At 40.5% G+C, this 72,012-nt stretch overlaps 1 protein-coding gene across 1 annotated transcript; it reads right to left on the reverse strand.

The window, feature by feature from the left end:
• Positions 1-18,117: 18,117 nt before the first annotated feature.
• Positions 18,118-59,024, reverse strand: RASGRP3 (RAS guanyl releasing protein 3; the record flags this gene model as incomplete). Its single annotated transcript, XM_080814317.1, has 16 exons — positions 18,118-19,979; positions 23,984-24,348; positions 24,686-24,811; positions 26,931-26,967; positions 31,839-31,986; positions 35,345-35,460; positions 39,731-39,844; positions 43,364-43,441; positions 48,864-49,139; positions 51,565-51,681; positions 52,292-52,465; positions 54,951-55,098; positions 55,866-55,997; positions 56,587-56,654; positions 57,868-57,965; positions 58,955-59,024. The coding sequence occupies 16 exons, from the start codon at positions 59,022-59,024 to the stop codon at positions 19,971-19,973; spliced, it is 2,076 nt and encodes a 691-aa protein (XP_080670443.1). The 3' UTR covers positions 18,118-19,970.
• Between the last annotated feature and the right edge of the window lie 12,988 nt (positions 59,025-72,012).

The raw sequence follows: 72,012 nt of genomic DNA on the forward strand, positions 1-72,012 counted from the left end.
CTTTTCTTATCATTAAAGATTTTAAGTTCTGTCTTGAAAGTTGTATTAATCTCCATGCTATTAAATATGTTTAGTATGTATAGGAGTGTCCTATTAGAGATAAAATTGTCAAGGTTTCATATCTTAGAATGTATTCACATTTACCTTAGCTTTTGCTTTAATCTGTTTTGTAACCAAAGACTCCACAATATATCTAAAGAATATGTTTCATTCTTTTGACAAATATAATTGATTTATTTTTATGATTAATAGATTGCTTTTCAAATTTGCACATATAAGCAAGCAAGTTATTTCTCCATGATGGCTCAAATTACATTTCATTTACTGCTTCAAACTAGAATTTCTCCCCCCTTATAATCCCAAAAAAGAACTGTCTCTTAGTTTCTCCTCTTTTGACACAAAATAAGTTCTCAGATAGGATTTCAAACCACCAGTTAGTTTGTTATTATATCAAAATAAAGTTCTTACATTTTGTGTAGAACGTGTGTTGATTTTACACACATTCTTAACTTTAACTTGTAGTAAGTAAGAACTTACTGGGAATGTGGGAATTTCTTGGAGAAACAGGAAAACAAAAATTTTAGGAGGGAATTTTTGGTATATGAAATCTTAAAATGCTATTACTTGGACAGATTGAGAAAAACAGTACCTGTTGTTAGTGCTTTGCTTCTTCCCTACACCAGGAACTAAAACAGGATGTCAACATTCTCTATGAAAATTATCAGAGAGATGCCACTATCATTTTCATTTCTTGCTCTGGATCCAAACTGAGCTAGTGTCCAACTATGCTGGACATAGAAGAATTAAATAAATTCTTGCTAAGGGAAAGCATTTGAAATCATTTCCATGTATACCTAACCTGTCTTCCCACTTCCCAAATCACTTGTATTCTTTATATTTTAGGTAGTGCCCTACCTACCTTCCTGGTAGGTGAAATAGTGAATATGAAGTATTATTTACCTGTATTATATCCTTTTGAAAATAGTTTTTGAATGTATGTATATCATTTAACTCTCTTAAGTACTTTGAATGGCATTTGATTAATTTTATTTTAATAGCGCCATTGGGTTTACTTAAAAAATACATCACAGGGTCACCTAATGTTGTATATAAAATGTCTTTTTTTTCCTGCTCTTTTTGTTCAGTGCTCCGTTTCCACATTTGGATACATTAATCTATTCCCACAGTTCAAACCCCTGATGAAAGCAGATATGCATGTCAGTGTTTGAACTCACTCATTTACCTCAGGTACTTTCAGTCACCTATAAAAGTATGTTGGTAAAGATATTGCACAAACACAGCTGTTGGCATGAGAACTTCCCCAGTATATCCTTTTCTTCCCACTAAATGTAAATGAAGAGACTGGGATGGAACTGGAGTAAAACATTTTTTTAACATGTTCCCCTCAAACAGGAATTTGAGGGGAAACATTAAAAAATACAAAGGTAAGTTAGAAAGTCTTGCCTTGGAAAATGTGCAGACCCAGAATCAGATAATTATCACATAAAATAATAAAAAGTGAAAGTTATGCCAGGGACCTAGGGTAGCAGTGTTCAGTATTGCTCATATGAGATGGAAATGGGTAGAAGTTGGAAAGGTGGTAGAGGCTGGTTAATAGGAGGCTCTACACATCTTCCTGAGCAACTTTTACCTGGTTTATGTAACTCAATATACCAGGGTATGCCAGCATGGTCAGATCTGGATTCTATATAAATCATTGGCCAGAGGAGAATAAATTTAAGGAGGGACAAAGATTGGAATCAGAAGCATAGAGCTTAAACTAGTATATAATGACAGGAGCGGGGGATGATTTCAATCTGAAACTTGGGGAAATGTCTGGAGACAGATTTGGGAATGATCAGCATCCAGTGATTTTGCATTGGAATATTCAGTTAGAATAGTGATTCTGTATTAAATTACCCAAGAAGGGGAAAGAGCATCAGACCAATGATAGGATCTTGGAGAATCACTTAAAGGGTGATGGAGCAGGGTCACAGAAGCAAGAGGAAATCAAGAGCAGCACGGGAATCTAGGTTTAGTAGTAAGGGCAGTAGTCTGTTACACTTCAAGAGCCTTGTGTTACCCCAGTTTGACAAATAGAATAAAGCCCAGGATGGTTGAGTAGACAGCCCACATCCACGTAGCCAGTAAGCAGGGAGCTGAAATCAAACCTAGGCCATCTGGCTCCAGAGCTCAGTAACCAACAATTCCAGATGCTACAGAAATTCAGCAAAATATCCATTACATCTTGTGATCTTTTCAATAGAACTTTCGGAATAAACTAAAGCCAGCTTACTGGAGTTTAAGGAAGGAAAGACATGAAAGTAAGTTTAGACTTTCCAGAAGCTTCACTGGAAGAGAAGGACAGAGTGAAATAATAATGTAAAGCTTAATGGGATGAAGTGTATTCTGAGAGGTTACAGAAAGGCAAGGAAATTTTCAAGAAAATACAAGTTAATATCCACAAGAACCCAAGATGGTCAACTGCATAATTCTCTAGGAATTCAAAGCAAACCTATCTTTCATTGATTATATCTTAATGCCATTTTTTTTTTAAAAATGAGGCATTTACAAGATGGTTGAGATAAATTAGATTTTCATGGGGAAAAGTTGTGAAAAGTACAAACAATTCCTCAGAACAGATGGGTTTACTCCTAGTTTTGCATTGTTTCCAGCACTCACCACAGCCTTAATCAGCACTGGCTCTAATGTTTCCTAAAGCATTCCTGCTTCAGAATCCTCTTTCTCAATGGAGACCAGTTGTGGGGTATAGAAGATCAATCACAAGTCAACCTCATTAATAAACTACAGAGAACTTTGTTTCATTCTAACTGATCTTCAATTATCAGAGATTAGTGAAAAAAAATCTAATGAAACAAGTAGAAAATAAATCCCAACCTTAAGGTGAGCTATTTTGTAATCTCATTTACAATGATCATGAGATACAATAGTTTTAAATCTTCCAGTGCTGAGAACAGTTGCCTTCTTACCCTGTTATTTAAGTGCTTACCATGTAAAAACAAAAGTAATGGAAAGTATGTTTCCTTCTCACCAAAATACTAGCCAATAGGATCCAACGGTACATTAAAAGGATTATTCCTTTTAAATCCCACGGCCAAGTGGGATTTATTCCTGGGCTGCAAGTTTAGTTCAACATCCACAAGTCAATCAATGTGATACAATACATTAAAGAAAAGACAAGAACCATATGATCCTCTCAATAGATGCAGAAAAAGCGTTTGACAAAGTACAGTATCCTTTCTTGACAGTGTAGGAATAGAGGATACATACCTCAATATCATAAATGCCATCAGCGAATATCATTCTAAGTGGGGAAAAACTGAGAAATTTCCCCCTAAGGTCAGGAACATGGCAGGGATGTCCACTATCACCACTGCTGATCAACACTGTACTGGAAGTCCTAGCCTCAGCAATCAGACAACGAAAAGAAAGAAAAGACATCTGAATAGGCAAAGAAAAAGTCAAACTATCATTCTGCAGATGATAGGATACTGTATATGAACAACCCAAAAGACTCTACCCCAAAACTTCTAGAACTCACACAGGAATTCAGTAAAGAGTCAGGGTGTAAAATCAATGCACAAAAATCAGTTGCATTTCTATACACCAACAATAAGAAAGAGAAATTAAGGAGTAAATCCCATTTACAATTGCCCCCAAAACCCTAAGATACCAAAGAATAAGTCTAACCAAAGAGGCAAAGGATCTATACTCAGAAAACTATAGAAAACTCATGAAAGAAATTGAGGAGGACAAAGAAATGAAAAAATATTCCATGCTCATGGATTGGAGGAACCAATATTGTGAAAATGTCTTATGCCACCTAGAGCAATCTACACATTCAATGTAGTCCCTCTCAAAATACCATCCACTTTTTCACAGAAATGGAACAAATAATCCTAAAATTTTTATGAAATCAGGAAAGACCCTGAATAGCCAGAGCAATATTGAAAAAGAAAACCAAAGCTGGTGGCATCAAAACCCTGGACTTCAAGCTCTATGACAAAGCTGACATCATCAAGACAGTATGGTACTGGCACCAAAACAGACACAAAGATCAATGGAACAGAATAGAGAGCCCAAAAACAGACCCTCAACTCTATGGTCAACAAATCTTCAACAAAGCAGGAAAGAATGTCCATTGGAAGAACATTCTCTTCAACAAACGGTGTTGGGAAAATTGGACAGCCACATGCAGAAGAATGAAACTGGACCATTTCCTTAACACCACACACAAAAAATGGATCCAAAATGGATGAAAGACCTCAATGTGAGACAGGAATTAATCAAAATCCTTGAGAAGAACACAGGCAGCAACCTCTTCAACCTTGGCTGTAGCAACTTCTTCTTAGACATATCACCTAAGGCAAGGGAAGCAAGACCAAAAATGAACTACTGGGACTTTATCAAGATCAAAAGATTTTGCACAGCAAAGGAAACAGTCAACAAAACCAAAGACAACCAAAAGAATGGGAGAAGATACTTGTAAATAACATATCAGATAAAGGGCTAGGATCCAAAATCTGTAAAATCTATAAAGAACTTATCCAATCAAGAAATGAGCAGAAGACATGAACAGACATTTCTGCAAAAGAAGACATTCAAATGGCCAACAGATACATGTAAAAGTGCTCAGCATCACTCGGCATTAAGGAAATACAAATCAAAACCACAGTGAGATACCACGTCACAACAGTCAGAATGGCTAAAATTAACAAGCCAGGAAACAACAGATGTTGGCAAGTAAGTGGAGAAAGGGGAACCCTCCTACAGTCTTGGTGGGAATGCAAGCTGGTGCAGTCACTCTGGAATACAGTGTGAAGTTTTCTCAAAAAGTTGAAAATAGAGCTACCCTACAACCCAGCAATTGCACTAGAGATTTACCCCAAAGATACAAAGATAGTGATCTGAAGGGGTACCTGCTCCCCAATGTTTATAGCAGTGATGTCCACAATAGCCAAACTATGGGAAGAGCCTAGATATCCATCTACAGATGAATGGATAGAGAAGATGTGTACATATATACAATGGAATATGATGTAGCCAGCAAAAAAAAAAATCAAAATCTTACCATTTGGAATAACATGGACGGAACTAGAGGGTATTATGCTAAGCAAAATAAGTCATTCAGAGAAAGACAATTATCGTTATGATCTCAATGATATGAGGAACTTGAGAAACAAGACAGAGGATTATAGGGGAAGAGAGGAAAAAAATGAAACAAGAAGAAACCAGAGAGGGAGACAAACCATAAGAGATTCTTAATCTTAGGAAACAAACTGAGGGTTGCTGGAATCGGGGAGGGTGGAAGGAATGGGGCGGCCACGAGATGGACATTAGGGAGGGTATGTGTTATAGTGAGTGCTGTGTATTGTGTAAGACTGATGAATCACGGACCTGAACCCCTGCAACAAATAATACATTATATGTTAATTAAAAAAAAAAAAGCAGAGACAGTTCTCTGTAACAAACTAGGGCAATGAAATGTGTACCCAGATTAAAACTAAAAAGCAATGTGTGGATACAACAAATACTTGCCTAACAATTCACTTAGAGCACCAGGAGACAGGTGATCTGGATTCAGAACTCTAGCGCACAAGCCATTACCTCCCAATCTGTATGCCTTCATAGAGTAGCTGTGCAGATTAAGTGACAATCTATATAAAATGCCTTCCATGGTGTATGGTGCATAATATGCACTCAGTGTTCAGCTACTCTCAATAATTACTACTCAGGAACACGATAAACAGAACATTAGGGAGACTCTCTTCCCTTCCTGGTTCAGGTTTGGAATAAATGTTGCAAAGAAGTTCATAACATTCAGTTCTCCTTATTACAACCTCAAAACAGCCTAAAATAGTTTGATATCCCACATACATACAGAATCTATGATCGACAATCTTCTATGCATCCTTTTGTTTCTTGATTCTAGTTTTTGTCTGATAAGAGAATCTTGTGCATTTGTGTGGAACAGAGCAGCTTTGCAACAACATCAAGGACAACAAAGGAATGAGGTGAAGATTAGAAGGATCATTCCTATTAAATATCTGTCAAATATTCTATTTGGGCACTTTTTAAAAAAATCAAGAGCATGGTAAAATAAGAAGGTAGGATGATGCCTCTGATATGGCGAGGGTTTTCCAAAATGGAATTAGCAAGAATATGCAGTCATTGCAAGGGAAATGCTACTTGAATGGATTGCTCTAAGCAAGGAAATGAATTTCCAATCCTCATCTTCCACAAATACTCTTCCCCAAAACTAGATGAGAAAATCACTTTTTCCACTTTGCCAAAAAACAAACCGGCAAACCAACAAAAAGTCCACGATACACCTCTGACATTTTCCTCTTGCAAATTGTGCTAGATATAAAATCTTTTGGATACCAAACACAGAGACCGTAAGATATATTGGTTCAAGGAAGCCTCCTTTAACACCCGTTTAAAGGATTCCAGCCCTCTAAATCCCTTTGTACTTATTTCCCTTAAGGATCAAATTGGCCTGTCTAGGAATATTCTGAATTCAGAGCAACCAAAAGAGTATTGGTTAGTTATATGGATTCCTTTAAATGTAACTGGACTATTTTATAAAAATCAAATCTATTAAGATATATTGGATAAAACTTAAAGAAATGTTAAATGATTTCTTTGAGATTCAGAGGTCTTTATCCAATAAGATAGTTAGAACCTACAGTCCTCCGCTCTGCTAAGATAGTTAGAACCTATTTTACCAAATCATGTCATGAGATCTTTATTCCTATCACAGTCAGTGCTCATTTCATTTTTCAGCAACCAAGGAACATTTAAATTTACAATGAAACATTTTATATTTAAACCTAAAAATGTCCAGTGAGCAGAAAGGCTTAAGGACCACTAACTGGTAAATGTCTTCATGTATGTATGTATGAGGACTACTTTACTAATAATGCAGTGTCCTACACCAGAAATAGCTGTCTGTATATTGTGCAGACAAGCCTCTTCTTGAGAATATAATCTCTACTATCATTGGAGTGTACAGAACACTCCTTCTGGGGTCTTTTTTAGCTATGGAAAAATCGAGAGTGATGGTGTGTTGTACTGAAAAGAATGCTAAATTTGGAATTTCTAAAAAAATTCTTATTAATTTTGAATAGATAAAACATGGCTCAAAATTCAAAATGTAGAATGCAGTTATTCAGTGAAGTCTCCTCAATTCTGTCCCTTTGCCACACAGTCCTCCCCTACTCCTCCTCCCCATAACAGACATCTAATTTGTTAGGGGTGTGTATGTGTCCTCTTTCAGAGATATTTTAAACATATACAGAGAATATATTCATTTTTTTCCCTCCACTTGTACATAAATGATGGCATGCAGTAAGCTACCCTCCTCATTTTTACTTCTCTTGTGTCCAAGTCTATCTTGAGAGGTCACAAGCAAGAGCCTGATCTGACATGTAAGGCTGGGGTTTGATTGGGCCTGTTAAGTTTTCTGTGCCTCAAGCTTCTCGTTGATAAGAACTCAGGTTACTGCAGAGATTTGGTCAATGGCCATATACAGAAACTACTTAGAATAATGCCCGGTGTAGAGTAAATGCTGTATTAGCTGCTGCTATGACTGCTATTGTTACTATCTATCATCAGCTTTAGGATACATTCCCAGACACTACTGAATTACTAGGTCAAAAAGGAAATCCACGTCGAATTTTGACAGATGTTGCCAAAACAGTCTTCATCAAGGTTCTGCAAATTTACATTCCCAACAGTGATGTGTGAATTGAATGTCTACTTTCCCACACACATGCCAAGGAAGTATTTAAATTTTTTGAGTCTGATGAGTGAAACCATTACTACAGTGTAGTTTTAAGTTATATTTCTTTTTAGTGAGGAGGGTAACATATTGTGTGCTCTGGATTTCTTCTGGCATGAATTATCTGTTCAGTTCCTTTGCCCTTTTTATTTGAAACCTGGAATGTTAATTCATCTTAATATATTTGTAGCTCTGTGTACTGTGTCGTACTTAAAAAGGCTTTCCCTATCCAAGATCATAATTTAAGATATTTATCCCATAGTTTATAATATGGTTTGATTTTTTCCATTTAAATCTTTCATTCAGTTGGAAATCATTGTGGTGTAAGTTTTGAGCTATAAATCTAAATGTATTTTAAGCTTGCTGCCCACTTGTCCCAAATTATTTTACTGAATATTTTCTGAAATGATATGAGATGCCTATTTATCAGATATTCAATTATCATATTGCTTCTTCTATTTCTGGACTTGCTATTCTTTATCTGTCAATTCATACCCTTGTAATATTGTTTTACTTTATGTTTCAGTATCTAATGGAGCTAATTTGTACTCACTCATTAGCCTTTTTTCAGATACTGCTTAGCTATTCATGTTTGTTATTTCCTCCCATGAACTTCAAAATCAATATGTTAATGTAAAAAAAAAGTTTTTCCTCTTATTAGAGTTTTTTACAGATTGCAGTAAGAAATTCAAATATTCATTTGAAGAAAACCAAAATCTTTTTTTTTTTTTTTTTTTTTTTAATGAGAGAGAGTGAGAGAGAGAGTGTGAGCAAGCGCGTGCCAGTTGGGGGAGGGCAGAGGGAGAAGCAGACTCCCTGCAGAGCAGGGAGCCTGACGTCACCTTGGGATCATGACCTGAGCCCATGGCAGGCACTTAACTGACTGAGCCATCCAGGCAACAGAAAACTGAAATCTTCATGATGTTTTCTTCTTATCCAAAAATGTAATGCCTTTCCGTTCATTTCAATCTTCTTTTGTGTTTCTTGGAAGCATTTTAAAGTTGTATTTGCCTGTTTTCTTTTTTTATCATTATTAAAGATTTTATTTATTTATTTGGAGAGAGAGAGTGCATAAGTGGGAAAAAGAGAAAAAGAGAATCTTAAGATCTCAAGCAGACTGTGCGCTGAGTGCAGAGCCTAACACTGGGCTCAGTTCCAGGACCCTGAGATCATGGCCTGAGCCAAATCAACAGTCAGATGCTTAACCAACTGAGCCACTCAAATGCCCCTGCTTGCTTCTTATTAAGTTTTTCCTTGATATCTTAACTTCTTTCTGTCACTCACAGATGAGGTCTTTTATCTTGTTAGATCTTCATACTGCTGTCTGTATTTATGAAAACTATTTCTTTCTTTAATATCCAACTACCTTATTGATTTTTTTGTTGTAGTAAGTTTTCAGTCAATTCTCTTGGGTTTCTAAAAATAGAGTCATCTCATAATAATGATTTTACCTACTTTTAAATGTTGGTATCCCCTGGGCACCTGGGTGGTTTGGTGGGTTAAGTGGCTGCCTTCAGTTCAGGTCATGATCCCAGGGTCTTGGGATCGAGCCTCATGTCCAGCTCCCGCTCAGCGGGGAGTCTGCTTCTCCCTAGTCTTCTGCCCTTCCATCTGCTTGTGCTTTTGCTCTCTCTCTGTCAAATAAATTAAACCTTTAAAAAGAGAGAAAGAAAGGGAAAAGTTTACCAAAAAAATAAATAAATGAATAAAAATTGATAACCCTATCTTCTTTTTCTCTATTTGTATTACCTAATACTGCTCAAAGCAATGTTAGGTAATAGTGAGGATAGGCCTTCTTTTTTCTTTTTTTAAAGATTTTATTTATTTATTTATTTATTTGTCAAAGAGAGAGAGAGAGAGAGAGCACACAAGCAGGCAGAGGTGGAGAGAGAAGTAGGCCCCCTGCCAACCTAGGAGCCCAATGGGAGACTCTATCCCAGGACCCTAGGATCGTGACCTGAGCTGAAGGCAGCAGCTTAACCCACTGAGCCACCCAGACATCCCAGACAGCCTTCTTCTTATCTTAGATAAGACTTTAGCATAAATGCTTGTGGTGTTTCCTCACTAAGAATCATGCTGGTTTTGGGGTGGAGATAGATAAATTTTAATCACATTCAGGAATTTGATCTATTTTTATTTTTTTTTTCTTTTTTTTTTTCTATTTTTTTTTCTATTTTTATTTTTAATGCTATTTACATTAAAACGTTGAATTTTTCAAATGTTTACTTAGCATTTATTAAGATGATCATATATTTTCACTCTTTATATTTATTAACATAATCACATATTCATAGATAAATGAATATTGAACCATCCTTAAAATTCTAGTATGAACTTTCATCTGTGATTATTCTAGTTTTCTTACGTGGGGCAATACTTTCTGAGTTTTATTACCAATACTACGTTTGCTTAATTTAAAAGATTTTAGAAATTCTCTTCTTCCGTTCTAGAACAATATAAGTTATTCTGAAACTATACTTTAAAAAGTCTGATAATATTTTCTACTAGAACCATCTGATGATAACTTTGAACAGTAACTCTTCAACAATGCCACTTTTTTATTAAGCCAGTTTTTGCAGATTATATTTTCCTAGAAAATTATCCATTTTAAGTGGGTTTTTTTTTCTAGATTTGAGCAAAATGGCCATTTATTTTACTTCCTTAATGACTATTCATGTATTCATATATTTAAGACTTTAACTTTCCCTCTGAGTACTGCCTATGCTGAATCCTGTAGGCAGTTTGTACAACGTTTTCATTCACACGTGTTAAAACTTTCTTCAATTTCAATTTCCTCTCTGAGTCAGAAATTGTTTGAATGATTTAAAGAGGTGGGCTTTGTATACTTTTAATTTCTGGACTTTAGGGACTTTATTTTTTTGGTTTTGCCAATGAATTCTAATTTTATAGTATTATGATAATTTTATCTGTATTACTTCCAAATGTTTTAAGTCTACTGACATTTTCCTTGTGACCGAACATATGGTCAATTTTATGTTTCACTCAAGAAGATAGAGTAGCAAATATATCTATGTTTTCCAACTACAACCTCAATATATTAGTGTATCATTTTTCGACATCATGATTTAGAGTACCGACTCTGAAGCCAGACTGACAAGATCCAAATCGCAGATTCACTATTGGAATCTTATGCAAATTACTAATTTCTCCGTACCTCAGTTTCCTCATCTGTAAAATGACTGTAATGGGAACATCTACCTCTTAGGATTGCTTTGAGGATTAAATGGGTTAATATGTACAAAGCATTTATTTCATTGTCTAGAATGAAATAAATACCATAAATGTATTAGCTATTACAATTATGTAGATTTACCTTGTTAATTATCTAGTTCATCTAGAGCAACACTGTCTAAATGAAATCTAACACAAATCATGTATGCCATTATTTATTTTTATTTTTTTAAGATTTTAAGTAATCTCTATACCCAATGTAGAGCTTGAACTTACAACTCTGAGATCAAGAGTCAAATGTTCTACCAACTTAACAAGCCAGGTGCCCCCATGTATGCAACTTTAAATCTTAAGATAGCCATGTTAAGAAAATGAAAAAGGGGGGCACCTGAGTGGCTCAGTGGGTTAAGCCTCTACCTTTGGCTCAGGTCTGATCTCTGTCAAATAAATAAATAAAATGTTTTTGGTTTTTTCAAGATTTTATTTATTTATTTGACAGACAGAGATCCCAAGTAGGCAGAGAGGCAGGCAGAGAGAGGAGGAAGCAGGCTCCCCGTTGAGCAGAGAGCCTGATGTGGGGCTCGATCCCAGGACACTGAGATCATGACCTGAGCCGAAGGCAGAGGCTTTAACCCACTGAGCCACCCAGGAGCCCCATAAATAAATAAAATCCTTTAAAAAAAGTGAAAAAGGTAAAATTATTTTTAATACTATATTTTATTTAACCCATTGTATCAACATGTAATCAATATTCAGAATTTCTTAAGTAACATATTTTACCTTTTTTGTGTGTGCTATCTTTGAAATCAGGCATGTTTTATACCTACAGCACATTTTATTTTGGACTAGCAATGTTTCAAGTGCTTGATAGCCATAGTGGGTAGTTCCTGGTGTTTTGGATGGCATAGGTCAGAACTTATTTTCTGTGTACTTGGTATGTCATGAACTGAGGAGGTAAAAATAAATGTCTTATACCATTAATATATTTCTGTGTTTTTCTTGTTAAATCTCCTATACTTTTTGCTCTATAAATAAGTGTTGGGGCACCTGGGTGGCTCAGTGAGTTAAAGCCTCTGCCTTTGGCTCAGGTCATGATCTCAGGGTCCTGGGATCAAGCCCCACATCCGGGGGGGGGGGGTGTCTCTGCTCAGCGGGGAGCCTGCTTCCCCCCTCTGCCTACTTGTGATCTCTCTGTTAAGTAAATAAATAAAATCTTAAAAAAATAATAAATAAATGTCAATGCTCTATAATTTGGTGAAAAAATATTTGTAATTATTATATTTTCATTGTGGGCTATATTCTTTAGCATTAAAATAAGCCTGCCTTTGTCTCTTTATGTGTCTTTTGCCTGGAATTTAATTTTGTGTGATACTATATTTATGAGTAATGTTTTATCTTTGTTTTCATTTACCTGAGATATCTTTGCCTGTTTTTTTTTTTTTTTTTAAAGATTTTATTTATTTATTTGACAGACAGAAAGTAGGCAGAGAGGCAGGCAGAGAGAGAGGAGGAAGCAGGCTCCCTGTGGAACAGAGAGCCCGACTCGGGGCTCAATCCCAGGACCCTGGGATCATGACCCAAGCCGAAAGCAGAGGCTTTAACCCACTGAGCCACCCAGGTGCCACTCTTTGCCTGTTTTTTAACTTTTCAAGCATCTGAATCACTTACGGCCAGTGTCTCATACATAGCTTAGAACTGGATTTTTCTTTACCAGTCTGAGAATCTTTTTATTGGTTGAGTTTAGCCCATTTACATTTATATGACAGATATGTTTGAACTTAGTTCTGTCTTATTATTTTAGGATAGGTTTTCCATTTTTATGACTTTTAAAAGTTATAAGGTCTCTTTGCTTTGTTTTTGTATTCTGGTATTTAGAAATTTTGTTTTGTTCCAGTGTTCACCTTTGTAACTATGCAGAACTGCCTCCACCTTCCATTTTTCTAGAATTACAAAGAAAAGTCATTGGAAATCTGGAAATAAAGCCAAAGATGGCTTCACGGCTTTTGGGTCTCATTCTAAAGTATTGTCTAACAAGCATAACTAAGGGTCATTTGACTTTCTGGAGCAGTGATTCGCAAATGCTATTTCCAACTAGCAGCATCAGCGCCAACATTACCTAAGCAATTAGAAATGCAAGTTCCCAGCCCCTTGTCTGGACCAGCAAAATCAGGAACTCTACAGACGGTGCCCAGCCAAGTGTTTGAGTAATACCTGAAGATCATTCTGATGCATGGGTCCTGTTTCTCTGACAAGAGCAATTCTGCCCCACAGAGAACATTTGGAAATGTCTGGAGACATTTTTGGTTGTTACAACTTAAGGAAGAAGAGGATGTGCTCCTGGCGTCTAGTGGTATAGCCTGCAACGTACAGGAAGGCCCTCACCCCTTCCCCCAAATCATCTGCAAACGAACGTCAGTCGAGCAGGGCTTGAGAAACTCTCTTCTAGGGGAATAGAACTTTGTTTGCTATGCTATTTATTATGGATTAGGACCCAGACACCAACTTGTAGAAAACGTGATGAAAATGATTTTTATCTGATAGAGATTCAACTTATTTCTGTGCAGTAGAGAAGATAATCTAAATCTTAGGGTTGAGTTGTCCAGCAAGATAGTGTCTTAGTTCTCTATTATTGTGTAATACGATACCCTAAAACTTAGTGGCTTAGAACAACACTAAGCATTTATTATTTTTTTTTAATTTTTTAAAAGATTTTTATTTATGTATTTGGCAGACAGAGATCACATGTAGGCAGAGAGGCAGGCAGAGAGAGGAGGAAGCAGGCTCCCTGCTTGAGCAGAGAGCCCGATGTGGGGCTTGATCCCAGGACCCTGAGATCATGACCTGAGCCGAAGGCAGAGGCTTTAACCCACTGAGCCACCCAGGCGCCCCGAAGCATTTATTATTATCATGGATTCTGTGATTAGGAACTCATTAAGTGGCTTTGATATGTGGAGAAACAATTCTCAGATGCTCTGTAACAATGTGGCTTGTTTGTTTTCGGGTGAGAGGTCTTCTGACATTAACTATCCTTTCTCCCCCTCCTCTACTATGCCCCTGGGGTTTTCGATTTGTCTTAACTGTTAATTTTGAGCTTTTATCCAAAATTTGTGCAAAGTTCATTTAGGGAAGGAGCCAGGATAATGTCCAGGCCAGGTGAAATTTGTCATGATCCTGGGTTTTGCATATAAATTCAATTAGCAAAGGCTAATAGGCAGAGATTGGCAATTGTGGATTTTTTTTTTCCCCACCACAAGACTGTAGCACTCTGCTATGGTAGAGACAGATGTTTTTCTTGCAAATATTCCATGTCTGTGTGCTCTGCTTCTCAGAACAAACCAGGTTCTACTATCTCCTGCCACTGGCGGGTTGGTGCATTCCTTCTATTGTAAACAAAGGATGAGGCTAGTACTTCTGAATGTGCTTCTTTGTGTTGAGGGTGTTCTTGTAGTGGTCTTTGTTTGTAATCTCTCTACTACAGCATCTTCTGTCCAGGCTCTCCTGCCAACCTCTGAACGATCTCTCATGTTTTGGGCCCATCTTTCCCGTTGGGGCCAGGATTTCAGATCCCTCCTTAGTTGCTCTGCAAGTGGAATTTGTTTCTTGTTTTTATTCTTGTTGTTGTTTTAATGATTTCCAGTAAGATTAGAAGCAATGATTTCTTTTTCTCTAATATTTTAGATTTTTTTTTTTTTTTTTTTTTTTTTTGACAGGGAGAGCCAAAGAACAGAAGTGGGGAAAATGGCAGAGGGAGAAGGAGAAGCAGGCTCCCCTCTGAGCAGGGAGCTTGACGCAGGGCCTCAATCCCAGGACCCTGGGATCATGACCTGGGCCGAAGGCAGACGCTTAACTGACCGAACCACCCAGGCGCCCCTTCCCTACTTTTTTTTTTTTTTTTAAACTACAAAATGTCAGAGAAGCTTAAGATAGTACAATGAATATCCAGACCATTTACATAGATTTAACTATAGTTAACATCTTGCCGCATTCGCTCTCTTTACACAAAAATTTTTTCTTCACTGAACCATTTTAAAGTAAATACAGATATACTTCAACCCTAAGTACATTAGCAGGCATTTCCCAAAAATGAAAATGTTCTTTTATGTAATCATAAAGTCATTATCACACTGAAGTGAATAAACTTTCATTCAAGAAGTTATTTAACATATACACTATGTCCCCTCAGAGGGGAATATGTTCCAAGAGCCCCCTAAAACTGCAGATAGTACTGAAACCTATGGATGTTACATTTTCTCCTCTACATATGTACCTATGATAAAGTTTTATTTTGTTTTATTTTATTTTTTTGTGAGAGAGATTGTGTGCACAAGCAGGGGGAGCAGCAGGCAGAGGGAGAGGCAGGCAGGAGAAGGAGCCTCCCCACTAAGCAAGGAGCCCGATGTGGGACTCAATTCCAAGACCCTGGGATCGTGACCCGAGCTGAAGGAAGGCGCTTAACCAACTGAGCCACCCAGGCGTTCCTATGATAAAGTTTAATGTATAAATTAGGCACAGTAAGAGATTAACAACAATAACTAATAACAAAATAGAGCATAGCAAAATAACTGTAATGAAAATATATGACCGTGGTCTCTCTCAAAATATCTTATTGTGTTGTACTCACCCTTCATCCTCTGTCACATGACAATCTGCCTCCATGATGGTGAGAGGAAGTGAGGTGACGCCTGCGTTCTGAGGCTAAATGTTGCCGCATCTGACTTCCAACGTCTGACGTTGCATTAGGCTACTATTGACCTTTGACCTTCTGACAATGGGTCAGAAGGAGAAGCACCTGCTTCCAACAGTGTTGCCTGCAGGTGACTGGAACTGTGGAAATCAGAGCTGCAGAGAAGGGGGACTGCTGACATCCGTATTTAAATTTCCCTAATTGCTGCCCCCAAGTGTCTGCTTTATTTATTTTTTGATCCAAAATCCCGTTAAGGTTTACAATATATTATGTGGCTGTTGTGTTTCATTTGGTTAATGCGTTTCATGTGATCCAGAACTGCTCCGTCCCTCCTTTTTTTTTTAAATTACATTTTATTTTTGAAGTTTCAGGCCAGCTGCCTTAGAGAATGCGACCAAACAATGCTTTCCTTATGCTATTTTGTATGAGCTGCAAGTCACTTCCTTTCTGAATAGATATGAATTCCAGTGTGCGTGTTATTCACATTTTAAAAAGAAAATAGATACTTTTTTTTTAATCTTTTTTTTTTTAAGATTTTATTTATTTATTTGACAGAGAGAGAGATCACAAGTAGGCAGAGAGAGGCAAAGAGAGGAAGGGAAGCAGGCTCCCTGCCTAGCAGAGAGCCCGATGTGGGGCTCGATCCCAGGACCCTGGGATCATGACCCGAGTGGAAGGCAGAGGCCCCAACCCACTGAGCCACCCAGGTGCCCCAGAAAATAGATACTTTTATTTGAGGTCTGAGTACGCTCTAGACTTCAGCAAGCAAGTTTTGGATGCAACTTGGAGGAAGCGATTTCCTGATGAGCTTTAAATCCCAAGTAATCTCCTACCATTTCTACCCTCAGCTGGTGTAAAATAGATTCTGGTTATCAAATGAATGGTGTTTTTTATTTTAAAAGTTAATTGTTTTCCTCTATTTTTTTAAAATATTTTATTTATTTATTTGACAGAGAGAGAGAGAAAGATCACAAGTAAGCCAAGAGGCAGGCAGAGAGAGAGGAAGAAGCAGGCTCCCTGCTGAACAGAGAGCCCAATGCAGGGCTCGATCCCAGAACCGTGGGATCATGACCTGAGCTGAAAGCAGAGGCTTAACCCACTGAGCTACCCAGGCACCCCTTGTTTGCATCTATTAAACTAGATTCCTTCAAGAGCCAACAACCTGTTAAGCCTAGCTATGGGTTAACCTATATTCCTCTAAACTCATTTACATTTTACCCATTTTGTTTCTTAATCTTGCCTATCTATTTTCAAACAGAGAACTGCCAATGTTAAGAAACAGACCAAAATTAACCCTACACACACATAGTGTCAGGAATAAGAAAGAGCCCTTTAAATATTTTTCCATTTATACTTCTCCATTTAAATAATTCTTTTTTGATACAGAATTTAGCCAAATGCTGGGTTTGGAGCCTCCGAAGTACACAGTCATGTAAACACATAGTCTGGGATGTTGTTGACAATTTTAGAAAAGAACCCTGCTTAACTGCATAGTAATGTTGACTTACTTATAAGGTCTTTACAAAGTACTTTCACATGGACTATTCGACCTGATCTTTCCAACAGCTCCATGAAGTAGTTGAGGAAGGTGGTGAAATCTCTTGTTTTAAAGGAGGAAACTGAGCTTCCAACAGATGTACACGACTTGCCCAGGGTTTCACGACTATAATTGGCAGAGATGGGATTTAAATCTGATTGCGAATTATATGCCAGAGGCATGTTGCAGTATCTCTCTTGACCAAATTTACCTCCTTAATAAAAAATCAGTGTGTTTGTTTTAGGAATGCCAAGGTTCCTACCATCAACAACAGTTTGGGTGCTCCCTTCCGTAGGAGTCCTGCCTTCACTGTTACACAGCAAGCCCTTCGGACCTTTGGAGAGTCTCCGTTACCCTGGACATCTGGGGACATTATTGCATCAGGAGGCCACCACTAACATAAAGTGTTCAACACCAACTAGGCCCACCCTCTGATTAGACAGATCTAAAAAAAAAAAAGCATCAGTCCAATTTGTACATTCTTCAAGGAAGTCCCAGTTGCAGCATCTAACATACTCTCTCCTGGTATCTAATGACAGTCACTGTTAAAAGTCTGGTTTCGCTTTTGCCTTTCACCTAAAAGGTATTAATGATCGTTAAAGCTACAAAAGGGAGGTCCGGAGGGACCAAACGTCGCAGTTCTTTTCCCTTCACTGTGGGTTTGCCAAATTTACTTATCTTACTGATAATGGGAAACTGATAGATTGGAAACCTCAGAGTCACCACTGATTGTGAGTAAATAATGTAACCAACATTACAAAGCAGCTTCATTGTGGACACAGATTCTTCTTTAGCAAAGTCGTAACAGTAGTGTGTGTGTGTACCTGTGTGTGTATACACTTATGTACGCAAATATACGTTTGTTTCATTTTCTTCGTTGTTCATATTTATTTCTTTTTTAGTTGAAGTACATTTAGTATCTTTGTCACAGGAAGGCTGACAATATAAAACTCTTCTTATATATGAAAACTCAAAAATAACCCAAACTAAGTGATGAGTGAAATAATCACTTTGAGAGGAAAAAGAACAATCCAAGTTTTCTTCTTGAATTTTCTTAAAATTAAAAAAAAAACCCAAGAATGTTTCATGTACTTCAATTGCCATTTTCTGTTTGTATTTCATTGCACTTGTGACTAGGAATAGATAATATATACACACAGAGCCAACGCTTGGGGATGGCTTCTTGCTTTCTGAGGTGCTTTGCAAATGGTGAGTTCTCTTATTACATAGCTTATTCAAAGCTCCCTCAACTAATCACTTCATTTAATTGGCAATATTTCTGCAAATTGATTTCTCAATCTGTTTGGCACAGTTAAGTCCGTCCTAGCAAATCCAGAAGTGTACTTTGAGGCACCATCTCTCCAGAGGGTAGAAATCAAATGTTGCTTGTCTTTGTGCATCTACCACAGGACCTGCCCCAAGCAGGTGGTCAAGTGTTGGGTGAGTAGAACTGTCCTCAATTTTATACAATGGAAAAAAAAAGAAGAAAGGTATTTCTTTACTGAAGTGACTGCGCCAAACAGAAATAAATTCAGTCTTACATGGTAGACACATCTGAACTCCCAATGTACCCCAGTGCACTTCTGTGGGTACAATTTCTCACTGGCCACATGGCAGCGGGTCATTCCCCTCGTCCAGTGGCTCAATCCATTTTCCCTATTTGAACACCTTGAACTAAGTTCTTTGTCCTCTAATCATGTAAAAAACAGACCCGTGCCTAGTTGTTTAGGTCAAAGGGAGACCTTGAAAATACTGATACTTTATAAGCTGAAATGAAATAGTATTTCACTGATTTCTATGACTATTCTTTAATTATGGATGGCAATTTCTTAGGAAGAGGACAAAAGTTCTCTTTTATAGCCAAAACTTTTCATTTTTAATAAAGTTCTTAAAAGTGTTTTGAGTTTTTAAAGAATTGCTGGTTGTTTTTCACTTCACTAAGTGGTTTGCTTTTCTCCTAAATTTTATTCCCCGAAAGCTTAATTGATTTTGTAATCACTATCCACATTTTTTTACCAGCAATCTTAACAGGAGTCTTAAGAAAGATGGCTAAACCTAGTCAGCCAAGACAAGTATACTTAATTTTCCCTCACGGCAATTATAAATATTGGGAAAGTTTTCATGGCTGTGTCATAGCTTCCTTATGGTGCAGAACTGGTAAGACTTATGTGAATATAAATGTATGACTTGTTACACATTGTAAAAGCCACTGTAGGGTAAGAACAATGTAAACATCTCCTTGTGTTAGAAGAAACACCTCATTCCAGGATCTAAAGAGCTTTCTTGTCCCTCAAGAAAATAAGTCCTGGTCCCATCCAAAAAGCACAAAACAACAACAACAACAACAAAACCCCTTTAAATTGACTCCTCCTCCACCAAAAGTTTACAAAAATACTGAAATGATATTCTCACAAAAAAAGTAGAGTTTAGAGAATGTGTATCAAGTACATGCAGAAAAGCTTTCACTTCACTCATCTATAAATGGGAAAGATACAGGAGACATCTACCAACTACATCACCCAGACTTGGTGACACCTGAACTAGAGCCTGGGGAGGAGGAAATAAATAGTTCATACGGTAAATCCTCGGTCCCATAGTCCAATCAGGGAAACCCCCTGGTTTTACTGTCATCAGGCAGTAAAAGTCCAAGATATCTTTTCAGATAACTTCCTGAGTTGGAGAGTTCTTCAGAATTTCTCATCTTGCTCCTTCCAAATGCTGACATTATTGCCTCCAGTGTCCTCAGCCCGAAGTCAGCCATCCTGAAATAGGAATCAGAATCTGTTGTACGGCTGGGTCACATTTAACCAAACAAGAATATTCTTAGAAAGTGGCTTATCAGTTACATTTGAGGGAACATCTCAAATCATCAGCACTTTGTACCCTGAAGATTGAGAGGGAATGAAAAGACCATGTAGTCTATCTACCCAGCTAATGAAATCTTAAATCTTTCAGAGTCCAACAAGGCCCTTTACATTAATGCTCCCTACATAAGGTGCTCCCCAAGACACTGGTCTATGAAACGCTTCATGTTGAAGTTTCCCTCTTAGAAATCCACAGCGTAAATCTGTATAAGGATACTGAGAAAATTTGTTTGTAAGGGAAAACAATATATATCTGCATAGATTTATAAGGAGATACATAGGGAGAGACATACAGAAACATATCAAACTGTTTACTCCAGGATTTCCTAGCCCTTCTATGATATTTGTTAATTAGATTTAATTTAGCAGGAGATAAGGGAAAACAAAGAAGCATTATAAGGAAAATATACATATTCTTACTGCGAAGAGAACAATCATGACCTGCCATTTGTCCCTGCCATCCAGGGGCTCAGTGATCATTGGTGAAATGATATGCATGGTCCCAAAAAGTGTTCGGACCCTTGAATTTTATTTTTTTTTAAAGATTTTTATTTATTTATTTGAGAGAGAGAGATCACAAGTAGGCAGAGAGGCAGGCAGAGAGAGAGAGAGGGAAGCAGGCTCCCTGCTGAGCAGAGAGCCCGATGCGGGACTCGATCCCAGGACCCTGAGATCATGACCTGAGCCGAAGGCAGCGGCTTAACCCACTGAGCCACCCAGGCGCCCCCGGACCCTTGAATTTTAAAATTAGTTTAAATCCTGGAACTCCACTGAAGGAAATACACAGATTACAAACATAGCTTTCTTTTCTGTCAGTTTCTCATTTTCACTCATAGGACTCACAGACATTATCTGAGTCTACATAATAAATCTGTAGATCACTTCTCTGAATGCCACTCATTGCCTTGCCTGGCAGAAAAAAGTTCTTAAATATGAAAACCTCTTCGTCTACATATTCAACTCTGATGTAATTTCATCACATTTTTTCCTTTTTCCTTTTTTTCCTCAACGAGGGTAATTATCTTTTCATCTGTTCCTGATTTGGATGAGAAGGACACTGTATACCATATGCATTACATATACAAGCATACTGTGTCTTTTAATTAGCACACATGAAATGAAATACTAGTGGTCAGTGAACCATCTCTATGATTTATGATGAGAAAACTGAAAGGATAAGACAATATTTGAATATAAATATTCGATTTTCAAAGAATAAAATTAAATTTTAAAAATCCAGATCTTTGTCTCTAGTTCTTTATAAAGACTGAAGATCAGGAAATCCTACTCATGTAAGTGACTGTCCTACATTGAACAGGCTGTGAATTTCTCCTAGTCCAGGAGCAAGGTTTAAGTACCCTGAACAGTGCTAGGAGAATAGAAGTGAGCTCATAGCTTGTTTCACTGTTTATTAAGCAAAAGCAGGTACTCCCCTGAATTCAGAGGTGGTCTACAAGGTGAGCACCATCTCGAAAGCTCTAGGTAGGCATCCTATGACTCTACCCATAGAATCTCTTGTTTTTCCTGAGATTTTGATTATAACTACATTGCTCATGGAAACAGCCTCTACAGGCTGAGATGGTAATGGAGCGACTAGCACAATTTCAAAGAATCTTGCACAGTGATTTCTCACTTTTTGGGGGGGGGGTCAGAGGCCCCCTTAAGTATCTGCTCAATGCTGTGGACCCTTTTTCCGAAATGAGCATATGTCCATAATTTCGCATAAAATATAATACAGTTTCATGAATGCCTTGAGGCCCTTCTTGAGACTGCAAGTTAAGATCCCTTCCCCTAGAATATCTTCTTCTGCCGTAGTATCAGAAACATTTTCTTATTCACCTTTACATTCCCAGTTTGAACTATGCCAGGCCGGTAGAAGCAATGGAAGGATAGGACTGAAATATTTGCCAAGATGATCAATGAAGAAATGTTAAAAATGAAGTTGGCATTGCAAATCTATCGGGACGGAGAGTAAATTAGTGGGTTGCTTAGGGTTGGGATGAAGTAGGGGAGATGAGCTGTGACTGCTAATGGGTACGTTTGGAGATGATGTAAATGTTCTTTTTCTTTTTTTGAACAATTTAATTTATTTACTTATTTTAGAACGGAAGAGAGCACGAGTGGGTGGAGAGAGGAATAGAGGGACAGGGCCAAGCAGACTCCACAGTGAGCACGGAGCCTGATGTGGGGTGTGATCCCACGACCCTGAGAGCACAACCCGAGCTAAAATCAAGAGTCTGATGCTCAACCGACTGAATGATCCAGGCACCCCCGGGGGATGATATAAAAATTCTATAATTAGATTGTAACGATGGTTGTGTATCTCTGTGACTACTGAAAACCAATGAATTATATATACACTTTATTTACTTATTTATTTTGTAAAAGATTTTATTTATTTATTTGACAGAGAAATAGAGAGAGCTCAAGTAGGCAGAGTGGCAGGCAAAGGGAGAGGGAGATGCAGGCTCCCCACTAAGCAGGGAGCCCGATGTGGGGCTCGATCCCAGAATCCTGGGATCATGACCTGAGCCAAAGGCAGCCGCTTAACTGACTGAGCCACCCAGGCACCCTATATATACAGTTTAAATGAGTATGTGTTTTTTTTTTTTTTTAAGATTTTATTTATTTGACAGAGAGAGGGAGATCACAAGTAGGCAGAGAGGGAGGCAGAGAGAGAGAGAGAGGGAAGCAGGCTCCCCACTGAGCAGAGAGCCCGATGTGGGGCTTGATCCCAGGACCTGGGATCACAACCTGAGCCAAAGGCAGAGGCTTAACCCACTGAGCCACCCACCCAGGCACCCCTAAATGAGTATGTTTTATAGTACATAAATGAGGTTTCAATTATGGTGTTTTCAAAAGTTGGTGTTAAAAGAAAGGAAAAAGAAATGGCTCAGCAGGAACTTACAGTAAACTGCCTAAAACTGAAGATAAATTGTGGCCTCCTTATTAATTGTCTTCAACGAGGAAGGAACTAGAGGAATTTTGGTTAAAGGTCATCAGGGTTTTTCTCATGGTGGGAAACCAAGGAGACTGTGTGTTTAGGTGACCTACAGAATGGAATGTGGAGGACCACCCATAAGAATAAAGAGTACTGGCTTGATCCAGTAGGATCTCTGCCTAACCCAATAATTCTGTTTATGACAACGACTCCATAGAGAGGCGATGGCTGCCCTCCATGGCACAGCTTGAAAGGTTAGGAATACGACACCAATTTCCCCAAATCTTTTTTCTTAATACACTACGGACGGTTGACTAATAAATTTATCTAAGTCTATCTTGAATCAATTTATATTTTCAGCTTATTCTAACAAATTCCATATGCTTGGAAGATGTGACTGTAATATTTATGTGGAGCCAGAGCCTGGCTTATAGAACCTTGAGGTGCTCATGTCTCCGCTTCTCACCACCCCCTTCTCCATGATGCTGTCAAAAGCCCTTTTTTTTTTTTAATTGAGGGCAAGAGTTTCCAATGCTGCTTCTCTATCTGCAAATCTTTTGCTTCCACTGCCCATCACTCTCCCTCCCCGATCCCGAGTTTGGCCCTGATTCTAGCTTGGAAAACTACACTGGTTGGTACAGGGCACTGGTCTCTTGGATACACGCAGTAAGTCATGGATCCCTGGGACATCATTTCAGTACCCAGAAATGGCAGCCTCACTAAGCTTTAGAACCCATCTGGTTCCATTTTAGACATGATGAAACTGAGGTGCAAAGAGAAGAAGTCACTTTCCTGGGATCACAAAACTAGCTAACAGCAAGATGAGAAGTGGTATGTGTTAATGCCCAACCATTCAGCTCTCAAAACTACTAGGCTGTCTCCTGGACTCACTATAATGCTCATCTCAGCCCCTTTCATCCTCTTTCTTGTGATATTACTTGTGGTTTGACCGAGCACTGACCTCACCGTCCTGTTTCGTCTCACCCGCGTCTGCTTCATCCTGCTCAGGCTCGAACTCCGTGCCCCGGTCAACAACATCCACGCCAGCCTGCACTCTGGGCTTCTCATTTTCCCACTTGGCAAAACCTTTGTCCTTTGCTGCTTTGTCATGGAATTTGGATTTCATTTTGGGGAAGGTGTGGGACCCTGAGTCCCCCCAGCCAGCCTCAGACCAGACAGGTTCGGTCTGGGTGGCCTGGCTGGTGGTAGCCCGTTGCAGCCGCACGGAGATCTTGCGAGAAGAGCCTGTGACCAGTGTGATGGCTCTGCTGTCCAGGTCTCGGTGTCCAGCAGCGACGCCAGGGAACTCGAACACCTCATCCTGCACTGGAGGGGGTAAGGCTGTTGTGATTATTTGACATCTGATCACTTTAGAGCGAACCATCAAAGTTGGGGCAAACAACAGGAGTCCAAAGGTCAAGGCCCTAGCGGGACAGACCAGAGGCAGCCCAAACGGACTGCAGGGGAGTTATGTAGAAGTGAGACCCGAAAGCAGAGAGCGGCAAGTGGGCGTCAAGGCTGTAGCCATAGCTCCTCACCCTGAAGTAGGTCTTGATGTCGATAATGACACTGACCGGGTTCAGGTCCAGAACCCAATGGAAGCCCAAGCGCAGGAAGGCGAGCAGAAAGAAATTGAGGTAGAAAAGAAAGCAGAGGCTATTACCTGGGGGCAGTGAGGGACTTCCAGGCAGTGACCCATGACTACTGCCCAAGGAGGGCACCCGGGTAAATCTCCTGCAGGCCAGAACCAGGAGGTCTTTGCACTGTTTGTGACAGTTGGCTCCACAGTCTGAAAAATTCCACAGTATCACAGATGATTGATTAGTGGGAACCATGTGTATGGGGTGCTCCCTGGGCTTCCGGGCTGCCACCTGAGCTGTCAGCAGTGGCCTCCCATCTCCCTTCCTGTGTTGACTCAGAGTCTGGCCAAGGCCTGCAGGGTGTGGCCAGGGGCTGGAAAAGGGCCGGTGGGGCTTGCTAGCCTTCTTGGGGTTTCTCTCACGTTTCCTCATCTTCTTCCTCTGCACATTTCACGGAGGTGCTGGGGAGCAAACAAGCAGGGGACAGACCTACTGGGGAGTTGCCTTTGCCCTAAACAGAATGTAAATCCCATTGGACTGGGGTTCTCTCCCAGGCCAAGACAGATTCTCCACCAAGAGGCTCCCTGAGGCAGAATGAGGGAAGGAAACCCCAGCTTCTGGTGTCTCCCAGGACCAACAGCCACCTCTGATCAGCCACAGCGAGGTGTTCATTCAGTGTTCACTTGCGTTTTTTTATTTTTCTTCATTCCTCCAAATCTTTGCCAGAACAAGTGATTTTATCTCCTGCTTTCTTTCTTTGCATAGAAACAGAAAACAAGGTGGGCTTATGCCCAGGATAGGTTCCAGATTTGACTATGGCTTTGAAACAGCAGCAGACTGTGAAAAAGTCCCATTAGATCTCTTTAGTTAACAAAGTACACTATTAATTGCTACTTGGGGTAGAAAACTTTGGCTGCTTTGGAAAAGAGCAACACAATTATTTCCCATAGAGGGTCCTACATTTCTCTTAAAATTACTGAACAGATAGGATCAATTTAAAGAGCATTTTTCTTGCTCAGTATCAAACAGGACCTTTCTAATTCTTTCCGATACTTGCTTTCCCCCCAAATGGTCTTATTTCAAATGCTCTTGTAATGACATCATGGAAAGACCAAATTATACTGAAATGTTCAATCTATTTTAATTAGGTTTTTCATTCCATTGCCTTTAAGAGAAAATACTGTATATACAAAGATGATCCAAGGGCTTAATTGATTTTCGTCTTCATAAAAGTGTGTGTGTGTGTGTGTGTGTGTGTGTGTGTGTCTTTTTAGAGGATAAGGGTAACAAACCAGAATAAAACTATGGCTAGGTGGTAAGATACTGCAGTATCTTTGCAGCTTGCAAGTAAAAATACAAGTTATACTCAGACAACTAATACCAGAAATTAAAAGGAAGGTTTTTGAGATTAAAAGGTGGTTCCCATCTAGCTTCAGGGAAACTCTATTCATAAAACACAAGGACCAAATCCTGAAAGATAGCTAGGCAGGGAGGGGGGTGGGGGAGGCACCATAAAGGAATAGTATTAATCTGAAGCCATTCTGTGATGAAGATGTTTCCTTTTGTGGCTATATCTTTCAAGAGCATTGTCAGATTCTTAAAACCATCAGTACAAATAATGAGCATCACCTGTCCAGCAATTTCTTAAACACCAGTAATAAATGGTGATCATATACGCATACATAGCAACACAGGCCTAAATGCTTATTGAGATGAATTTGTATTGCATTTATCAAGTATATACTTATACTTGATATACTTGATATTTATATATCAAGTATATATTTATTTGTTTCTAAATTTCAGTTAAATGGAGAACTATATGAACAAATTCACTGAAAGGGAGAAAAATAAGTTTTAAGGCTTCTCTTCTTTTTTCATCATCATCTGTGATTTGGTGGAGATAGGAAAAGCTACCCGTGAGAGTGGACAGAAGCCATATGCATTATGGGGATGAGTGTCTGCTTATTCCCAGGAAGGACAAAGTTCTTTTATATGGTATTTTGGCTAGGCCTGTCCCACTCCAGAACTCCCCCCCTAATTCTCTGCTGAGGATTCATAAGTCATCCTAGAGATGGGGCCACATGTATGTGGGTTGATAAGGGCGGTTTTCTTGCTCTTGCAACAAACTCTAAAATTTCGATTGGGACTCTCCAAAACTCCAGGTTGTTGGATATTTTTTCCTAGATGTTGTTATCTCTTCCTTTGCCAGCGGCCCAAAGAACCGAGTTCTCCATGATGCCAAGAGTTTTCGTGGTTTCATCAGACAGATTTGATTCCTGCCCCAAATGTCACATTTTAAAATTTTACAAAATAACATTGATTTACCTTTGCATTTGTATCCTTGCTTGATTATGCCCCAGAGCTGTAACAAGAGACAAAAGAATGTCAGAGAACCTGAATTAAAATCTGGAAAAAAACAAAAACAAACAAACAAAAAAAACCCCCGCCAGAGAGAAGGAAGTCAGTCCTGGGAAGCATGATGGTTGGCAGAGCACAAACAGGATGTAGCCGATCCTGACACCCTTCCTGTCAGACAGAAGCTCACTCCAGCTGGGGTGATAACAGCTTTGCTTCCCTTTTCTTTCTGGAAGCCAAATGGGAGCTGGGATGGGAAACTGACATGAGTACATTTATTGGACTTTGGTCTAATGCGCTCTCAGCACAATTCACAGGGGGAAACTCTCTCGATGTTTTTGGAAGCCCCCAGCTCCCTCTGCCCTCTTTTTTTTTTATCACTCCAGCTGCTCTACAGGAAATTAGGCAACGGATGGGATGTAAATCCCACTAAAGCATTTGCGGGGCACTAGGTTCTTTTCAAAGTAGCATTTGTATCTTGAAAGAATACCAAGAAGGGAAAGATCCATTTGTTCATGCATCCATTCTCTGACTGCTCAGTGTTTGGCCTGTGTCAGGGCTCAGAGTAATGCAGTTAAGGCTACGATTCTGCCAACCACACAGGAAGCATGATGTAGGAAGTGAGGAGTGTCTCAGGAGAGATGCGAGGGCCTAGTTTAAGAAGGGGGGGTGTTTGCCCAACTGATTCAGAGGATCGTCCTGTGGGTAGCGTGTTCGTCCTCCTGACACACAGTGTTCTTCCCCGTGTCTCCCTCAGCATGGCACGTGGGTCCCACAGACACAGAAACATAATATTGATGAATTCAGTGGGCTTAACTCAAGCTGGAAGAACTCCCGTTTTTAACCTTTTAGTGGTTAGGTTAGGTGACTGATATCTATTTAATAAAATGATTTTGAAAGAAACATGGCCGGTGGCCTACTGGGGCTGACGGCGGTGTCATTTACACGTGTGATAGGGGAACAATGCCCTGAGTGGGGTCATCACGACCCTCCCTGGAAGAAGAGTAAAGAGTTGCCTGTGTGAAGTGACTCAAGGCATCAAGAAGACTGATCCTTACCCTCTGACACAGAAATTCCACCAGTGGAAAGTGATTCCTTTGAGTCTTAAAAGTTATCAGGTCCTGGGACGCCTGGGTGGGTCAGTCGATTAAGTCACTGCCTTTGGCTTGGGTCATGATCCCAAGGTCCTGGGATCGAGTCCCACATCCGGCTCCTTGCTCAGCGGGGAGTCTACTTCTCTCTCTGCCTCTGTCTGCCTCTCTGCCTGCTTGTGCTCTCTCTCATACAAATAAATAAATACAATCTTTTAAAAAAAAGTTATCGGGTCCTTCAGAGTACATTATTAAGATGGAAACTAACTGAAAGCAAGGCCTCAGTTACTCAGTGACTGGAAGAGGTAAGGATCAGTCTGTACAGAAAAGGGAAGTGGCATTGGGGTAATCATATCATGTCAGAGATTCAGGATCTTCAACATAATCTAGTTTGCTTCTCTCACATAAAAGGTGAGTGGGATGATCCAGAAAATTAAATAATCTGCAAGGTCCCACACCTGGGAAACTCTGCAGTGATGAGACATTGTTTCCTCACAGAGCCCTTGATGATAGTAATAACTGTAATAATGATAGCTAACATATTGAACTTCTGTTGTGTGAGAGGCACAGTCTTAAGCCTTTATGTGTACTCACTCGCTGAACGCTATGTATGTATAGACTGGGCTCTAGAGAGGTGAAGCCACTTGGCAAGGTCTTGCTGCTAGTGAGCAGGGAACGAAGACTGGGTCAGAGGAGGGAAGGACAGGAAGCCACTGCTCCTGGGTGTTTTGTGTAGGAGCAAAAACCACTGATTTGGGACAAGGAAGGTTAGGATTTAAGAAGAAGAATTCTAATATCCAGATATGGCACATTATTAGCATAGTTTCAGGAACTGCTAGAAAACACAGAATGAAGCCTGAGTCCTATCAGGAGGGACACTCCGGGCACTGCTTGCTAAAGCTCCTCAATGACTAGGAGACAACACAAGGCAGGAAGGGGCTCTGGGTCAGTGTGCCAGTCATGACAGGAGACAGTGACCTCATGGAGATGGGTGTATAGGACTATTTCCTACAGTCCTTTGATTTGAGAGCTCAGGTTGCTTTAGGATTTGGAGGGACTATGCTGTGAGGAGCACTGGACTGGGAGTCCAGTGCACATGAGTGTGCATGAGTCATGATCCTGCTGCTAATGCTCCCTGCAATCGTACAGAAGTCACTTACCTTCCCAGACCCCAAAATAAGGGAATTAGCAAAACTCTTTCAGTTTGGGAATCCAAATCTAAGATAAATATACTTCAAATAGTGTTTGTTTTGCTTACCCCTAAAATGGAATTTATTTCAAAGGCAGGTGGTCCTGGCACAGAAAATTGATTCCTTGCCTCCACCCACAATTCTATCAATGACACATCTAAACTTATAAATTCCCACTGAAAACCAATGAACTTGTGTGTGTGTGCGTGTGTAAAGATTAAATTAAATCACATCCATGAAATTAAATGTACTTTAAAGAATAAAAAGGGCTATTAAAACTTTAAATGACTTAATTTCAGTTAAACTCTAAAAGTAATGATGGAATGCTTTTGAAAGAGAAGTATTAACTCTGAGCATGCTTGATGCCATTTAATTATCGAAACAACATGGTAAGTTTTTTTTTTTAAAGATTTTTTTTTTCAAGATTTTATTTATTTATTCGACAGAGAGAGAAGTCACAAGTAGGCAGAGAGGCAGGCAGAGAGAGAGAGGAGGAAGCAGGTTTCCCGATGAGCAGAGAGCCTGATGCGGGGCTTGATCCCGGGACCCTGAGATCATGACCTGAGCCAAAGGCAGAGGCTCAACCCACTGAGCCACCCAGGTGCCCCAAAGATTTTTTTTTTTTTTTAATTTGAGAGAGAGAGAGATAGCATGAGCAGGGGGAGGGGCAGAGGGAGAGGGAGAAGCAGACTGCCTGCTAAGCAAGGAGCCTGACATGAGGCTCAGTCCCAGGACCCTGAGATCATGACCTGAGCCAAAGGCAGACGCTCAACTGACTGAGCCACCCAGGTGCTCTACAATATGCTAAGTTTAATCCCCCCTTTCACAGATAGGAAAACAGAGACTCAAAGATGATCAGTAATTTGCTCAAGGACCAAAACTTAAAAAGGGCAGACTTGAGATTCAAAGTCAGGGTCCCAGACTCCAATTCCAGAGCTTTCTACCTTATCACAGAAGCATCAAGAACCTGATACCAGCAAACCTGCTCTGATGAGTCATGAAGGGGAGTGTGGAAGCTCCTGGGAAAGACCCTTCATTGTTGCTTCTACAGAACCCGTGACTCCGTAGAAGGAAGAGATACCCAGAAGCACTGGAGGGCGTGGATAAGACCTTGAGATTTGATAAGAGCCCGCCAGCTCTCACACCATAGCAAAGAGCAGGTGTCTCAGCCTGCCTTTGGGTGCAGCTATGCCACGGCCTGGCAGATTCACTGCGCCCTGCTCTGCAGAAGAGCTGCACATGGCCCTATCCCGTGTTAGCATTTTTCAGGTCTAGATACAAACAAAAATTCCCATCAGAGGAGAGAAACATGAAAAAGGGGACATATTTGTTGTATGATAAAGTGGTCAGGCGACACAATTCCCGTGGTTAAGCTGACAGAAATAGAATCTTTCCTTCTCTCGGGTGGGCAAAGACAGCTGGTTGGGCTGGCCTTGTCCCTTGACCACATCAGCTGCAGTGACCCCCTGGGGCCATCTTTGAGGTAACTACTGCCTCTTATTTACCCATTCTGGAGGGGAGGGGTGTGCTTGAACACAAACTCCTGTCCTTGAGCCCTTTGTCCTCAAAGCCAGTCCTTCCAGCCTAGGATGGAAAAAGTCTAATTTTTGCAGTAGTATATAATAAAAGCTGTGAATTCAAACGGGTCACCAGTGGAACCTGAGGGTTGAATGAAGCTAACACAACTGAGCTTTGGCACCTGGACGAAGGAGCAATCGTCATGCTGGGTGCTGGGCCACCCTCACTGGGAGAACCACAATTTCATCTCCTACAACTTGGGTAACAACTCAACTTTCAGGGCCCATATCTCTTGGTTCAATATCAGGGCCAACGCTGCCCTTAGCTGCCAAAGAATTATCAAATGTGGGGGAACAAAGTGTACAATCTTCATTCGTGCCATGGTATAGGTAGAGCAAGGGATTTAGAGTCAAAACACCGGCATTTGAGTCCTGGCTCTGGTAATTACGGGCTGTCCGATCTCCCTTATCCATCCTGTCTGGACTCCTCTGTCTTGATAGGCAAATGGAGAGAATGAAGTGTTCACCTCATGAGCTAGTTATGAGGATTAATTACACTAACGTGCATGCAAGTACTTCATTACTGTCGAGTGCCAAATAAATGTTATTTATTATTATAACCATCTTCTCTCCAAAAAGATTTTTTTTCCCTTTTGAGTTATGAATCATTAAGCCATGCCATGATGGATTCCTAGTGACTGACATCACATGAAACAAGAACTGGGAGGAACTGGCTAAGATAAATAATCCCCCTTAATTGCACCTACTATGAGTATTAACGACGAATGCCAAGGCTCATTGGGCAGAACCTTTCGTTGGCAGGGATTAACAAGCTGCTCTCGGGAGTTAACAAGCCTCACCATCCCTTCCTGTCACCAGCCCTGCATTCCTAGAAAGAACCCAGTGAAACCTGCAGATTTTGCTTTTGTTTTTGACTTAATTTTTAATTTCAGGGAGCCACCATAGTTTACTTCTGAGCTAAAGCAGACAATGAACTCGGTTGGTGTATCATCTTCCTATCTTCTCAGAATGAGGCACAAACAACTACACACAAGAGAAAACAATAGAAAAGGGACTTACAAATCCTGCACAGTGTTCGCAGAAGGTTGGCTTGAGATAGGTCATCTCCTGAAAGTTGTGGACAAATCCAGGTCCCATTTTACAGTGTAATTGGGACTTAGCTCTCAGGAAGTAAGCCATCATTTCGTCTTTACTAATGAGGCCGTCCCTGTGAAGAGAATCAGAGAAGGGAGGGATCTTTGAAGACCATGTTGTGAGGTGGCTGACACACTGTAATCACCCAACTCCCCAAACCTTTGTGGCCAAAAGCAGGTGGGCAGTGTTTATATCTCTGTTCTTTCTGAAAGGTGAGGACCTCGAAGGACAGCATTTGGTGCCAAAGGCTTTCTTAGTAAAAGAAAGATATGTTTGTGTATCCTGTGCTCCACAGCATAAAACTCTCCTTTATTACCAAATGGAAGCTTCTAGAAGGAAACCTCCTTTATCCCATCCCTTAGCAACAGGGTGTGCAAGAATCAGGCTGCTGGAGAAAGGCAGAAAACCGTAATAATTGGGCCCATCATTCTCAAATTCATTCAGCCTGACGTCATCCGGGCCACTGCTGTTGGTAATCTTTCATTCATGTCTTACTGGCTTACAGACCATCTGCTAGAGTGATTCTTTCAGATCTTCTTCACACAGAACCTCTGGTTACACCCACCAGCACACACCCAGACTTCTTGTTTATCAAGAAGATCAAATCCACTTGAAGTAGGTGGTCTTCATCCCACCTTCTCTCCACGTCAGCAAGTGCTGGAGCATGTGCCCTTCTGTGCCAATTCAGAATGCCTTTGGATCTCATCTATCCTCTCTTGTGTCCTCCTGTCTCTGAGGAAGTCATGCTCCCCTCCCCCACTCTGCAGTCTCCCAGGACACAGCTCCTTCCACGTTCCGCTCAGTCTCTTCACCCACTCCTTCCTCCGTGTACAAATATGCTCGCCACTTCCCCATCTGGAAAATGTCTTTCTTTAACCTTGCTTCCGTCCCTGGCACCTGTCTTTTCTCTCTTCCTTTTCTGACTCCCAAAGTTTTCAAGAAGAATATTCTTTAGAGGGTTTTTTTTCTTTTCCATTTCCTTCAATTACTTTTCGGTCCATATAAGCAGGATTCCAACCCTACAGTTCTGTCAAAACTGTCACAGTGACGTCCTCAGTGGCCTTTCCTCACTTCTTTTTTTTTTTTTTTTAAAGATTTTATTTATTTATTTGACAGAGAGAGAGAGGGAGCTACAGAGGGAACACAAGCTGGGGAGAGGGAGAAGGAGAAGCAGGCTTCCCGCTAAGCAGGGAGCCCAATGTAGGGCTCGGTCCTGGGATCATGACCCAAGCCGAAGGCAGATGCTTAACGACTGAGCCACACAGGTGACCCTCTTTTTTTTTTTTTTTTAAAGATTCATTTATTTATTTATTTGACAGAAGGGTTAGAGAGAGAGCGCGCGCATAAGCACGGGGGAAAGCGAGGGAAAGGGAAAAGCAGTCTCCCTGCTGTGCAGGGAGCCCAACGTGGGGCTTGATCCCAGGATCCTGGGATTATGACCTGAACTGGGGACAGACGCTTAACAGACTGAGCCACCCAGGTGCCCCCTTTTCTCATTCCTTGACGTTGTCGACCTCCGGGCTGTGCATGTGACATGCAGGCAGGTTTCTTTCCTTTTTGCCATTTTCTCCTCCACGTACCTGTGTGATTCCGCACAGCTCTGGTTTCTCTCCCGTCTCCCACGTTCCTCCTCCTCTGGCTTTCCTGTAGGATCCACTTCTTCCTTTCAGCCAAATGTGGGGGGGAAGAGTCCCCAAGCTGCAGTCCTCAGGCCCTGAGCTCATGTGCCTTTCAATTTTCCTATCAGAATTTGCTCGCATGCCCAGGACTCCAGCCTGCATGGCTGGGCTGAAGATCTAGAAATCAGTATCTCTGATAGCCACAGCTTGCTAGAATCTTGTCCAGAATGTTCTACTCCCTCTCAAAATCAGCGTATTTCAGCTTACCTAACAAAAATCACGTAAGCTATGAATATTTCAAACCTTCATTTTTAGAAAAAAAAATTATATATCTTTGCCAGGACAGTGTCAGGTCCATCTAAAGAACCAGCAGAAAGAAGAAATGAAGAGTAGGAAGTGATTTTAAGTTCATGTCTTACCTGCATATCACGGATAGAAACAAACTAAGGGACGTGGGTAGGTAGCAGGTAACTTGAATTTTATTTTGTAAAAGAGGTTCATGTTTCCAATAATTTAATTTATCTTAAAAGTATTCTTTGTTCTAGATATACAATAAAGATGAATTAAGGTTTTAAGATGGTATGATAAAACATCAAGGCTTTCCTTGGTATATTGAATTACTTATAGATTTAGTTTTTTAAAATATTCTCACACCAACAAAAACATTAAAGAATTCTAAAGTGTGGGGCACCTGGGTGGCTCAGTGGGTTAAAGCCTCTGCCTTCAGCCCAGGTCATGATCCCAGGGTCCTGGGATTGAACCCCACATCTGGACTCTCTGCCTGCCTCTCTGCCTACCTGTGATCTCTCTGTCAAATAAATAAACAAAATCTTAAATAATAAAAAAAAAGATTATTTAAGAATTCTAAAGTGATATGATTTGGACATTTCATCAATATAAAATCTAGCACCTCATTACAGATGATTTTTTTTTTAAGATTTTATTTATTTATTTGTCAGAGAGAGTGAGCACAGGCAGAGGCAGAGGGAGAAGTAGGCTCCCTGCAGAGCAAGGAGCCCCTGTGGGACTCGATCCCAGGATGCTGGGATCATGACCCGAGCCAAAGGCAGCCGCTTAACCAACTGAGCTACCCAGGCGTCCCTCATTACAGGTGATTTTTAAACCAGGAACTAAGCTCACAGAATTAAAAATGAAGCAGTCAAATTTCCAAGGCCAGTGTTTCTCTGATATATATATTTTTTTTCTATTGTTTCGTTTTCCCCTGTTTTCTACTGAGCTAGATCTTAGCATCTAAGGTCATTTAATTTTCCAGGAATCATTTGAGGCTACAGAGAAATGTATGTTTACTTCATTTATCAAAACAACCTTGAGCTAGGAAAGAGAGAAATAAAGAAAGGACACTTCTTGGCTATCTGTAGGTATTACCTGCTCTTCTGAAGACTGTAAGTAATTTAAAATAATTTTAGTTATTTGGTGAGTTTTAGTCTTGCCCTCAGTTCCACTGAGGCTGAGGACTCTACCAGCCTAGGTGTAACGATATTTCTCCTCTACACTTTTTGATGGAGGTTTGGGGGTTGATGAAATAGCTAAGCAGAAGTAATGTGGGGATGGAGAATCAGCATCATTTGCAAATGGGCACTCGGACTGAACACTGATGGTGTGGTCTGCCCTGTGACTTCGCCCAACCCGTCATGTTTGTGGACACCAAGAAAAAAAATCAGCGAAATATTAGACTTGTCTCATCAGTGCCCTAGGATTGAAGCTGTCCAGATGTACATTAAAGGTTCTCCTCTGACACCAATTTTCTGCTTCAGGACAGTTGCATTAAAATATAACACAATGAAAACTTACTGATCTTTGTCCAACACACAGAAGGAATCCAAAAAGGGAAAATTGGCAGCTATACTTTCAAAGTCCTCTTGGGAGATGTACCCATCGTGGTCATGGTCATAGTTTCTAAACACAGACTGCAAAGGAAAGACAAATATTTATGGAAAAACTATTTATGAGGCAGGCTCTGAACTTGTCATTGGGAAAGCAGTGATAACCAGCATATTGTTCTATTGAGGAGCTTAGAATCCAGTGGGAGATAATGAAATCAAGAAGCCTTCATGATGTAAGAAGATAAGTGCAATGTGAGGATAAAAACAGGGTGTCATGGGGCACCTGGGTGGCTCGATTGTTAAGCATCTGCCTTTAGCTCAGGGCATGATCTGGGGGGTCCTGGGGTGGAGCCCTGCATTGGGCACCCTGCTCGGCAGGAACCCTGCTTCTCCCTCTATCACTCCCCCTACTTATGTTCCCTCTCTTACTGTCTCTGTCAAATAAATAAATAAAATCTTTAAAAACAAAAAATAGGGTGTCCTGGGGAGGAGTGGAGATAGTAGATTTTAAAAAGTTTCCTGAAGAAAGTAAGGCCTAACTGAGACCTCAGTTTTAGTAAGAGTTAAGCTTGGTGAATTCACAAATGCCAATACCATGCCGATAGAAAATGAAGCTTTAAAGTGTTAAAGTCTCCAAAAAAATTCAAGTATATATATCTATATATATATATTTTAAATAAGGAACTTGTGCTGTTATATTAATAAATCAATTATCTCTCTTGTGGTTTTTGACCAAAACACATTCTTCTCTTGTTTTTTTTTTTTTTTTTAAGATTTTTTATTTATTTGACAGAGATCACAAGTAGGCAGAGAGGCAGGCAGAGAGAGAGAGGAAGGGAAGCAGGCTCCCTGCTGAGCAGAGAGCACGATGCAGGGCTCGATCCCAGGACCCGGAGGTCATGACCTGAGCTGAAGGCAGAGGCTTAATCCACTGAGCCACCTAGGCACCCCTCAAGTATATTTTTAATGCAATTCCAATAGAATTCCAGCGGGAATTTGTTTTAAATAAACAAACTGATTCCAAAGTTCAAACAGAAGTAAACTTGTTGAGAATAGCCTAAAATTGTTTAAGATGAGAAGTAATGAGGGGAAAGGTGTCCTATCAGAAATCAAATAATCTACAAAGCTACATTAATCGAAACAACATGGTACTGTAACTTACTGCAGATAGCAGAGTCTGGAAATAGATCTATGTTTATAAAGGAATTTAGAATATCAAAAAGTACGGGGCACCTGGGTGGCTCAGTGGGTTAGGCCACTGCCTTCAGCTCGGGTCATGATCTCAGGGTCCTGGGATCGAGCCCCGCATCGGGCTCTCTGCTCAGCGGGGAGACTGCTTCCCCTCTCTCTCTCTGCTTGCCTCTCTGCCTACTTGTGATTTCTCTCTCTGTCAAATAAATAAAATCTTTTAAAAAAAAAAAAAAAAAAAAGTATCTTTAAATCCATAGGGAAATGAAAAATTACCCAATAATTGCTATTGAGCTAAATGGCTAATAATCTTACAAAATCAATTGTCCCGAAACTAAATTCTAGATGAATTAAATATTTTAATGTAAAAAAATAAAGCTATAGGGGTGCCTGGGTGGCTCAGTGGGTTAGGCCTCTGCCTTCAGCTCGGGTCTTGATCTCAGGGCCCTGGGATCAAGTCCTGCATCAGGCTCTCTGCTCGGCAGGAAGCCTGCTTCCCTCTCTCTCTCTGCCTGCCTCTCTGCCTACTTGTGATCTCTCTCTCTGTCAAATAAATAAATAAAATCTTTAAAAATAAGTAAAGCTATAAAAGCATGAAAGGTAAATAGACAAAAATAATTTTTATGTTTTGTTATCTTTGAGTGGAAAAGGCCTACCATGACATCAGAGTCAGCAGCTCTAAATAGAAACATTTTATTACATAAAATGCAAAATATCTGAATCAAAAAAGTTCAGCTGATAAATTTAAAGGTAAATGACAGAGAAGATTATCTGCAATATACAAGAGAACAAAGACATAAAAAGGAAACCGGGAGATCACAAAGTAAAAATACAAATGGCCAATACATTCGTGGAAATTGCTCAATTCTGCTAATAATTATAGAAACACAAAGAAACTTTTTTTTTTAACCTTTCAGATAGATCATTGATAATTTCCTAGGATATGAGATCATTAATAATCTCATAGATCATTAATAATATCATTGATAATTTCCTAGGATATGAGAAAATAGGCGCTCTCATATTAGTTGATGAAGTCAATAGCCACAGTCTTTCTGGAGGACAGCTGCTTACTCTCTGACTCAGCACTTCCACTTACGGGACTCTGTTCTAGGTAAACAGGTGAACAATGTTACTCAGAGGCATATGTGGGTGTGTATGTTTAGGGGGGGATTAAGTCATACAAGATAATTCACAAATTATCAGTGTTTATCCCCAGAGAGCAGAATTCCCATGGTCTGAAAGCAAAACTTGGATTCTCTCCATTTTATGAAAGGTTTGCATATTTACAATGATTCTGACTTTCTTTATAATCAGAGAAACATAAAAGGAGTCTTCCAATGCCCTCTGTTAAATTGGGTTTTCAAAAAGGTATGTTACGCTCTCCCCAGAAACCCATCTATGCAAGCAGGTAATGATGAGTCTTTCTCCCTTTTCCTGATAGTTTCTGTCTATTCTATTTTATCCATAGTGCTCGATGTTGCAAGCTGCTTCAGGAGTATTTTGGGAGATGGGCAAGGTATAAGTGAACAAATTACTTAATTAAAAATATGACCGTTTAGCACCTATTGTAAGTTTATTTATAGATAACCGAATTGTACAAAATCCTAAAGCATTACCTTTTTTGCAAGTCCCAATATCTGTATTTATCTAGAATCAAAATTGCTTAAAACTGACCATTGTACCGTGCCTTCTATTTATAGGTAACATCCATATTTCTGTCGAAAATACAATCTTTTTGTAGAATAAAATTGAGTTTCCAAATTTCATGATAAAACCCAGTCTTTCATTTGATTGAGCTGAAAGTAGGCAACTTATCCAAACTGGGCCAACCTTCTCCCCTATGAAATTGGAATTGGAGAGAAAATAGGAGAGATGGCGGAAGGTGGGGAGAGGGAGGGAGAGAGTGAAACAGACTCCCCACAGGGAACACAGAAAGTCTTTCAGCAGGTAATGGAATGAGCATTCAGAGAAAAGAGTAGGAAAGAGAATCATTCTGTCTTGCACTTCCTGGCTCCAGACCTTCCTGAGCTGCCACTCTGTCCTGCCTGGATCCTGCTCCCCACCCTTTCCTTGGCTCCAGGTTGGCTCTGTGACCACAACATCAAGACACGGCCTCCTCCACTGGACCTTATGCGACGAAATACCTTCCCTCATCCCTGCTGACCTTTCCTTGCTGCCTCACATGCTCCACAGAACTTTTCTTTCAATAGACTGTAATTCCCTGGATGATCCAAGATGTAGAACATTCTTTCTTTTCCTTTAAACATGCATCCCCAGCCAAAAGCTCCTTTTATCCCAAGACGCAACCCTATTGCATCATACCTACCCATTAAAGCAGATGTTTAATCAGGGGTCATAGTTTTTAGTGCCAGGTATGTTTCCATTTTCCCCACACTGGCACTCCTACCCTTTCTGTCCTTCTTCCTTCTTTCTTTCCTTCCTTCCTTCCTTAAGATTTTATTTATTTATTTTGAGAGAAAGAGAGTGTGCACATGATCGGGGGAGGGGGAGGGGCAGAGGGAAAGGGAGAAGCAGACTCCCTGCTGAGCAGCGAGCCTGAAGAGGGGCTTGATCCCAGGACCCTAAGGATCCTGACCTGAGCCAAAAGCAGACGCTTAACTGGCTGAGCCACACAGGCGCCCCTCTACTCTTCTTTCTATGTAGGAAACTCTGATGGAGATTTTCCCGTCATTAAGTGATGTTTCAGACCTAAATGTCATTGTGCTGCTGTGTCACGGACCCCCGATACATACAGCGAAAGAAACTATGCAACCTACGGGATCTTTTCCTACCCTCAGGTAATCAGTTTATTGGGCATTTTATTGTGACCCATGTAGGTTTTTCATGAGTAGATTCTAATCCCCAAATAGCCCTTCAAGTAGCAGAGGCAACAGTGGAGGCGTCAAATGCTACTGAAAGACAGTTGGGAGTAGCTGAGGGTATTTGGGCAAATGAGAACAGAAGGACAAGAAGGGGAGAGGGGGCCTTTCTGGGATACTCTCCCCCAGAGGCCAATGCCAAGTACAGAGAGTGTCTGCTAAATTGCTCCTACCTGCCAGAGGCCTGTTTTCATTGACTTCAGTTGATTCTTGGCAATGGTAGAATATTCTGGAAAGAGAAAGGGGCCTTCTAGTGCTCAATCTCCACTCTCTCAACCACTTACCTCAACTAACTTCCTTATGTGCTTATTGATGACTGTGGGGTCTGGCTTCGGCATCACTCCTGATGCCCACTCCAGGGGCACCATGGGCTTCGTGGGTGTCGTAGGGGAGGTAGGCTGCTGACAGAGAAAACACATTTTTTAACTTTATCTGAGACTTTGAACAATTAGGGGACACTGAGAAGGACATGTACCTTCTATATTAATAATACCAGTAAAAACATATACGCAGCACTTGAATGTTCTGAAAACAAACATCTTCTATAAATGGAATCTAATCTGTGACTAAATACACATGTGGATAGTGTGTTTTGTATAGCAGTAGCCTAGATTCCATTATTCTAAATGGAAAAAAAAAGATGTTGCTCTCCCAGCCCACCCAAAAATTCTCTTTGTTCCCCAAATATTACTAAAACAGCTTAAACTTATTTAATACTCCAAACAGATATTTGTATAATATAAAATATATAAAACACCAGTTGTCTAATTCTTTAATACTTGGATTGCTGATAAATTAGTAGATGTGTGCAGTGAATGGGCCCATGAAAATGGTCAAGTTTATGTCCTCAAGCCGTCATCTTTCTCAATACGCTTAATCCCTTCTCACTGCTTGGCTAATTAGGTCTTTCTAGCCTCTTTGGTGGATTTGCTTTCTCTATATTTTTCCACGTTCTTGCAAGACATTTTCACTAAATAATGTGGAGGAGATGGTGGTGATAATGTATTACATGTTCACACAACACAAGGGAAAACACAATCCCCTCAAGAGACTAGCCTAGAGTGCTGTGCCCTTAATTCCTCTCCCTGGGACCGTCATATAACGTAAAAATCTTTGCTGGTGCATGCATGCAAACCTTTATTGGAAGGTTTTGATGCTGAATTGGGGATAAATATGTTTGCAAGAGGAATTAAGGAGTAACTATACTGGATTTAAGCCCCTTGTGATGTGAGATGAGAGAGCAGGACCAAAAACTACCTGCTGCCTGGATATGATCACCAAAACATAGACTCACTCCCACACACATCATACATATCCTGGCTCCTTCTTTCAAGCTTTTCACTTTGTTCATATGATGAAGGATAAACCCATGGTTCCCAAAACTGTATAACAAGGTGCCCCATTGGGAACATGGCAGTGGACTCATATGGGGGTACCAAAAGATATTTCAGACTTCCAAGGGAAATAAAGCAGTACTCCATATTTGACAGACACCATGTGAACTACCAGCTTAAAGTAGTTCACAATTCCCCCATTAGATCCTGCTACATTTCTTTCAATATTATCATATCTTTCCAAAGCAAAAAATCAGTATGGAACAAGGAAAAAGGTGGCAGTATTCAACCTGATTCCAAGATTTAAGAAATTGTTCCATGCCCAACAGGCACACCCATCCATTTGTAAGTAATTGTGGTTATTTAAGAATGAAATTAAAATATTATTTTTATTTCAAATGTGTTAGTTTTTCAAGTGGGTTCTACATCATTAGAACATTAATATATATTAAATTGTTTGGACCTAACTATCCTAAAAGTGGAATTGTGAGGTATTTCTTTTGATCTAGAGGTAGTCTGAAAAAACTGAGACACAAAGTAAAACACAAAGAACTAGTGAGACACGAAGGGTGTGTTGTGCAGAGCAAAGGTTCAGAAGGGGACTATGCAAGGTCCACCAGCACCAACCATAAGCACACCGAGTTACAGGCTCCCAGTACTATCATCCTGACAGGAGCTTGTTCTCTAGTGTCAGCATACGTCAAACCTAAACAGGATGACAAGAGATGGAAAAGAATTGGGGAAATGTGTTCGCATAGATTCAGAGGCTTTTAGTCCTTGGAAGGGGCTTTGAAAGCTTCTGCTTTTATAAAAGATAAAAAAGGCTACGTTGGATGGAAATGTCTCCTACAACTGGCAAAAATTCATCCTGAAAATAAACTAAACAAATCTAAAGAGCACAAATCAGGCAAGTATGCTAACATGGTCATTCCTACCATGTTCCTGATACAAGGGGTGAAGGGAAAATGATGGGCAGCATCCTGTGGCAGAAAAAGCACAGAAGGGGGACCTGGTTGACTCAGATGGTTAAGTGTCTGCCGTTGGCCCAGGTCATGATCTCAGGGTCCTGGGATCGAGCCCTGCATGGGGCTCTCTGCTCAGCAGGAAGCCTGCTTCCCCCCTCTCTCTGCCTGCCTCTGCCTACTTGTGATCTCTCTCTCTCTGTCAAATAAATAAATAAAAATCTTAAAAAAATAAAGAAAAAGAAAAAAGCACAGGGGTTGAAGACAGACAGGCCTGACACCGCCTCCCAGTTCTTCCACATACGGGCTGTGTGCTCCATGTGAGACACCTGTCCTCACCAGACTCCACTTCCTTAAGAGTTAATGAGATACAGATGCCCCAGCAGGTGCTCAACAACCAATGGGTAGCAATTAAGGTGCCTGCTTATAGGTAGAGGAAGGGGTGAGGAGGTGGAAATGCCATGTGCACGTGTAACAGCTTGCCACATGGAAATCAGGGTCCTCCCATCAAAGCCAAGGAATGAGAGAAGAGCTCATGAATTCCTTTTTTCTAATAACTTTGCCTTTCTCTCCAGCTCTTAGGCATGCTAACTTTGCAGAGTCTAGCCCTCATTCTTCCCTTTGGCCTGTATCTGGCCACATGGATCTGTTCTTCAGTGTCCCCAGGAGATGCGCCTCTGGGGACTGGTGGGGAGGTGAACATGCTGATGGAAACACCACACTCATGATTGTAAGAACAGATGCTACGAGGTCAACCGACTCAAGCTCAAGTGCGTAACCTCCCAGCACCTCACAGTCATTCTGCCTCTTTTGGGCTGATGCTTCAGAATCAGAATAGAGGGTCACACTTAAGGTCCAGACTTAAGGTCTCTGGCAACATGCCACAGAACTCAACGGGTAAGGAGGTAAGGCATGAAGCCTTTATCAGAAAACTGATGTCAGGATCTGAGTCTAAGAAGCCAACATAGACAGTTTTTCCTTCAACATGTGAACCTCATCCTCACTGTAAATTTCAAATTCACCCAGGTACTTTTTATTAACACAAAACATATCTAAGACACCGACAACTGTTTCAGTTTGCTGCATAAAATACTCGATAAAACTCATGACCAGTGTACTTTCAGTAGTGCAATTTCCCCAATCTCAGCATAGAATGTTTCTTTACTAAGGGTCAGGGATCCAATGTGATACTGAAATTCTGAGCTGAGTCGATCATTAGCAGGGAAATTTGTGAATTATGATCAGGGTCTTTAAAATTTACTACACTTAATTTCATGCTGAATGGGTTTTATACTGGAGAGTCTAAATGCTGTTTAACATTAAGATGAGTTCTTGTTTTGTTGGGAGGAGGGCCTATATGTACACAAATTCTCAGATGGGACACATAGAAGATAAACAATGAAACGGAGTAATTGGGAATAATGTTCTTCCTTACTAGCCTCTGATATGAAGAAATAATCTCAAACTGTCAGAGCTCAGCTCTTCCATGGGCAAAATGAAATAATATGGATTTTTAAAATTCTTCAATCTCCAGATCACAAAGCATCACTGGAACAGTCATCATGATAAATGACAAACAACCGTATTTGCCCCTGATCCTTAGAGAGAAAACACCACCTACCGATTTAGAATTTCTAGGCTCCAGCACCAGTGACAGTTTGTAAATATCGTCTTCTGTGTGGTAGAGGTCCAGAGAAAGCTACAACAAATTAGAAGGGATAAATGATGATGTTGGATCACATTTACTTATTTATTTACATTGCTGAAATATTTTTCAAACTCAATGTGTAACCTCAGTGTCTTATAATTTGAGAGAATGCAGAACATTAAAAAGATAGCATTTGGAGGTGGAACATGAACGTTTAAAAAGAAATAGTGAAACCTAGTATGGCCATCAGCCATACTATGAGTTATGTCATATGAATTTTGTCAGATGTGTTTACATCAACAAAAGGCAACGCTCTCAATGCAATAGGGATTATTCAGAGAGGTGACAAATACAGCAGAGGGAGAGGTTCTGGAGTCCAGTGGGCCTGAGTTCAAGTGCAGAGGCTGCCACTGCTTAGCCCTGTCACCTTGAACCAGTTATATCTTCTCTGATACTCAGTTTCCACAACTGTAAAATGGAAATTATCTTAAAAGTCCCTACTGAATTGCATTTTGATCAGGATCAAATGGAATACCTCATGGGAAGTACTACACAGGGGCCTTGGTATACAGTGAAATGTCAAGAAAGGTTATTTGGTATTGCCATATCTTCTCATTTGTCAGAAGAAGCCAGAAATCTGAAGTTTTATATGAAATACTCAATTTTTAAGTATTAGCAACTAATTTTAAAAATTTAAGATTCCATGTCAGCCAAATAAAACCCATCAGCCCTGGGCAGTTGCCCACCATTTTGTAAATTCCACACTGGAAAACTCTACTGGCCTCTAAGCCTCAAGAAAGCAGGCAGCACATCTGTCTTTTCTGCCTCTGTAACCCCAGCCACGGCTTGCTGCCTTGCATTGTGAATGCTACATAAATAGAAAGAAAATCAAGTGACTTCTTTCTTCTGAATTCTTTGTTACCAGGAGTTATTCTGGACTTTGATGAACCTGTTCCTGTCCTCCTAATTAGGTCTCTAGTGACTGGCACTGGCATCTGCTGGAGAAGGAATGACAAGAGTGCTAGAACATCTGACCAGAAATCCAAATAACCACATGCTATGTTGGGGAGATGCTCTTTCAAAAGACACAGAACATCCTTGAGAATTTTCATACAGCACATAGACAGATACCAGATCCTATGATGGAAATATCTTCTCCAAACGTTTGCTCTCTATTAGTAGTATTGTGAACCTGGGCAAGTCATTAACCTTCCTGGGGCTCAATCTCCCGGTCTATAAAATGGGAGGCATAAATAATAGGTCCCTACCAGAACTGATGTGAAGATTAAATGAGCTAACGTGTAACCAGCGGGGTTTGTTTAGTGGGCCATACCGATAGGTTTCCAGCCAAATGCCACTGCACGCATCAGTGAATGTGAAGCTGCCCCCTGGGTTACTCCTGCCAGCTCTCTGCTTCCCCAGCCATGATCCTACCTCCGTGCATTCTCTCATCTCCTCTGGGTTTTATGGTCCTGCATAGAGTAACCTGTTGTACTTCCTATATGCCTGTATTTTATAATTATAGGCAGTGGAATTTCAGGAATGTTTGCTTGTGTCTAACATATTTTGAGTCTCACTGTTTTTGAAATATGTCCTGAGTCACTGTTTTCGTTTGCTGCATTTACATCGAAGTCTATCAGCAAAGATGTTTGTGGATTTACTCCGTACATTAAGACCACATTGCCTTGATTAGAGAATTATAAAATAAAACACACTTGGTCATCAAACTATCGCCATTCACCATCTTTGCAATTCTTCTTCTTCTTTTTTTTTGGAAACTGTAAAAATACAGGGGGCTTTCCAGATATTTGCATATACTCAGAATGGTAAAAGTAACTGATAGGTCTAAAAATACTATGAAAAGAATCAGACGATTTCATATGCCATGAAGCAAGAAACATCAGCTTTTAAAGCTTCTGGTTCCAGGACTGGGAGGGATGACAATGGAAGATGCCTTCTCTAGATCTTCCCTGAAAAGGGGAACAAATTCAAATCCCAACAGTGTAGTGCTCGGGTCCTAGTTCCTTCACATGCCGGGTACTTTTCAGGGGATAAGTTTACAATGATAAAAATGGCATCACAGTATCTGACTCATAGATTTGGTTCTGTAATTAACTCCTTCTCCAAACACCCATGAAGAGGGAGAGAGAGACTATTTAAATTTTTTTTTATTTTAGGATTTTATTTATTTGACAGACAGAGATCACAAGTAGGCAGAGAGGCAGGCAGAGAGAGAGAGGGGAGGAAGCAGGCTCCCCGCCGAGCAGAGAGCTCGATGTGGGGCTCGATCCCAGGACCCTGAGATCATGACCTGAGCCGAAGGCAGAGGCTTTAACCCACTGAGCCACCCAGGTGCCCCTAGACTACTTAAATTTTTACAGATACAAAATAAAGTAAATGTCAGCAATGTTTCCACATTAGGGAGTAAATGTCCATGGTTGAGGAGAGGAGGAGTGCCCCCACCACTCCATAGCAGGATTCGGAAGTTTGCCATTTGCAAGCCTCTTGTCCTTCAAAAGTCTGTTTCTTTCTTTGTAAAACACAAAGGGGCAGAGGTGAGGTTACAGGCTCTGGTCTGCTGAGGCTAGCTCTTAGGGTGTCTTTGAAAACCTCCCAAGAAGTTCGTGGAAGCGCTGTGAAAATGCAATCAATTATTACAGAAAGTTCGAACACGGCTATGCAGCTCCCTGCATGGGGCAGACATTCAGTAGTTCTGGATTCATTTAAGAGTCCTAATTTGCTATCTTCCAGGGCTCTCTATTGTGAACCGGCTTCCTCACCTAGGGCCGGGTTTAGAAGCAAACAATCACTCTGGGCAAAAACCTGACCCAGAGTCTGGGGCTTCGCGATGCCTTCGCATGCATTTGGGCAGCTTCCGTCAATCAAATGGTTCTAATCCCAACACATGCGTGCTTCGTGAAATGCCCGCTGGGCTCCAGGGAACCCCTGACGGGAGTCTCCTCTATCCGCATTGAAGAGATTCATCCGCCGGTGGCAGGAAGGAGTGTGTGTTCCTGTGCCCTGAACCTTCTCCTTGGTGGTGGGGAGGACAGAGGGATGTGGGCGCTAAACAGGACCTGGCTTGCTGATGGGTGCTCAGAGGGGGAGCTGTGCTATCCCCAGGAACCACGGGGCTGGAACCACAGAATCAGACTGACACCGGCTGCCTTAGTCTCCTGGCTCCCCCCATGCTTATATCCAGAATCACAGAAGTTTAGAGCTGGAAGAGATCTCACAAAGGAGCACGGAACCCTTTATGAAAAGTCCAAAGTCAAGACCAAACGAAGTAACTGCACACACAGAGCTAAAAAGCTAGATCTCCCACCGGGGATCCTTGCCCCAGCAGTACACTAACAACACTGCTCTTCCTAAATATGGGGCTTGGTGGCTCCTATATACTCCTTTAATGGCCAAGAGAGAGTGAGAGAGAGAGACTGAGTTGGCATTCTCTTTCTTTTTTCTTTCCTTCCCAGCAAGAAAATGTTTTCTTCATCTTTATTTCTAGAGTTCAAATTTTCCATTTGTACCTGAAATTTTTCATTCAAAATCCTTTGATACCTCCCTAAATAGCTGTCATTAGGGTGCTTGCTGCATTTGTGACCCCAAAATGTATTCCCCTCCTCCATCACTATCTTTTTTTTTTTTTTTTTAATTTATTGGCTTGAGAGAGAGCTTGTGTGAGAGAGAGCATGAGAGAGGAGAGGGTTAGAGGGAGCAGCAGACTCCCCGCTGAGCAGGGAGCCCGATGTGGGATTCGATCCTGGGACTCCAGGATCATGACCTGAGCTGAAGGCAGCCACTTAACAGACTGAGGACCCAGGCACCCCCCTCCATCACTATCTTTTGTGTGGAAGAGAAAATGCCCGAGCATGGGCACCTGCTCTATGATGCTTTCTCAGAGCAGCCTGGACACAGACGTGGGGAACTCAGGCCGGTCTGCAGACATCACCTGGGTCTGTGGGTTTGTAGTCCGACTGGGGCTGCAACTCTGGTCACTTATTCATGGAAACAGATTTACATGGCAAATGATTAATAAATGCAGGTGCCTGGTCTATTGTGAGGGCTTTTTCCCCCCAGTGGCGAACGTCTGCGTGTTTACTGTTTGTTACACAAACTCAGCCCCAAGAGATTCATGTTTCTGTGTGTCGCCCACTTCTGCTTTATACTAAGGTACAGCTGGCTTTACGACGTGCATTTTGGGGGTTCTATTCTTTGGTAAACAATTACGTGCTCTAGGAACAGTCTGTGAAAGGTCTAGGAACAACGCTCTCATTCCAATGTAGCAGTAGGGGATTTCAGCTCTCAGAGCTTCAGAAAGTTATTGTTTTCATTTTCCATGGTCATTACAGGAAAATGGTCAATTCAGTGTTGCAGCCATGGGTCAGAGGCTTCAGTGTTATAAACCCAAACAGGGAAGTTGCTTCTGCATTTGTGAAACAAGGGTGAGAAAATTTGGTCATGCCTCTGCCCCCTGACAAAGCAGCCGCCAGTGGGGAAGGCGCTCTTCTCTACACCTGTTCTCTCTAAAAGGGCTAGGACCTGGCGACCCACCGCAGAGGACAAAAAGTATGATTACTGGGTGAATGTCTTCTGAATGACTCACTTCATTCCCAGATACAGTGTTCATCTGTTGAGCGCCTAAATATGCCAGGTACTGCGAGAGGTGCTGGGGATATGGGCTGTGTCAGGCAGGTAAACAGGAAAAGAAATCTATTACCAAGTGATACCTCCTATGGTTAAGAAAGCATCAAGGGCAAGAGCCACACATGTGACCGATGTGTTACTGCTCTGGAGAGGAAGAGAGAATGCTCCAGAAAGACAGAGGCTTTTGAATTTGAGCTAGTCACAGGGGTGGGTAGGGAAGGGATTTTCCAAGAAAGTGCAAAGGCCAGGAAGCAGAAGGCAACAGTTCACGGTGGAAAGTCCAATGTTCCTCAAAGGTGAGCGTGTTGTGGGATCGGGTGATGGCAAAACAGGCTAGAGAGACAATGAGTCTGGAAGGGTTTCCAACGCCAGGCGGCTTTGGGGAGGTTGGCGGTAGGGGCAGGGAGATGATGGACGAAGTCCTGACATTATCCCAGGCCTCAGCTACAGTTGTGCGGGGGGGTGGGGGGGATGGGCAAAGGGAGGCAGATGAGATGAGCCGTGTAGAGGATGAACGAGACAGGTGCGTTGAGGGAGAGTGAGGGGCTGAGAGTGGGAGGGGCTGAGAGCAGGAGGTCTGGATGTGGAGCTGGAGGGGTGCTGATTAGGCTCCTCCAGACAATGGGAAATTTCTTGGCCCCAAGATTGCAGTCTCAATTCATGCTGCTTATGGGGCTGGGCTCCCCTCCCCATCCCCACTTGTGCAAATCTCTCCGTGTCCACTGGCCCAGCACGCAACCTGGTGAGTGACTAGCCCAGATGTTCCTGTACACCCTTTGCAGGGAGGCACAGAAGAGCCCTTAGCGCAAACCTGGTCCCTTGAACTCACCGTGAGCAGGTTGATCAGATCCATGTTGGGTTCTAAGTGGTGGGAGGCATTCTGCAGGGACACCAGTTCACTCAGGGTAACGGAGAGTTGGTGCATTTTTACAATGTTCACTTTGTTGTCCTCCGTCCAGTCTGGGAAAATGACATGAACCGCTATCAAGTCTTTCAAGTGCACGCCGAGGATGGGGATCTTGAAGCCCTCGCAGTCTGCAAAGGCCCTGCGGTAGCTGCAGTAATTGCCGTTGGAGGAGACCAGCTCTGTCATTTCGTGCCAGTTCTGAGAATGGATGGAAAAGGAGAGGTTTCAGTTTTCCTGTCCGCCCACCCCCATGTGCATCTGCTGTGTGCAGCTAGGACATTCCTTGGCCACTGAGAGAAGCATCGATCGAACCAACACTGATGCAGGGAAATAGTAACCTGGGAAAAGAAAATTAGAGAAATGCACTGGGCCTGGCTAGGAGTGGGGCAGCCTGTTCTATTCCACTGCAGAGCAGAAACCTCCCTGCACCTCTGCCTGCCTGCTGGTGATGTCAGGATGTTAAATGACATCAAATAGCTATAAGTAGTTTGCAATTCATGGAAATATTACAGTCCATGAATATAACCATGTATCCTATTAAAATATAGTAGGTACTATATTGGTGTGTCCTAGTTGTTCTAAGAAAGTTGTGTTCATGGTATTACTTGAAGGTTCATCTGGGACAGGATGGTGTAGGAAAAGCCACACTTAGGTGTGAGATAGCTAGGGGTTTGGGACTCTGATACTAACTACAAGCATGACCTTGAGCAAGCAACTTCGTTTTGAGGGGCCAGAGTTTTCTTTTCTGTAAGAAAGAAGAGTTCAAATAATTTTCAAAGATACGCTGGTGGTTCCAAGCCTCTAAGAGCTTCTACTGAATTCTTACTCTTCACAACATGTAAAATGTGTTTTGCTCTTTACTTGAAATTCAGTACAAAGACAAATGATATTAAGACACTTAGATAATGAGCCTCTTTATGCTTTGAATGAGTGTTTTAGGTCAGACAGCTGTGTATCTTGGCTTATATCCTGCTGTTTATTGTTAGTTGCCTAACAGCAACCAGACCTTTGTAATAGACCTCAATTTCCATGGGGCTATACTTTCTCCAAACAGCCCATGTGACTCAGATGGAGCTGTCTCCATTCCCAAGTCCAAAGATGGGTTCTGATTAACCATCATCCTAATTCTATCCCTTTGGTTTATGATTGGTTCAGGAGCACAGACCTAAGCCAGTCAGTACATTATATTTCTCTAGCCACTGTGATTGGCCCAGTGATGAGCATGGAACTTGAGGTGGGCCAAGCTGCCTAAAAAGAAGGTCTTTCATTCCCCCAGGCAGGGCTGAAGAGAGTTTTCCCTATCTCCAACTTTCATGAACAAGAGTACATCATTTATGGAACGCCTGGGTGGCTCAATCGGCTAAGCTTCTGCCTTCAGCTCAGGTCATGATCCCAGGGTCTTGGGATGGAGCCCCGCATTGGGCTCCTTGCTCAGCGGGGAGCCTGCTTCTCCCTCTGCCTGTCACTCTCCCAGCCTCTATGCACTCTCTCTCTCCCTGACAAATAAGATAAAAAAATCTTAAAACAACAACAACAACAAAAAATAAACCCAAAACAAGAGAGCATCATTTTCCTGCTGCTGCAGATGGTCTAATCAGGAAGAAAGGCAGTCTAATGAAACAAATAAATACCTGATCCTCCAAGGAAGACAGAGCTACTGAGCCAAGAGCTCTGATCAGACCATGCTTGGATCTGGCCCTGCCTCTGGACTTCCAGGTATGTGAGCTGACCCATTCCCTTACTGTTTCAGCAATTTCCAGATTTTTTTAAACTTATAACTGAAAAGTGTCCTTACTGATAGAGCAAACTCCACGCTTACATGGAAATCTTTTTGTAAGGATGCAATGTCCTTTTTTCACTCAATAAGGAAAAATATTATTATAGTGGCCTGGAAACCAATGTGGCAGAAAAAGCTCAGTTTGGGAAATGATCACTGTTTTTTTTCAAAAATATATTTTTTTTCCCAAAAACTCATCTATCAATCTGAGGGATTTCTGGACAAGGTCTACACCTGCCTCTTCCTTTGTCTCTTTCACTGTGCCGAACACAGGGCCTTGAAGAGAGCAGGTGTTCAACGACTTCATTTGAGGAGGATAGGAACGACTTGTCTTATTCATCTCGTATCCCCTATGTGCGTCATGGGGCCTGTCACACAGTAAGCACGAAATGCTTACTAGTACTTACAGCTGCAGTATGTTCACGGAATTCAAGTCCTTCCTATCGGGACACTTGCCACCACTTCCAATCTGTTTTTCCAGGCAGTGTGGCTACTCCCTTCCTATTTAATTCTCCATGTGTAACCAATCGTCACCTAAGAAGAAAACTCCCCCCTCTGAGTGACATTTCTTAGGAGCATCCTATCCCTAAACAACTTACAGATGAGTTTTTTCCTTAAGATTAGGATCTAATCCGGGGCACCTGGGTGGCTCAGTGGGTTAAGCCTCTGCCTTCGGCTCAGGTCATGATCTCGGGTCCTGGGATTGAGCCCCGCATCGGGCTCCCTGCTTAGCGGGGAGCCTGCTTCCCCTCTCTCTCTCTCTCTCTGCCTTGCTCTCTGCGTCCTTGTGATCTCTCTCTCTGTCAAATAAATTAAAAAAAAAAATTAGGATCTAATCCACTGTACCTTTGTAACTTCTGAAGAAAGATGAGAGTGGGTCTCCTTGAGACGGGAAATGGAACTGTGACTGAGGCCTCCCACCACCGCCATCAGAGTGTTAAAATTTTTGAGCTGGAGGAGCTTCTGCAATAAAAAATAAATAAATAAATAAGTTAAAATCAATACTTTGGAACAATTTTTCAATTATTCTGGTCTCTCTGAATTACAGGTGAATGCATGCACCATTTCAATAACAAGGATCAAAGGAAAATGTCATCAGTTTAAAATGAAGTACAAACACAATCCACCAGAAAAATGTACCAATCATTTTACAAATAAAAAGTTAGAGTAAGTTCTTCTAAGTATTGCCGATTAAAAGCAATCTCGCATGATAGCAGTATGAGTTGTTCATCAGATATTGTGAATACTTTAATCATCCTTTGTATTGTAAACCCCAAATTTCTTCAATAGCTTTTCTCTAGAGTGAACGAACATTCCTTTAAGAACTCAGTCCAAAGGACACCTTGGTGGCTCAGTTGGTTAAATGTCTGCCTTCAGCTCAGGTCATGATCCCAGGGTCCTGGCCCGAATCAGGAATCCTTGCTCAGCAGGGAGCCTCCTTCTCCCTCTGTCTGCAGCTCCCCCCTCTTGTGTTCCCCCCAACCTCTCTCTGACAAATAAATAAAAGCCTAAAAAACCCAAACCAAACCAAAACAAAAAAAGCCAAAACCATCTAAGTCCAAGACATACATACCTTGGCAACGTTGATAAACTTTGTAATGACTTCTGCCCTTTGCTGGGGGGTTGGTTTGCTAAGAACCATCAACTGGACCCATTTAGAGATTCCATTAAATAAAGCAATAGATCTCTCCAAGGTTGGGTTATTCTCCAGGCAGCCATGGATGACATAGCTTTGGTAATCAGTGAACTAGTAAAGGAAGATTCAGAGACTCCGAATTAAAAGGGAGCCTTTGCAAAATCAGAAATTAGAATGTTGGATGGAAGATGTGGGATATTGTTTCATAAGAACATAATGATTTCTTTCATTTCACATTTATAATGGCATCTTACACATTTGAATATACATGTACCCTTCACCTATTATTTTGCTGTTTCACTCCCCCATACACAGATACATACTTATAATCACAGTGTCAGGGGTAGGGGTGGGGAGGGACATGATTCCGAGTCACATTCCAGTGAGTCCCAAATTTGTTGGATTGTGAGATTCACCTGGGGCATTTGTGTTATAACCTCTTGGTTTCTGGGAACCCTCGAGACCTTAAGGATCAATCTCCAGAGGAAGAACCTAAGAATCTCCATTTTTCAGTCACTGCTGGTGATTCCAGGGGTCAGGCAAGTTTGAGATACAATGGCATACATTAAAGAAAAGGAAATGGGGGCGCCTGTGTGGCTTCTACATGATCCCGGGATCCTGGGATTGAGCCCTGCATTGGGCTCCCTGCTTCTCCCTCTCCCACTCCCCCTGCTTGTGTTCTCTCTCTTACTGTCTCTGTCTCTCCCTGTCAAATAAATAAATAAATAAATCTTTAAAAATAAAGGAAATGAAAATATATATGTGTATATATATATGTATATGTATGTATGTGTGTATATATATATATTCCTTGAAATCATTATATATATAATTATATATAATATATATATATATAATAGTAAGGAGCTACCTTACTTCAACCGCTGTTTTTATTTTTTTCTTGAAAAAACTTTACAGAATTATTCTGACTTGAAATCATTATATATATAATAATTATATAATATATAATAATATATAATAATATATAATAATATATATTGTATATATAATATATACAATACTATATATATTTATATAATATTTATAATATAATATATAATATAATAATTATAATCATTATATATTATATATACATATATAATATGTATATTATATATAATTATTATATATATTATATATACACATATACATACATATATACATATTATATATGTATATTATATATTATATATGTATATATTATATATATGTATATTATATATATTATATATGTATATTATATATGTATATATGTATATTATATATGTATATTATATATGTATATTATATATATTATATATATTATATATGTATATATGTATATTATATACATATAATATGTATATATAATATACATACATATAATATGTATATTATATGTATAATTATATATTATATATATATATAAAAGAATAAATGTCAGTTTCTTACTGAGATCCTTCTAAAAGAAAAAAATAAAAACAGCAGTTGAAGTAAGGTAGCTCCTTAGCAAAACAGACACCTTTTCAGGAAGTCATCATGGATGTCATCAAATACATATGAGCCTTCCATCATATAAACAGTGCAGTGGGTTCCCTCTCATGGCCTGCTGGTGGAGAGCCACGAAGGTCCTCTCCAAGTAGGATTATTTATTGAAAAGAATCCATGTTTCAGAAATCCATACTTCTAATTTCATGTTCTTCTTTGCAACTAATAATGTAATTAACTCCCTGGCATCTTGTTAAAGTAGGAAGAAGAATGACTGCCCCAGAGCTTGGTGAGACAAAGGCTGATTATGACCCACTGCAGAAATATTATCATAACAAGTGGACAGAGAGTAGGTGGCTAGGAAGAGACAAGAGACCATACTCAGGAGGAAGAGATAAGAGGTGGAGAAGGAACGCTATCAAGACAGAGCAGGAAAGGAAGGTTTAATTCAGGACCTCCATTCTTGGAGAAACAACCTAATGGAAGATTCTTATCAAAGCCTATAACTCTTTTTTTTTTTTTAAAGATTTTATTTATTTATTTGACAGACAGAGATCACAAGTAGGCAGAGAGGCAGTCAGAGAGAGAGGAGGAAGCAGGCTCCCTGCTGAGCAGAGAGCCCGACGCGGGGCTCGATCCCAGGACCCTGGGATCATGACCCGAGCCGAAGGCAGAGGCTTTAACCCACTGAGCCACCCAGGCGCCCCAAAGCCTATAACTCTTATTTTCAACCTACACCCATAATTAGGCATTTACAGAAATCCCAACCTAAATAAAGATTTCTTCCCTCAAATGAAGGGCCTAGCAAAGCATGTTCACTTGGGAGAAGTCAGTGGAGCTCCATAAACCTTGAATGGTTAAATCTCCACTGAGTATTTAGAAAAATCATGCTTTAATCCTATGAAAGGAGACATTGAAAATAGCGACAGATATATAGCTCCTAAGCCATAAACTAAAGACAGGATAATATTTATCTTTGGTTAAAAGGGATTGTTCCTGTGAATTCAGGGCACTTTTCCAGTGGAGCACAATGACGGGGCTGCCAATACTTCAGAGTATGAAAACGCAGCTCTTGGGAAAGTTGGCATGGTGGTTGTTATCCTTGGAAGAATAAATGTCAGTTTCTTACTGAGATCCTTCTAAAAGATTTATGCTCCAGAAAAGTGAGGTGCTCAGCCAATTCAATGGGCTCCAGATGGTCAAAAAGCAGACAGGCTTTTCCCTTCTTGGATACTTTTTTCCTCTGTGTGACTCTTCTCATCCAGTCATAGGAAGGACTATAAAAAAAACAGTGAGTCTGGTCAATGTGCTGAAAGGCCATTTCATTCGATGGAAGTTATTAACCTACTGACTCTGTAACTCTTGGCCTGCTTCCAGGAGCGAAATACACGCCCTGTCCTTCATATTTGAAGAGAAAACCACTGACCCATTGCCAATAGAACAGAAACTTTGAGTTGTTTTTCCAGACAGGGTGGGTTTGCACTGATCCATCAAGAATTTCTTACTTGCTCTTTCTTATGACCGGTGAGGTTGGGATCACAGGGGAGAGGTTTGGGTTAGATATATACATTTGTCAGATTATCAATACATAGGATGGTGATTTAAGGCACACGAAAGCCACTAGAAGTTGGTTCTCACACTTCAGCAACATATGGATGATCTGAAAGGCTCATGATAAAGACAGAGGTCTGACCTCACTGCCGGAGATTCTGATTAACTAGGAATGAACCTGAGTAATATCTATTTTTAACAACATCCCTGATGATTCCTAGATCATGCACCTGGATCAAGATTCTTGAAGAAATATTCTAGGAAAATGGACTAGAGTATGAATGCCCACAATACAAGAGCTTATCTTTGCAAGATGGATAACCATACTTAGGGTCATTAAATAGTTTTCTCTGTGCCAAGTTAATAGTAGATATAAAATGTCAGTCTCATTAGCACTGAGTTCCTAATAACTGAGCTAACCAGCGGGGCCATCACTACTCCCTCCCCCAACAGTGGGCTCATCATATTGGAAAGAAGCATGAGCCACTCTTACATGCTGGATATGTCGATGAGGCTGATGTGCTTTTCATACCCTAGTTGACTAGCTACTTCCCGAAACTCTTCAGTCATACGGATCAAACCAAGGTCCAAGTTAAACTCTGCAGGAAACTTGAGAATCCAGTACCTGAAAGGCGTCAAATAGTTTTGATGAAGAGAAGATTTCAAGCTAGATCTTTATGGAAAATGTTGTATCATTTTACAGATTACATTTAACAATGAACCCAGGACCATACCCCAAATTAGCAATCTCCTATTCCCCACGGATGACACAGAGTCTCACTCTTCCCTCCTTCAATTAAGGACCCAAGCCTACCACTCCCACTCTGAGCCTCTCTTTCTGACCCTAAGTCCTGAACATCTGGACTTGCACCGAAGTGCTGAGACACAGCTGAAATCGAATGCTTCTCCCAACTCATGGCAACTAGGTGGGAAAGCATATGGTGAGAAAATAGAAAAAAAATGAATTCACTCTTTCCAAGAGATAGTTTTATTCCCTAATCACATGTGCTACTGCTTAATCTCTAAAAGAAAGATAAATTCTACTCCCAGGAACAGAGGAAGGCCAATTTAAACAAAATCAGTAAAGGGGGGCTGGGCGTGGGAATCTGAGTCAATTCTATTGCCAAACTAGGTCTACTGTCTGGGGGGAAAGAAATGGTCAACAATTCCAGAACCATCCACTACAAGACAATTACATGTATAAGTATATTTACCTCATGAAGTAGCAGATCTTTAACCGAAATTCATCACAGGTTTCTCCACTGGCATCTCGATACGTGCACTAGTTAAAGAAAAAATCCCTGCGCCTTGTTTCCTTTGCCCACACCTGCAGCTATCTGACCAATTTAGATGAATTCCTAATACAAAGGCCATAGTGGGGACATCTGGGTTATGTGGGCGTTCAGATGGGGAGAGAATGGCCTCTGACGATGTCAGCAATGAATAATCGTCACCTACACACTACTCCTCAATATTGAGTCCTGGGGATTAGGATCTTGCTCACTTTCAGGAACCTCTGTTCAAGGTGAATGTCTTCTTACCCTCTCAGACATCCCCTCCTGCCCTGAGGTTGTTGGGAGGATGGAGGGGAGAAGTAGGAAGCGAAGGAAGCTTGCAATGAGCAGGTGGATGACCACACGGCCCTAATAATCAGACCTTCTGTCTTTCAAGCTCCTCCTACCCCATAAGGCTTCCCAGTCATCTGCAAGGTCCCCTGGGCTTGAAGCAGGCTGAGACTGTAGGAACCAATATTAGTGGTTGCATAATCAACATTAGATCTCCAAGAATAAAATCCCCTTTTAAATCTAAGAGTGTTTTGTCCTTTTGAGTCATTTGGCTTTCAGTAACCTTTTAGGACTGCTGTATGTTCAACAGTGGTAGACTATTAAAGCCTTTATTATAGAATGGAGTCTCTCACTATGGGGTTTTTTTCCCTATTTGTTTGTTTTTGTTATTATATCGGAAGGAAATCTGAAATTAAGATCAACAAACAAATTTCAATAAACTGCTAGAATGTTCTTTGTGTCTCGTAAGCAAGGGAAGAGGTGAAAATTCAGGTGCTGTTTGTGCCTGAACCAGATCCTATTAGTTTGGCTGGCATTTCCATATGTCTAAACTGTATCCTCTACGTCCATCATTTTGTCATCCTAAAAGGAATAAATTAGGTTTGGAATCAGTGTTGACCATACTTTCATTGTACTAACAGCAGAAATGTTTAAGTCAAGTTAGAAACAGTCAGCCTACAGCTTCTGTTTCATTTTATATCTAGTGATTATTTTTCAGTAGAGCCAAAACATCCAGATGGATAGTCATCTGTTTGGTCCATCATCCAGATGTCTTGTCTAGACATCTATATATATCCACAAAACAGCTGGAACACGGACTAAAGACTATTTATTCATCTTAATTTACCGGCTTTTGTTAGACATTCTATCTAAATACAGAACTTGATTTATGATTGTAAAAATTACACAGTAGTTGAAAAGATATATGCAGAGAAGTTTTTCTGCCAATTCAGTGGAAGATAAATACCATCGATGCATCAGTAGAACTATTCTTGGCAAATAACTATTATTCAGCTCTCCATTGTCATCTGTTAAAAAATAAAATAAAGTGAGGGGTGAGGAGACAACAGTGCTACTCTTCTCTTCTTCTAATAACAGTAGAGAAACATCAGTGTCAAAAATTTCTCATAGACCCAATTATTGTTTTCCTCCTCCTCCCACTGGTACTTCCTTGCAAGTCAAGTGGATTGGGGGGGGGGGTGGGGAGGTTTCACCCTCCCTCTGGTGTTGGATTACCAGATTCAGCAAACTGAAGTACAAGACACTTAGTTCATCTGAATTAAGGTAAACCACAGATAATTCTTTAGTACAGGTATGTCCCATGCATTATTTAGGACATGCTTACACTAAAAATATACTTTATCTGAAATTCAAATTTAACTGATCATCCTGTATTTTATCTGGCCACCCTGCTCTGGTCTAACTCTTCCTGTAACAATCAATTTAAAAAAACAATTAAAAAACCAACCACTTTATGACTCTGTGCAAAGAATAATCTGAAATGGTGAGGTGGATATGTAAACAACATTAGAAAGCATACAGCTATAAAGTCTGTAACCTAGTAGGAGATATAAGACATACATGCAAAGGTAGAACACAGCAGATTATGCTACTTGTCTGAGTCGAAAGACCGAGAAATGATCACACCACCATGGGAAAGTCACAAAGAGCTGTGGGAGGAAGCAATCAGCATTCCTGACAGTGGAGATTAGGAATGGTATAATGAACATCTGACCGGCTTCTGAGATGAGCCCTGAAGCAGAATTTCAGTGAAGGCACGGAGGTAGAAAGATGCAGGGAACATTCCAGAAACATTAATGTGGACAGGATGCCTGGCATATTAGCTGTGGGCATTAAAGGGAAGGAAATGCACATGGCAGTGTTACTGGGGAGACAGACTGGAGTCAATCAAAAAGGACTTAAATGCCAAAGATGGAGACTGAATTCTGTTCCACAGCAATCCGAATAGGGAGAAGTGAGAGTATCAAGGTACATCAAAGGGAGAAGGGGCTCATACCAAACATCTCAATGCAAGTTCTCAACAGTTCATCTAAGGTCGCTGCTTTTCCAAGTCCACTTGACCCCATGGTTATTTAGCCGCTGTCAAAAAACTAGATACATTTTCAGCATCAGATAGACCATCTCCATAATCACGTGACTTGGTAATGTTTGTGCTACTACTGGTGTCTGTTCTCAGTCATACTTCAAGACTCTAAGGAAACAAGAAACGGAAGTTATCAGACTAGAGTTCAGACCTCATTAAGGCATTACTTTCCCATGTAAAAAGATAATGGCTTCCATGACTGGATCTTTCTAGAAGAAAAGTCTCCTAGTGAGAAAGTCCATCAACCACCATGATGGTCAAATGCCTGCTGAAGTGTTCCTTTGCATGGAGGGTGCCCCAGAATGACCGGAATGTTCTGTGAGGTACCATTCCATTCTGCAGCTGACATTTTCTGGATATAGTATCTTACGCTTTCTTCCTATTCTTAAGTGATAAGAGAGCCATTCAAGAATATTATAAATGTTACTTGGCTTAATATTATTACAAGTATATAGGAGGTAAGTTTTAAAGTGCAAATATATTGACATGCATCATCTGCAGTGATCTATAAACATTCAACAACTGATTTAAAAAATCTTATTTGCCTGATTTCTCTAATAGTAACACTAATAGTAGTGGTGAAAGTATTAACAAAAACCAACTAAACACACATTCTGTACCAGGTGCCATACCAAATGCTTTATAGGTATTATCCAACTTGACCTTCATAATAATAACATTATGGCCAACACAATGATACTTCATAACAATGCTAACTAACAAAAGTAATCATTATTCCCAGTTTACAGATGAGGTCATGGGATTTGCAGAGATTCAGCAACTGGTCTAAACCTACACAATTAGTAAGGCCTAGAATCAGGACTCCATTGTAAAATAAAGTTTTTAGTTTCCTTTCCCTCCTTTCATAGCTCTCTCAAGTAAGGATATCATAAGCTGTCATAATTTTGCCCCCTAATCTAGTCAGAAAGAGGACATAGCTGAATGAGCTGTCACCTAGGTAGAAGAAAAATGTGGGTATGACAGAGGCCCTATTTTAAAGCACTGTCATGGGAAAAATGGGGATTAGAAACAACCTCTTAGAGTTCCTCATACTAGAAGTATTGCCGTTGGAAACACCACCATTTTATTTTACAAAGTCCCTGTGACAGTTCTATACAGGGCCTAGGGAAGAGAGAGGTTATCATGATGTAACACAGTTATCAATGTCGGGTAGTTTAATAGGTAAATGTGGCCACTGGGCATTAATCTCATAAACTGTTTGAAGTCAATGTCTATTTTACTTTTAAAATTTATTTATTCAACGGGTAATCATTGAGCACCCGACAAATACCAGGCACTGGGCTAAGCCCTGAGGCTGGCAAGATGAATAAATCATTGTCCCAACCCTGCCTTCAGTAAGCTCAAAGTCAACTTCAGAAAGCAAACACATTCGGGCTCTCTGCTCAAGTGGGGAGCCAGCTTCCTCCTCTCTCTGCCCGCCTCTCTGCCTACGTGCGATCTCTGTCTGCCAAATACATAAATAAAAATCTTTTAAAAAAAAGGGGGGGGCGCCTGGGTGGCTCAGTGGGTGCCTCTGTGCCTCTGCAGTGCCTCTGTGCCTCAGTGCCTCTGCCTCCGGCTCAGGTCATGATCTCAGGGTCCTGGGATCGAGCCCCGCATCGGGCTCTCTGCTCAAGCGGGGAGCCTGCTTCCTCCTCTCTCTGCCCGCCTCTCTGCCTACATGTGATCTCTGTCTGCCAAATACATAAATAAAAATCTTTAGAAAGCAAACACATGAATGTATAGGGAAAAAAGCTAACATCCATGTGTATGGTTGTGTTAGTTCGATCAGACCACCAAAGAGTGATATTTGAGTGGATCTGAGCACTAGGCAACTCCAAGGAAAATTTTTTTACCATGTATTATTTCTGTGTAAAAACCATATTCTTGTGCTGAAGGTGCCATGCTCCAAGCATAAAAAGTCAGATTATTTCACATGTGCGGTAAAAATAACAGAAACACTGCATCAGGGCTCTCCCACTTCTGCTGCTCAAATGATTTGTGAAAGGGAAATATTAAAGATGTCTGGGACCAACTCTTTTTACATCTCTTCACCAAGTTACCTTATCGGTGAGACCTTTCCTGACCACCCCATTTAAAACAACAAGACCTCTCTCCCCACACTCACCTCCTACTTAGCATGCCCTTCCTCACCTCCTGGATTTATTTTTCTTCATAACGCTTATCCCCATATGACGCACTATATATTTTACTAGTCTATTTGTTTTGAAATCTCTCTAGCACTATAAACATAAACTCTATGAATGCAGGGATTTTTTGTGTTTTGTTCTCTGGTAGACTCCCCAACACCAAAGATTTTGTCCCTCACAGAGAAGAAACTGAGAAAAGCAATTGATGAATTAATAAAGAAGTGGATGGATGGATGAAGAAATGAAGAAAATAAGGAAGTATAAAAAGTTTGCCTTTTTAAGTATATATTTATATGCATGTATACTATAAATTTTTTAGTTTGTTTTAGTAAACAGCCTGGGACAGGAGTTCCTGCCAGCTTTCTAGACTTAATAGGATCTGTCTGTAATCATAATAAGAACTTGATATCTCTTCCAGGACATTTGGGGGCAACATTTCTCTTATTTCCCTAATATAAATTCTCTCAATCCCATTAAAAGTCACGATTGGACAACTGACAGATTTGATTCTCCTTCATGTGTGTACAGACACTTTTTATCTTGTTAACTCTTGTTACTGAATAGTAAATATATTACTTAGAACCAAAGAGCTTAGATCGACTGAACTAAATTCTCAGGTCAAAACCAAAATTATTCAGCTGATCTACTTGAGGAAGTTATTACCTTTCCATAAGGGGTTGGACATAACCTTGTACCAAAGATCTGTCACTGTGTTTGGAGTTAGATTTGTGATCTGCAATAAAGCCAGCACCTGAGAGCCAGGTGGGTCAGACTACCCAGCTAAAATCTGTTTCTGTAGTCATGAGATGTGTCTGTGCCCCTATTTAGTATTCTGTCACCTGTACATGTACCTGAGCTCTCATTTCATATGTGTGGCTATTATTGTGTCTACAACTGATTTTTTCAACAGTAAAGCTTCTTTATTACAAAAGCAATATATATTCTTCATTTAAAATAGGACAAAAAGGAAAAAGGAAGGAAAAATATGTTACCCATCATCTCATCATCATGATTGTTAATATCATAGCACCTTTCTTTTGGTTTTTCTAGGCATATTTATCTTGTCAAGCTTCTTACATCATCTACAATGGTTTACAGAAATACTTACCCACTGGCTTTACACTGAAAGATCTCCAGGTCTGAACGAATGGTAAGGGCAGTTATCATCATTGGAAAAGGTGCTGGGGATGCAGTCAGCAGAACTGGTTTATCCAACTTGAATTATAAGTACTTCGGAGAATCTGATAAAAGAACATAAAGAAATCCCCAGACAGAGTTAAATAATAGAAGCCCAAAAGAATCCATGTGGTGTTAAAGCACTTCCAAAACCCTTGAGTTATAGGTGGTATTGAGATTTTGTCTAAATTTCATCTACAAAGTCAATTAAAAAAGAAAAATATTCAAAATAGTTATTTGGTGACATGATATTTTTAAAATCAAGTAGTTTTTCTTTAATTCAGCCTATTACAATTCTGCAAGTGTGGCAAAATTGAAATTTATACACATAGTGTAAGATACTATTTTGGTCCAAATATACTTCTATTATTGGAGTACTCCTTAAGAATTTCCAAACACTGACCTTGGAGTGTTAGTAAATCTTCAGAATAGTTTGTTGTGGTGATCATCAAACTCTGACTCTAAATCACTCCCGACTGTCTCAACGTGAATGTCAATGTTATTTTAGTCCAGGTTGTTTAGTCTCCCAATGGTTTGGGACTTGCTTTAGTGTTGATAGGTACTCTCTGGCTGTATGCTCCCCAGCATACACATTTTCTCACAAGTTTGAAAAGGACACAATAAGCCAAAATTTCCCCAGGGCTTGAATTACTTCTAAGAGAGAAGTTCTCATTTCAAAAGGGGAATAGAGTTCTGTTGGGTGTGATTTCCAAAGGCTATGATGTATTCATGCAGCAAAAAGGCTTTCACTAACATGAACGCCTCTATCTTCAAATAAATCCCCGTGAGGTTGTCTAGGACAATAAGAACTATGCTCCCAAGTTTAGAAATAGTAAAAAGGAGCCAACTCCATGCAGCTGTCTATTAAGAGACATAAATTAGCACCCCAGCCTCTTGACTCAGAATCTTGGATTGGATTTCAACGTTAGATAAGCAAATGGGGAAAGTTTTACTTACCTCTGAGTAAAATGCCATTAATCCTGCTTTCTTTACTAGATTGTTGAAGGAGTTATAGAGGTAATGTAAAATCTATCCACTGTATGTCTTCTAAAACACTGGGTGCTCAGGAAAGCTATCTCTCTTTGCCCACACTACCTCTTCCCTTCCAATATGCAAGGGTTTCTAAGTTGAGGACGTAGGTGAGGTAGAGGACATATGTTTGAAGTGACAGGAAGAGAGATGTTAAGTTAGAGAAGGAAAAAAGAGAAAAAATATCGTGACACTAGAGCTTCTAGGAGTAGGGCAGGTGGCCTCATCAGCAGTGGAATCTCATTCTTGAAAGTTCTCAAGCCAAAGTAAAGTAATGACTATCAGAGATGTTGTAGGCTTAATTCCCAGATGGTGTCTGGGAAGCATGCCAGAATGACAGTAAAGGTTGCTCCTGGCTCCAGGACCACTGGATTTATAAGGTGAAATATTATATCTAGTGAGTATTCAATAAACAGTTTTGAAATGATGTTGGCCCTATTAGAACTTCCAAAGGTAGTCTTGTCTATAGCATCTCTATTGCAATAAAAAACTAACAAAACCCTTAAAGACTCTTTCCTCAGATATTGTCTTTATGTATTAATAACCACAAACATGTCTTGGCTTTTTTTGACCCTCATACGGAGATAAGGGGGGTTCTCTAAATGCCTAAATCCTTAGTGAAAACAACATAGCATTTGTTGTTCTGGCCATGTTCAAGCTTAATCTCCCTTTCTCACCATAGACATGAGATCTGAAAGGCACTGTGATTATATTCTCTGAAACTCCATTAGAGAATCAAGACTACTAAGTTCAGTAAGAGAAATGATAGCAAAACCCTGAAAAACAATCAAGTTATTTGACAAATACTGAGGATCTATTAGAGACCAGATACTAAGCAAGATACTAGAATAGCTGGGAAAAGAGATTGGGAGCAAACAGAGAGAAGGATAAATTGGTGAGCAAGAAAGACATAATTCTTTTTTTTTTAACATCTTAATTTTATTTTTTTCATGTTCCAAGATTCATGGTTTATCCACCACACCCACTGCTCCATGCAATATGTGCCCTCCTTAATACCCTCCACTAGGCTCACCCACCCTCCCTCCTCCCTCCCCTTCATAACCCTCAGTTTGTTTCCCGGAATCCAGTCTCTCATCTTTCGTCTCCCGCTCTGATTTCCCCCAATTCATGTTTCCTTTCCTTCTGCTAATGTCCTCCATGTTATTCCTTATGCTCCACAAGTAAATGAAACCATATGAAAATTGACTTGCTCTGCTTGACTTATTTCACTCAGCATAATCTCCTCCAGTTCTGTCCATGTTGATGCAAAAGTTGGGTATTCATCCTTTCTGATGGCTGTGTAAATATTCCACTGTATGTATGGAGCACATCTTTATCCATTCATCTGTTGAAGGGCATCTCAGCTCTTTCCACAGCTTGGCAATTGTGGACATTGCTGCTATGAACATTGGGATACATATGACCCTTCTTTTCACTACATCTGTATCTTTGGTGTAAATACCCAGTAGCGCAATTGCAGGGTCATGTGCAATTGCAGGGGCAAGAAAGACATAATTCTGATACTCTAGCAAAGAATTAAACAAGTAATTACAATAAAGTATCCCAGGAAGGGGAGGAGCACTATTTTAGTCCAGGAGCCAAATGAGTTTTGGTTAGGCAAAGAGTAGATTGGAAGATGGCAATAATGAAAAGTGGAAAGACATAGAATGATTGAAGTACTGAATGTGGCAAGACATGAGACTAAGAAGTTCATAGGAATAGCTTATGAACAGTACTGTAAGCTATATGAAGAAGTATGGGCTCTATCTGAAAGGCAATAGGAAACCATGATTTCAAAGATGAGTAAGAGTGTGGCATGATCCTATCTAGACTTTTTAAAGATTCCTCCAGCTGCAGTGTGGAAAAGAGATGAGTAGAGATGTACACAGATGATCGTGAAGCCCGTTAGTAGTCAGTTATGACCATCTAGGCAAGAGATGATTGTTATCTAAACCAGTATGTGGCAATAGAGATGAAGAAGACTGGTTGGTTACAGGATATAAGTCGAAGATAGATCCAACAAGATTAGCTGATCGAATGGCTTTGCGGACTAAGCAGAAAGGAGGAATCAGGGATAATGTCCAGGCTTCTAGCAAACCATTTGGTTGGGTTATCAAGCCATTCCCCTGAGACTGAGAAACTGAGGGGAAGGGAAAGGAGAAGCAAGTTCATTTTGGACAAGTGATGAGTGCATTTTTAGATGTGTCGAGTTAGAGATGTCTGAGACATCCAAAGGGAAATGTTGACTTAGCTTCTGGATACCTATTACAGACTTCTGAATTGACACCTGAGCATATTTAAGTGCTAACAATCAGTGGAAAGGAAAATTTAAGGAACAGGAGAAAAAGAATTTAATCTATATAATAAGGTCCCTGAGAGGACAGAGGTGATGTACCCTTTCATAGGTGGAGGGATTTACCTTGGATAATGTAGCACGTCACCTTTTTTAATTTAACATGAGGAAAAAGGTGGGAAATGGGTAGAGGTATAGGTAGGTCTGTCCATTTGATAGTAGGGAGTCGAGGAAGTTTCTGTCTAATGACTCATTTACTCTAAAAAGAAGGAGACAAGGTCATCTGCTGGAAGCTCTGAGGTTTATCAAGAGGAAAAAAAATATGCAGCAGATGTTATAAAGCACAGAAGAAAGAAACCCAAATTACTGGGCTATTTCCCATTATTTCCATTGAAAAGGCTGATGTTTCTCTTCTGGAGTTTGTTTTGAAAGAAATTTAGTGTTCCCTGTTCCCTGGGTGACATCACTCACTTATGCCACGTTTCTGAAATTATTTAACTTTCCTGGAACAACTTATACAGCAAGTTCCTTCTTTATGAAGCAGGCAATTCTGAGTTAATGCCATTATGGTCCAGTCACATGTGGCTTCCATAACTCAGAGCTAAAGCATGGCTGGCATTTGCTAGGTAGTTTCATCACAAGGACATGCGTCCCTTCCATTTCACTAGCTTTGCTTCAAATGCTGAAGAAGAGGACAGACACTATTGGAGAAATCGTTTGTCTCCCACCCTTTGTCTTGATCCAGGATACTGCATTCCACAGCTACAGCCTCAGCCACCATCCCCCTGTCTTGCACTTTCCCTGCTGGGACTTCCGTCTCTCTCTGCCCCACCCCCCACGCACACTCACCAATGCCCTAATTATCCATTACCTCTAAAAAAAGGTCATAAATCAAAAGATACATTACTGTTTCTTCTCAGTTCACTCTTCATACCTGGCATTCTTTGCTTATTTCCATATTGGTGTTTTGGGTTTTTTTTTTAAAGATTTTATTTATTTATTTATTTGACGGAGAGAAAGAGATCACAAGTAGGCAGAGCAACAATCAGAGGGAGGGGGGAAGCAGGCTCCCCGCCAAGCAAAGAGCCTGACCCCAGATCATGACCCATGCCGAAGGCAGAGGTTCAACCCACTGAGCCACCAAGGCGCCCTGTATTGGTGTTGTTTTAACTTTGATTTTCCTTCTCACTTCTTTCCACATTGCCTCTTAGTTCTTTGAGTTGCTCTTTCTACCTTATTTCCTCCATTCAATAACTCTTCTTACTGTACTCTTGTCATGGCCTCATTGTCATTATTGTCAAAGTTGATTCTATCACAAACCAACCAGGATAGTACATATTGAGGAAATGAGCCCAATGCTTATAGCAAAGTTATAACATTTTAAGTGGGCCATCATGATGACCCAGAGAATCCAGTATCCCACATTTATAGAGAGAGGAGCAAAATCCCCAAAGGTTATTGAACAATGACATATGGAGTAGCTGTGGAAAATATTTTCTCAACTCTAGAGTAATTTTTCTTCATTCTTGCCTTGGATAGGTTTATTAAATGTGATAATGAGGTTTTCCTGGGTTTTAAACTTTCATTGTTGTTGTTTTTCTCCTATAAAGAGCTTTTCCTAAATCAGTAGGGCATTAATAGTCAACACTGTTGTGGATTTTAGAAAACAAAGTGATAATATCTTCTTCAAATACTACTTGTTCGTGGCATGTGATGTGATACACATAATGTTGGGGAAAATTACCTATATGATGTTTAAATCTTATAACACCCCCAAAGCAAAATATTATTCTCCCCATTTCATAGATGAGGAAATTAAGGCCTACGGAGGTTAAGTTACTTGTCCTATCATGTGACTAGCTTAGTGGCATAGCCAGCTCTGTCTGACTCTGAAAATTTATATTTTTCTACTACCAATAGAAATTTTAGCTGTTGTTAAGACTTGCCTATTAGATCAATTTCTGGGCATTGTCTAAAACAAATGTGTACTATGCCTCTGCTTCGCTTCTAAGCATTCTATCACTGGCTCTATTGTCTGAAGATGAATAACCATTATTATTAGAGCAAGCTTGGCATTTCAGGGACTCACTGGTACCAAATACTGAACGGAAGTCAATAACCAGCTCAGAGCTCATTCCACAAGGCCCTGTTGTAGTTTGGGTTAACAATTAAGTAACAAGGTTAAGCTGCATTATATTTATTCTTTCTTGGTTACTGAAATATACTATTGTCAACCCAACGGACATATCTACAGCTATCTGACATGAGTTGAATGAGAAATGAGAATCTTAAAGAAACTCTAGGAATAAATATGAGATTCCAAAGTCCAACGGAGGAGGTATTTTCCTAGCATTAGGCTGAAGCTAAACACAGAGGAGAACCGATATACATACGTATTAGACATCTGCAATCTGATGGTTTCCAGAAGGACACATTCAACTCCGTGGAAAGGTTATGACCTACAACGGCAACTCTAGTGTTCAAATTGTAAATAACATCCCAAAATAAGATTCAGAACTAGAAAATAATTGCTTATAAGTTAAAATTTTAAGCCTTGGGAAAACAGTTTTTGTGAAGACCAGTGTTTTCTTCAGCATTGTATTCATAAGAATCTCGTCTGTGGTACTAGTGCTAGGGAAGGACCTGGTTCCAGATCCCTTGAAATGAAGTCACATCCCCTTATTCATTTACTCCAGAGTGAGCTTGATGATGATGTTGGTGGAGGAGAAGGAGGAAGAGGTCATTGTTTTGAATGCTGTCTGTACCATCACGGTGCTGATGCTTTACCCATTGAACTCTGGGAGGCCAGTATTCTCCCCAGAAATCTAGCAACAAATAAAACACAGTTATACCTTGTTACTTAGTTGTTATCAAAAAATTCAAGGAAGCCGGGTTCCAGGATGAGGTCTGAGCTGGTTATTGACTTCTATTCTGTACTTGGTACGAGCACTAACATGGTATTGTCTATGTGCCCACCAGGGGCAAGAAGACATTTTCACTAACTGGCATGAGTAAATAAAACTCTTAGGGTTCCACCCACTGGGGCCAAAGGACAATCTCAGGGGTTAGAATCTACATAAAGGAGGTTCTAAGAGAATGAAGATACTATACAGAAAGCCTCTAAGAAACAAAAGAATGTGAACGGAAGGCACAGCTTGCAGTATACTCTCTCTCTCTGACCTGCATCATTCTATGCTGGGAGTGGAAGCTGTCTATCTTTGAGAACAACAGGAAAGCATTTTATTTTATTTTTTTCTTTTTTTTTTCCCTAAAAGCAGGCTTCCCCCTAAGCAGGGAGCCCGATGTGGGGCTCGATCCCAGGACCCTAGGATCATGACCTGGGTTGGAGGCAGATGGCTAATGACTGAGCCCCCAGGCACCCCAGGAAAGCATTTTAAAACCTGAGTTCTAAGTTGTTTCATGGGAATGCAGCAAGAAACACTAACATAATGAAAAACCTACTTCCAAAATATCTGCATGTTCACAGAAAGGCATTTGTTTGGTTGAGAGAAAAAAAGCCCAATGATTATTAAATATCTACTAAGCATTAAGTGCTATGATATGGGCTGGAGATGTAAAGAGCTCATTTAAGGAGCCTACATCCCACTGCAGTTTACAGATTATAAACCAGTTATTATAAAACAACGAGGCCATTAAGTCTAGTGTCAGAGAAACATGCCCTGGGTGTTATGGGAGCACAAAAGTGGGATAAAATTTAACCAAAGAGAGCTGGGAAGGCTTCCTAAAAGAGGAGACATCTGAGAATATTAAGTTTTATGGGTCACAAAACTAGAATGGAAAATACAAGCTAAAGTCAGTGTTATAAGATAGCCAAGTGCCCTCCTCAATATCCATCACCTGGTTACCCCATCCCTCCCTGCCCCTCCCCTCCCCTCCAGCAACCCTCCGTTTGTTTCCTATGATTAAGAGTCTCTCATGGTTTTCTCCCTCTCTGATTTCACCTTGTTTTATTTTTCCCTCCCTTCCTGTAGGATCCTCTGTTTTTTTTCTTAATTCCATGTATGTGAGATCATATGATAACTGTCTTTCTCTGACTTATTTCACTTAACATAATACCCTCTAGTTCCAGTCACATCATTGCAAATGGCAAGACTTCGATTTTCTCCTTTTTAAGTGAAACGGTGCATGTTATCATTTAAATGAAAACTTTTGATCCTATTTAGAAACCGATACATTCATGGTACTCTTTTGTGGGATGGTAAAGTCCCAGTTTTCAAATACTTCTGAATCAGGGATTTGGGGCTAGACTTTTTACTGAAAACAAAGTGAAGTATAGGAACCAAAAAATGTTTTGGTTTTTTTTTTAAAGATTTTATTTATTTATTTGACAGACGGAGATCACAAGTAGGCAGAGAGGCAGGCAGAGAGAGAGGAAGGGAAGCAGGCTCCGCACTGAGCAGAGAGCCTGATGCGGGGCTTGATCCCAGAACCCTGAGATCATGAGCCGAGCCGAAGGCAGAGGCTTTAACCCACTGAGCCACCCAGGCGCCCCCAAAAAATGTTTTTAAGATTACTTCCGTACTCTCAGTTAAATGTGTACAGCCTGAAGGCCATAATTAGAAGACTCCACTTAATGACTTTGTCATTCTCTCTGATTTCATGTCCTTTTCCTACAGCAAGTGTTTCTTCCTTTCTTCAAAAGGAAAACAAATCTCAAGAGGTGGTAATATCTCTCTTCTTCTCATTTAAGGCCTTAACTTCTCATTTAAGGCATTAACTAATCTCACTTTACTCCTGAAAAGAAATCCCTGTACATAGCAACAAAAGAGAAAATATTAGTGACAAACAAATGTCCGTAGTGTCTTAGGTCCCTATTTCACTACCTTAAGCCTTGTTTTCATCATCCCTAACACGAGAGAAACAATATTACTCTGTCTTCCTCATCAGAACAAAAAAAGCTCTTTTAGAAAAGGTTTTCAGAACATAAAACCTAATGGGAAAAAAAAAAGGAAGTCCTAGAATTACGAAATGTTTCCAACTATATTTATAAAGTGGTTATTTGGAATTTAGAGTGTATTTCCCCACTAGAACAACATTATACATGGATTCATAGCATATTACATACAGAGGATAAGGAGTTTGGTGGACATCTATCAAAATGCTGAAGAGAACTTTTGGAATTCTCATGGAGTTTACAGGTTGATGGAACTAATTGGTTCATATGCCAAATTACCCTTCGGAAATTGTGTAACTGCTAGAAACATGAATCAGATGGGTTTATTAGAGGATCTAGAGAGACACAGGAAGAGGGGGGAAAAAGGGAGAAGATGGTTCCTTTTCATAAAGTAAGTACTGAAGAGTTGGAGAGGGCAAAGGACTAGAAATAAGGGTTTTGTTGATCCAGTTATAAAAAGGAAGAATTAATGAATTGGAGCTGAACTACTAGCAGTTTGAGTAAAGATGGCCAAGTCCGGGCAAAACCAGAAACAAAAAAATACCAGCTCCCCATTGGCCAACTCTTGTATCTCTCCCATCCTTGACAGCCATGTAGAATTTGCTGGATTTGTTCCCTCCCTCTTCAGATGACCCGAATCAAGCTCTGTCCAGTTCTCCCTCACTCTCCACTCCCACACTTCACTCAAAACTACTCTGATGGAGTCACCACATTTATGCTAAGGCTCGGCAGCCTTGTGTTACCTCTTTACCACACTCCCCCTGAAATTCTTCCCTTGGATGGTTTTCCTGACGTCTTCTCTTCCCTGGTTTCCTCCTGTGCCTCTAGTCACAGGAGTCACAGACTCCCCTCCTTCTGCTGGGGCCCACAGGTATCGATGCCTGGACTTTCCTTCTCACCTCAGACTCTCCATGGTTAACTCACCAACAACCATGGCTTCAACTACCACTTCCATGTCAGTAACTCCAAATCAGACTGAGGCCAGCTGCAAGGTGTACAGTAAAGGGCCAAGAGTGGGGGCTGCCACTTAAATAGTGGGTGCATTTAGGAAAGTTTTATTTAACTTGAGGATAGGTTTTCATATCTAACCATCTTACATTGCTAGTGGAGATATGAATGATGCAGCCACCTTGGAAAACAACTTGGGAAGTTCCTCAAAAACTTAGAGTTGACATATGATTCAGCAAATTCACTCCTAGGTAGATAGATCCCTGAAAGAGCTGAAAATATATGTCACACAAAAGCTTGTACACAACTGTTCAATAGTATTATTCATATAGTCCAAAAGTTAAAACAACCCAATTTCCATGAACTGATAAAGAGACGGACAAAAATAAAGTTATCTATATGAAGGGAATTTTTATTCAGCCATAAAAAAAGCATAAGGCAATGATACATCCCGCAATAT

Source organism: Martes martes (assembly GCF_963455335.1).
Source record: "Martes martes genome assembly, chromosome: 9".
NCBI lineage: Eukaryota > Metazoa > Chordata > Mammalia > Carnivora > Mustelidae > Martes > Martes martes.